At 42.1% G+C, this 61,983-nt stretch overlaps 1 protein-coding gene across 1 annotated transcript; it reads left to right on the forward strand.

The window, feature by feature from the left end:
• Positions 1 to 15,284: 15,284 nt before the first annotated feature.
• pdgfd (platelet derived growth factor d) lies at positions 15,285 to 58,079 on the forward strand (the record flags this gene model as incomplete). Its single annotated transcript, XM_083694647.1, has 7 exons — positions 15,285 to 15,396; positions 44,014 to 44,221; positions 44,671 to 44,848; positions 47,390 to 47,449; positions 49,494 to 49,698; positions 51,802 to 52,016; positions 57,730 to 58,079. The coding sequence occupies 7 exons, from the start codon at positions 15,285 to 15,287 to the stop codon at positions 57,862 to 57,864; spliced, it is 1,113 nt and encodes a 370-aa protein (XP_083550773.1). The 3' UTR covers positions 57,865 to 58,079.
• Between the last annotated feature and the right edge of the window lie 3,904 nt (positions 58,080 to 61,983).

The raw sequence follows: 61,983 nt of genomic DNA on the forward strand, positions 1-61,983 counted from the left end.
TTGCTGGAGAGTTACATTGGAGTAATCAAGGTGACAGTGACAGTGACAGTGACAGTGACACATTCAATACTGCCCTACACTTTGCTCGTTGTATAACTCACTCTCCTCCTCTTACCTGTTCCCTTCACCTGGGGACTTCACTAAATCTTCATATCATATAACCAATAACTGCTACACAGTCTATGTTGTCACCATCTAACCATAGTAAAGAAACTAGAATTACCACACATAACCTACAATTCCAATCCATGTTTACAATCACGGAAAGCAACAAGCAGTTTAGCAGTTTCCACTAAATCAATTAATAAAATGTAACTTTTATTCATACAGGGGAAATTCACTGAGACTATTATTGTGTAAATATAGAATATTTACACAATAAAAAAACAACACATGAAACAACACATGAAAAATACAAGACAGCTTAATACAGAAATCAATACATCAATCAAAAAAATCTATACAATCATATAAAACCACAATATATAAGGAGAAACAATCAAATCTTTCAGCAAGGAGGTCCTCAATTAAGACCCTAAATTGCCTCAGCGGCACCAGAACATCCAACTGAATTTTATTCTGTAGATTGTTCCAGAAGTTAGGTGCACCATAACTAAATGCGGATTTACCCAATTCGGTGGAGATCGGAGGAACCTCAAGAGTTAACCAACTCTGAGAAGGGGTTACGTAATTTATGTTCTTGAATTTTAATAATGACGTTAGGTAAGCCGGGAGTTTATACAGTAGGGCTTTATACACAAAAACTGAGTAATGAAGAGATCTACGGGAGGTCTAGCCAACCTTTTGATAAAGTATACAATGATTGTATCTCCTGTGATAAAGCGGAGGGCACTATGCTAGATGGCATCCAAAGGTTTAATAGTAGTGGCTGCTTCATTTTGGTAGATGATATCACCATAATCAAGCACTGGCATGAAAGTTGATTGCACAATCTGCTTGCTGCTGTTCAGGGAAAGGCACAATCTATTCCTATAAAAGAAGCCCACCTTAAATCGTAGCTTTTTAAAAAGCTCCTCTATATGTTTTCTGAATGTCAGGTCTTTGTCAAGCCCAAATGCCCTGGTATTTATAAGCAGAGACATGCTCAATGGGGGTACCCAAATGAGGGTACCCATATGTACCCAAAGTACATATTTACCCAATTCGGTTGAGATCGGAGGAACCTCAAGAGTTAACCAACTCTGAGAAGGGGTTAGGTAATTTATGTTCTTGAATTTTAAATGTACATATGCACAAATCAGATTCATTTTTCTGTGATTTGGTAAATAACATATATTTAGTCTTTCCAGCATTAAGCACCAACCTCAGCCCAAAAAATGCTCTCTGCAGGACAGTGAATGTAGACTGTAGCTCAGAAAGAGCCTGGTCAATAGTGGGGGCAATAGCATAACTGTGTCATTGGCATATACAGGTTAATTATTTACAGATAATCCAATATTGTTGATGTAAACAGTAAAAATAACCAGACCAAGAATTGATCCTTGTGGAACACCCTTTGTTATATCCAGAAAACCTGATTTAACACCATCAGTTAAGACACACTGCGTTCTGTCTGTAAAATCATTTTCAAACCATCTACATGAAGCCTGATCCAGGCCTATTTCAGACAACCTCTGAATGAGTAGGTAATGGCTGACCATATCGAAGATTTATACATAAGGCAGCACAATGTTTTTTCTGATCTAGGCAATTTAACACATCATTTAAGACAAGTGTAGCCGCTTCTTCTAGGATTGTGACTGCCTATGGCCTCTGGTCTGAGCATTGATTACTTTATCTTATGATGACTGATAGATAGATGATTCACTTACTTAAACAAATGTATTTGTTGTAAGTTGTTGTAAGTCGCTTTGGATAAAGGTGTCTGCTAAATGCCATAATTGTAAATGTAAATGTCATGCTATGACCAGGTCTAAAGCAAGATTGGTGCACATTTAGAATAGAGTGAGAAGATAAAAACTTTCTTAGCTGGGAGTTGACCAGGGACTCCAATACTTTGGAAAGGCAAGATAGCTTGGATATTGGGCAGTAGTTATCTTGGTCGGAGGGGTCACCACCTTTATGGAGAGGGAGCACATGGGCTGCCTTCCAAACCTTGCACCTGAGATAACAGTCAGATTAAAAATATGTGTCAATGACTCCACAATCAGGGGGGCCGAAAGCTGCAATAGGCCTGGATCAAGCACATCAGTCCCAATGGATTTTTTACGTCAATTTAAATCCGGGCATCTAATACATCACAAGTAGAAAATGGTTGAAATGAAAACAAAGATTTGCTAGTAGTTGACTGATCTTCCATCGAGCCAACTGGGGACTGGGAGATGGGAGCACAGTCGACCCTCTGACCAGGATCAGCCAAACCACCATTTCTCTCAAATAAAAAGCCTGCCGAGATAAAATGCTGGTTAAAGCATTACTTATCTCAGTTTTCTCTGTAATGAGGCCAGAGTCTGACAAAACTTCTTTAGGGATGAAGAGGAATTTCCAAGCTTTAGGGCATTCATTGTTTGGCAAAATGTTGTAGGATCACCAGCAGAATCAGAGATAGAACTTTGGAAGTAGCTTGATTTAGCTTTCTTAATTGATGATGTGCATCTATTTCTCAGTTTCTCAATCTGCCAATCAGCAACCGAGTCCGTTTTTCTAGCTTTGGCCCAGGCCTGGTTTCTCAACAAAAGAGATCTGACAGTTCTATGGAATAGCAAGAATTATATCTATTCTTAATTCTAAGGCATTTAAAGGGGGCATGTTTGCCTGCCAGAAATGTAAATATACATGAGAAATGTTCTAGAGCCAAATTGGGGTCAGTATGCAGCGGATAAGGGAAAGATTTGACCAATAAAGATCATGTAAAAAAAACCTTGCTTGATAAAATGTTTAACATTTCTTTTTGTAATGAAGCGTGGAGCAGATTTTTTTTTTATCCTTTCATCTCAAATACAGGCTGTCGGACAGTGATCGCTGATGTCATTTGCAAAAACCCCACTGGATATTTTGGTGTTAGAATGATGTCTAGGGTGGATTGATCTGGATTCTTCAAGTTAGTTGGTTTTGAGATTAACTGTGATAGTTGTATTTCATCTTTCCTTTGAGACAACCAGTCTAGATTAAAATCACTTATTATTACTACTTCAGAATGTAAATAGGAGGCTAGAAGTGCAGCTAAGTTATCAAGGGTACTGTGATGAGCTGATGGTGGGCGATACACTCCTATCACAGACAGCTTAGAGTTATTTCCAAAACACACACTTAGGACTAAACATTCATATTGATTTGGTACAGTGAGAGGACAGCAAAACAGATGCAGTAAAACTGTTTTTGACAAAAAAAAATAGCCACTCCTCCTCTCTCTTCTCTGTTTGTCCTAAATATGGTATAGTCATTTAAGGACACATCATTGTCAGGCACTGACAAATTTAGCCATGTTTCAGAGATCACAAAAATGTCTGGGTTCGCGTGTTGAGCCCATGTGTTGATGAAGTTCATTTTATTTATTAGGCTTCTGGCATTTAAATAGTCCAAGCTCATTTCTCATTTTAAAATCGTCTGGTGTTTCTAGGGTGGATAACTCCCCTGAGGCGTAGGCCAATTTTCTAGCCTGTACTGAGGGGGTCGAGCAGGAGGCCATGAGGGGGGAGCTGTTGCTTAGGGTTAGGTGGGTAGGGAGAGAGGTGCTGGCAAGACTGATGTGGCCGGTGTTATGGAAAATACATTGATAGAACAGTTTGAAGGATATGCACTTTCGTATGACTGATACAACTTGTGTGAATACTGTGATTACATTTTCTCTTGCCACACCTCTAAAGTTCTATAGCCATTGTTTTGAGAAATGGCGGATGATTACAATATGGATAGCGGTGGTTTCAGAGGGAGTAGTGGGGGGAGAGCGAGAACAAAGGAACAGACCCATCTTGCCGACAGGAAGGTGGATAAGTGTGAAGTGTTGAACGCCGATTGATCAGTAAGAAAGTCTCCCCATTGTTCATTCTCTCCCGCCCCCTCTCACGTAAGCACAAGCTTGTCGGTGATAGCCTTGGCAGCGCCTACCATTATGTTTAATCTGTATAAAAGACAACCCTGATAATCGCCTCTTCAGACTTGCGCTAAACAGACGCTGGGCTGCTGTTACACAATTGTCTCGTTTGCAAGCAATAAATACCGGACTCAGATATTGTGGATACTCAGGACTTTGTTTCTTGAATCTCACCTCCGAAGAGCTGAAGTACAGAGTGGTAAATCCTAGACATCCACCACACCGGCCACTCATTGGAGGCCTCTGGGCAGATGTGGGTGACTTTTGGGGTGGGGCAGTGGGTGATGGAACAGCTGTCAGCTGGATGGGAGACTCCTGGGAGGCTTGGTGGCACCAGTTGGACAACCACCGGTTTGGGGACCAGTCTAGTAATGGGAAGGCACCTGGGCTAAAAAGCTCCCCTACAGCAAGGGCTGAGCTGTAAGAGGTATGCTGTCTCAGCTGGTCCTGGAGAACAATAACACAATCGTCTCTCACTTTCACCTCCACTGTGAGGTGGAGGATGTCTGCCTGTAGTTCGATGAGCCGGTTACGTCCTTCACACACAAAAGGTTCTTCTGACTCTAAACAGGGGTCTCCCTTCATATATACTAAAACATTTGACATAAGCCATGTTACGGCCGCAGCCGACGCCTGCCCGTGTATGTCTCTTGTTGTGCTGTCAAACAGGCTGGGCGCTACCAGACTCTGAGGCTCCGCCCACTCCGTTATCGCCAGCGGGGATCCGGATTGGATATGTCCCAACAAGTGTGCCTATCGGGACCCAGCGCGGGCCATATAAAAGTGGGGCCAGCTTGTCAGTCAGGGGGCTGTGTGTGTTTGAACAGTTCCCTTGCGAGACTTTGGATAGAGACTTGTGTTAGAAAGATTTCGGTTTGTATTGTGGTACTGTGCATAATGCACTCGATGATTATTTGTTATTGTTACAGAAAATTGGGCCAAGTTTAGTTTTGTTGTACTGATTCGCACCACACGTAGTGGATCCTTTTGTTTAGACACTCGAGGAGTAGAGGTGGCTGTTCTTGCCTGTATTTAAGTTTTGTCCGCTGCATTAGGCCAGTGAGGTTTTGTTTTCGCTTTGGTTTTGGTTAAATAATGAACGTTTAGGTTTTGCTCGCCTTTTATGAGCTCTCTTTTGGTTATATTTGTTTGTTTGAGTTGAACAGCCCCTGCCGGCCCTTTTTTCCTTTGTAGTAGTCGCCTATTCTGTGTCACCCTTGTTACCTTTATAAAATGATCTAAGTTCCTTGTTAATAAAATAACTATAATTTACCAAATCCATCTGGTTTTATGTTGTTTCCCTTTCCTCTAGCGAGCCGGGTTGTAACAAGCCATAATTTAAAATAACCATGTCCCCCAAGTTACAATTTGTGAGTGAGAGGGGCAGCTCTTCTAAAACCGAAAGCTTGATTCGGAGGAGTTGCAGTGTTGAATAGCCTTAGCCAGCTAACTAACATAAAAAACATTCCTCTCTGTTTGAGTCAGGTTGTTGAGTAGGCTAAATTAGCAGCATTAGCTAAGTAAGTAAAGGGTAAACAGAAAAAATAAAATACAAATACAGCAGAAATATAGCTTGCTCTCTCTCTCTCTCTCTCTCTTAAAAATGTATTTATAACTTTTGTCTTTCTCTCTCTTTGATTCAACTATTCACCACACTTTGTGCACTAGCAGTAGCTTATGCTTACAATACTAGATTAATTCTCTGATCCTTTGATTGGATGGGGAAGATGTTAGTTCATACTGCAAGATATCTGATAGGTTGGAGGATATCCTCCAGAAGTCATCATAATTACTGTGTAAGACTATCGAAGGGGCCTCCTCAATTTTGTGTTGAAGTCAATGTAGCCAGAGGAGTACGGAAAAAATCTCTGGCTCCTCCGGCTACACCATGCTGCTGCTGGGACTACTCTAGACCTCTAGATCCCCCCCTCCCCAGCACCACACACACACACACATACACACCATGCACAAACAATATTGCACAGTGTTTCATCTTTACAGCCAGGAGTGTTTTTTAAGCAATTAATTTAAGCACAGTTTAATGGGCTTGAATAATTACTTATAGCCCTATCACCAGAGAGTTATTAATATTGTGGATAATTAGTATTTGCCATATATGCACTGAAAAGTGGAGTTGTTAGCATCATGACTAATTAACGTTAGCGATTCGTTACAGACTGTGAACCCCAGAATTTTTGGCAGGGCCACTCTGGTGCATGCCAGTGGAACCACAGTCAAACTAAACACATCACCTGTCATAAACGTAGTTGGATATAGCCTACATAAATGAGGTGGACACGCATTTCTAGGATGTGTGCACGTTCAAGGCTCAGCCCCAGGGGAATAATACTTGGTAAAATCAGGCCAGAAATGCATTTCATGCAATTAAATAATAATAATAATAATAATAATAATAATATTTAATAATGCAATTCATAATTACAAATGACTCAAGACCTATTAGCAGAATGTATTTTGAGATTAAGAAATATTTTAAACTCCACTTTCTCGTGGGTGCAATCATGCATCTTCTCCGTATTTCCAACATGTTAGCTGTTTTTTTTTATAAATATTACCACTTGCCATGTGACTACTTTTGCCAGTCCAATTTGCACTCAGCAGACCCGGAAGGAAACCAATAGGAAAGATGCGGCAGACATCGAAACAGTGTATCAACATGTTTCTGTAGGATTTTGTCTTTCTCTGGAATCTGGCAGCACCTTTTTGAACCACTAGGGAACGTGGGGCCAGTGGAGCTCAGCCCCTTGAGCTTGTCTTTGACTCAACGTAGTCAATGTTGAGCTTGCACACTACCATTTACCATTTTTCACTGACAGAGAGGGGCCGGTGTCATTCGGCCCCACTACCATAGAAAACAGTAGTACTGAGCCAGCTAGCCAACTGTGAAAAACTGAGAAATTCCACACATTTCAGAGCTGTGCGAACTTAATAATGCATATAAATGCTTCTATATGTGACTTCAAACCCAAGTAACTAATGGTTTATATCGTGTTTTGATGCTTTTGTAACAAGTAGCAGTCCCTGACACGCCTAGCCAAAATATGACCAATGGGAGGGCACAGTACACATAGCAAGGCTACCCCCAAACCCTGCCCAAGTCCCAAAAAGTCACCAAAATCTCCTCAAGGTCCTAGGTCACGGTTGGACCTTGGGGCTATGGCACTGGGCTTTTTTTGCCGTTTTCTCAGATGAAAACACAAAGGTCTGAGGCTTTGGGCCAAGCACCGGTTCCAAAAGTGACAGTGGAAAAGAGCCATTGTGGAGATTTTGGGGACTTTTTTAGGACTTGGGCAGGGTTTGGGACTAGGTATGCAAGATGTACTGTGCCCTCCCATTGTTGGGCTAGGTTAGTCTATAGGACTACTACTTATGTTACAAAATCATGAAAATGTGATATAATATACCATTAGTCACTTTCATTTGGAGTCACGTATATGGAAGCAGGTATATGCTCTATTAAGTTTGCTCAGCTGTGGGTAAGCACCCATTTAATTTCATGGGAAATGTGACTGGCTCATCTGGCTGGCTAACATTCTATGCTACTTTCCAAACTTAATAAATGCTGCACATTCAACCACACAACTCCTTTGCTAGTTTCAAAGTCATGTTACTGTACTAAGAAATTCTGTTCTCTAGTGGAAAAGCACCAATAATGTTTGTCTCACAGCCCTAGGCAAGGCTGCAGATGAGAGAGAGAAAGAAGTGAGGTAAGCATTAATATATCAATGGAACTCCTCCCACTCTCTCTCTTCCCTCTTTAGTTTTCTTACTCTCTCTCCCCCTTTCACCACTCTCTCTACTCTTTCTCTCTCCATAGAGAGTGATGTCTATCGTGCATAGAACCTCATGATTTAGCGTTCTGTGCCTCCACATTGTTGGCAAAGCTCATAGGACAGATAGAGAGGGAAGGTGTGTGTGTGTGTGTGTTTGTGTGTGTGCGTGCGTGTGTGCATGCGTGCATGTGTGCATGTGTGCGGAATTTAAATGTCGACCTCCATGAGGTATGGAAGGCTGGATAGAAAGCCGCCTGTGTGAGTGTGTACCGATGGGCATTTGTGTGAACGGTGCAGCATAGATTTAAAATGTCTTCAAGGTTGAAATCATACCAATGTATTTACGCAGACTCTCTATCAGTACAATGCTTGAATTCCTTAACTTCTCACTTTCTTTGCTCTGCTTCCACAGTATTTTAGTCTGGTTATGTTCTGGGTACCAGGTGGTGGGTTAGGAGAAAGATATGGTAAGCGGATGAGGGGAGAGGTGAAGTGTGTGTGTGTGGGGGGGGGGGGGAGTATACGTTATGGGATTCTTGTCTTTAGTAATGACCTGCCATCCTGTCTCTGGTGTCTCCACTCTCCCCTCCTAATCTCTCACCTGTCCCTGCAATAGGGAGTCGTAAAGGTGCACATGCGAGCGTGCACGCACACACGCACGCACGCATGCACACACACACACACACACACACACACACACACACGCATGCGCATGCACACACACACACACACACACACACACACAAGCATGCACACACACACACACACACACACACACACACACACACACACACACACACACACGACTAGCTCAAGAGCTGTTACTAGGTGGTGCAGAACAGTGGGGGGTACTCCTTCTAATCTCCTTTCTGTCGCAAGAAGATGTGTCCAGTAGTGCAGAACGATGGGGGGAGGGAGGGGAGGCAGGAGGGCATCTCTGTTAGGAAGGTGAGAGTGGGGGGATGGGGGTGGGGGTTAGGGGAGTGAGATAGAGGGGGAGTGGAGTTTCATTACCATTACTTATTTAATTCCCTCTCAGTCAGGACAGGGAGCTAAACTCTTAGAAGGGACAATGCTGGGAAAATGGCACTATGATTAGGGGAACTTGTAAGAGTAGAATTGCAGTTGCTGTTGGTGAACACTTATGTGTGCATTAGAAGCTAGGTTTGTCTGCCGCAGTTCTGGTATGAACAACTCCTCTATTAGCTTTAGAGGGCATATCCTTCTCATGTATAATCAGCAGGCAGCCAGCCAGGCAAACACACACACACACACACACACACACACACACACACACACACACACACACACACACACACACACAGCAGAAGCCAGATAGCCGCTTTCTCTCGTGCTCAAATTAATGCGTCACTAATTTGCTCTGTGGGCTAATTTAATCAGCCACAAATGAACTGAGGAGTGGGGAGGGGCATATATGCCACATAAATTATTAGGTAGGGAGAAGAGAATATGAACAAGACTATCATCTCCAGGTTTAAACCTGTGCTGTAGACATGCAGTGGTTTAGAATCTTGAGGATACACTGAGGATGCTAAGGATATGGAGGCTTTCCTCTACCCCCTCCTTCCTCCGGTGTGTGTGTGTGTGCGTGTGTGTGTGTGTGTGTGTGTGTGTGTGTACATGCGTGCGTGCGTGTGTGTATGTGTGTGTGTGTCATTAGCAGGCAGAGACTGGTCTTTCTAATCTGCATCCTCTTAATTAAAAGAGTGTGACTAAAGAGGGCAGTACTGGAGCTGTCTACAGGGGAAATTAAAACAGGGATGATTAGATGGGAGAGAGACACAGAGAGAGGGGGGGAGAGAAGCAGAGAGAAATCTGAGGAAGAAAGGAAGAGATATTGAGATATGTGCTCCCAGAGGTTCTCTGGTTCCTGGTACCGTTTGAGAGGGAAGCGATCACAGGAATTCTGGTGGGTTCTCTCAGGTCCCAGAAGGCTTTGCAGTGAGGAGCTTTGAGAGACGGAGAAACTCAAAACATTTGACTCTCTGCTGAGTCAACAGGTTCCACATTGATGCCTTGAGAAATAAAAGAAACAAGAATGTTCCCACATCTGTTTAGTAATCAGTCTTTGGCACTCGCCCTTAGAGTACCTCTCTCTGCGCTCGTGTGAGGAGAAGCGTTCTTCATGAACAAAAATGTTTCTCTCCTCTCTGTGTATTAAACTGTTACTGAATAACTGTACTGTACTTTGAACTGTGATCAGCTAATAATGTCCCTCTCTCTGTCTCCCTTGTAAATGAAAATAGAGGTCAAACCTGTTTTAATGATTCTCTTCAGTCCACTATAGGCCACTTCAGTCTACTTCAACCTGTACTCAACGTTGGTTATGTAACTTTATATGTCCAGTTGTGACGTCCCTGCTTGCCTTTTAGAGATTGGGAATGAATAGGTTGGGAAGGAGGCAGGGAGGGAGAAAAGAGGAAGAGTTGCATATGAAAGAGCAGTCACACATATAAAATAGGACAAGAAACAAAATGAAATTGGTCGACCAATTGCATGAGACAAACATTACATACTCACACATACTCATGGAGTTGTGTTGATTCATATTAAAATAGGTGAAATATTTAATGCAACTAGGCATCAAGTGAGTGATCTTTCCTCTCTATATCTGTTAAGTAACATCACTCCTTGGCCTATAGCATCCATTTAAGCACAGTTATTGAAGACAATAATGTTGAGCATGGATAGACTTGACTGCAAGAAGAACGCAATCAGTATATGAAAGCAACATATAAATTGTTTGTGTGTGTGTGTGTGTGTAAACATTGCACAGACATACCAAATTAAATCACATTTATTTATATAGCCCATTTTACAAAACAAGTGCTTTACAAAAAAAAACATAAAATCAATACAGTAAAAACTAAATAAAACCAACACCCAAACGTAGACCCCTAGGAAGCAAGCCACAGAAAAACTCCCCAGTGGGAAGAAAACACTGGACACTATACAGTGCCCGGTGTAAGTAACAGGACAGTGCATTTTTTCTTCTTTAGGCTCTACACTCCAAAAGTTTGGATTTGAAATCAAATAATTACAGACTTTTGGAGTGTAGAGCTTCACTGTCCCATTACTTATGCAGGGCACAATATTTAGGGAAAACGGAGTAGAACTGTGTTCAGGCTTGATGAAGCATGTCTGTATGCTTTAGCATCGGTTAATGGGCTAAGAGGAACTGCAGAATACTTTCAAATTATATTACATGTTCCCCATTTAGCTCTGAATGTACTCAGTGGATAATAATACATATGTTCCTTGACAATGCTCTAAATGCATTGAGCTCTGTGTGAAGCACCCAACTTAAATGGACAATGTCACTTGTGGGAATAGAACCAACCAGTTTACAGTTGCAGTAGATGACGCAGACAGCAGAGAGGGAAGAAGTTGTCACATGCTACACATTTAGATAATAGTGCACCTCTGAGTGTGTGTGTGTGCGTGTGTGCGTGCGTGCGTGCGTGCGTGTGTGTGTATTAGGCTACCCTGTCACGTAATATAGTTTATCTCAGCAGCCCAGTACCATTGGAGCAGGTGGATTAATGGGGAGTTTATGGCTACTTGACATTTTTGGCGGCTATTCCAGCTACAGGGAATGAAAAACACGGCCCTATGTGCCCACATACACAAACGCACACACACACACTCACACACACACACTCACACACACACACTCACACACACACGCACACACACACATACACAAACGCACACACACACACTCACACACACACACTCACACACACACGCACACACACACACACACTCAAACACACAAACACACACTCACACACACACTCGCACACGCACACGCACACACACACACACACAGGTGTACAAACATATACACACTTCTCAGGAATGTTAACAAACACAAACATATACAGTACACACGCTGTAGGGATGTAATCAAACACACACACATACATACACAACCACAGGGTTAAATACACACAGATACACACGCATAGCTCAGAAATGTGAACAAACACATACACACTCTGCTGGAATATACACATACACACACAGAGAGAGGGGCAGTGATAGTAGAAGATTGATTAACCTGAAATTAGATTCATCATAAGCGGTCTGTGTGTTGAGAATACAAACACACACACACACACACACACACACACACACACACACACACACACACACACACACACACACACACACACACACACACAGCTAATTAATATTTAATTATCAACATATCAGAATAATCTGCTGTCCATCAAAATCTAACTGTTCATTATCATCCATACAGTATGCAGTGGATGAATCACTCTATCCAGACAGTATCAAATAGCTTCTTGGCCTTTAGCATGACACTGACTTGAATACCCTTGTGATGATATTGAATTAATGTCTTTGTTGTGTTAGTGGGATGGAGAATGTATGTCAATGTGTGTTGTTAGTGTTTGTGCTTTGTGATATGAACAGAATTCATATTTACGTAATTACCGTGGAGGATTTAATTTCACGTTTTATGACTCTGTGTATTTGATAATGAAGAGCTAAGACGATTAACTGTTATCTGCGCTGTCAGGGGAAATGTATGTGACTGTCAGTGGTGTATAGTGGCACTCAGGTCTGTGTATCTGTAGAAACAGAGGCGATAAGCTTGTCTTAATAATCCTCTACTGTACTGTACATCTGTTCTACCAAGCCTGCTTAATACGGTTACCTACTGATAATCTCTCTCTCTCTCTCTCACACACACACACACATACACACACACACACACACACACTCAAATGGAACGCTTCTCAATAACTCATACACACTCATCAGATACTGACACAAACACAAAGAAACACAAACGTACAGCACACTTAGTAAAAGACCAACTCTCTCTAAGACAGGTTTAGTTATGAGCTTAGGATCAGGGCCAGTCAAATGAGAAGGCAGAGATGTGATGGCTGTGTAGGAGATGGTCCCTGTTACAGCTACATCACATTCCTCTGTGTGGGTTCCGGAGGTCATCCCTAATTATGGAAAATTGGGAGATGCTCATGGTTGAGTGGAGTGGGTCTGACGGTACACACACACTCGCGCGCATGGATGCTCATTAAGACATTTCCAGAGTGTAGCCAAGGATGGAATGCTACTGTGGGAACGCCTTGGAATCCCACTGACCTGAGTAACAGTACAAGAGGGATGTGACCCTCTCTTACACAGTTATCACATCTCTGCCTTCTCACTAGTCTGAACCTGATCCTGAGTCTGAAGTACATTGTACCTGCCAGCACAGGACTAAGCAGTTTTAGAGCTTGGTTAGTACTACTCTCCCACCAGCGAAAGTTGTTAATCACAATGCACTCTCTCTATCTCTCTGTTTCTCCTTCTTACATTTGAAGGTTTTTAACTTCTATTAGAACAGATCATCTAATGGCCATGCAGCATCCAAAACTCCCATTAACAGCTACTTTTTTCTCTCCCTTCCTCCCTCTCTCTCTTTCTCTCTGCAGGAGAGGAGTCTTTAAAATGAGTATAATAATAAATAAACACTTAGTGTGTTTCTCTCTGGCCTGACTCCACATACTCCATTAAACACTGACCTTGAGAGGACTTACTCACCTGTACTGGCTTGGGTCTGAACCGCACACCACACGCACACACACACACACACACACACACACACACACACACACACACACACACACACAGGTACTAGTTACGTCTCCTAACCCCAACCCTCTCCCCCTACCACAGCTAATGTGCTCTCATCTGACAGTAAGCCCAAGGATTAAGGGAGGAGGAGAGAAGAGACAGAAAGCATCCATGCTCTTTGCCCTATAACCTTTGCCCTCTGATGTCACAGATCTCTATGTAAAATGGCCTGTCAGCTGACATGTTTCTGGGAGTAACAATGCCCCTTCTGTGTGAGCAGCACAATCCACAAAACTCCTCCACACACACACACACACACACACACACACACTCTCTCTCTCTCTCTCTGTGATCAGGGAATCCACAAACACCTCTGAGTGAGCTCAGTCTTCACCCCTCTCTCTCTTCTTCCTCTCTCTCTCTATTAACCCCTACCTCCTTCTCCTCTCTACTTTATCCCCTCTTCTTTCTCCTCTCCCCCTCAGCCACTGTTCCCCCCATAATTATCACCCAAGGAGGATTATTAATATGCTTTATGCTGGATGTGGACCAATGCCTTGTTTTAAAGAAGCAGTATTACTCACAGTAATGTTGGCAAATGTAATAATCTACTGTATGCTTTCCCAGTACAAACAGAGAAGGAGAGAGGGCAAGAGAGAGAGAGAGTTTAATCAAACACTAGTAATTGAATGAAAGATACAGGTATATGCTAGCTTGTTTTGTTACCGTAGCTTATTCGTTGGCTAAAGTACAAAACAGGACTAGCCTAATTGGTTAACTTTTCAAAATCATTATATAAACAGTCGGTTATGGTGGTTTCCCCTTATCCAACAGGCGCTTCAACAAGTGAATTCATGTCAGAGTTTTTCCTCCAGCTCAGAGGACATATTTGTCTAAGTGTGTAATGCCTACTGTCTTTCCTCCTGTTTATTTCGCCTCCAGTGAAGTTTCCTCTGCTGCTAAAAAGTTCCTTCCTCCCTCCCTCCCTCCCTCCCTCCCTATGTGTGTGAGAGAGAGAGAGAGACAGAGACAGAGAGAGAGACAGAGAGAGAGAGAGAGAGAGAGAGAGAGAGAGAGAGAGAGAGAGAGAGAGAGAGAGAGAGAGAGAGAGAGAGAGAGAGAGAGAGAGAGAGAGAGAGAGAGAGTGAGTGAGTGAGTGAGTGAGTGAATGTGTCGCCTACAGTGAAGTTTCCTACTAAAATCCCTTGTGGCGTATTTCCTAGCCCCGGTTCACGGAAGCGAACTAGCCCTCCTTCTCTGATCTACCCTCTGATCACACTGATCAACTCACCGACTGAAGTTTCACACACCGGCGTGCGCGTGTGCGAGCTACAGAACGAGACGCACACATTGCTAACGCACATATTTGCATACTCTTGGCCTCGAAGTTTAGTTTAGAACGCGTCGAGTTTAATTCTGATATCAGATAGAAACAGAAATTATGTGGAATATTTCTCATGGAATTACCAAAGTGGATTCGCTCGCGATAAAGCGATAAAAGTTGGCGCCCGCGCTCGTGTTTGACCGTGAACAGGACTATAACCTGCTTTTTTTCGTGTTTTCTTTTATAATAACAGAGTGTGTGTAGCGAGTTGTTACCTCCGCGTGAAAAAGAGCGCACTAATGATGTGAAGACTGAAGTGGGGAGGTTTTGCAAACTTTTGGGATCTCTCATCTGTAGTCTAACAGGCGCAGCGGAACCTCAATACCCACTTCATTATAAACAACAAGTGTTCCTTTTAAAATTTCGGAGTTATTATTTTGGAGTTCAGACTGCTGTGATGAAGAGATCGGCACTCCCGATGAGCGTGGCGCTTGGGCTGGTGCTCGTGATGCTGGGGGCCTTAACCGGGGGCACAAGAGCTCAGGTGGTCTCTGCCAAAGTGATGCGGTCTTCTAACATGAGGCGCGACGGTAAGTCCTTGTTGTTGATGCATTCCTAAAATATGTGGGTGACTTTTTTTTTTATTTTTTTATAATAATGTAAGAATGTAACCTGTTTCGACAATACACATTCTAATTGACGCACAATGTAGTGAAACGATCTTGTTTTTTAATCTAGTCGTAATTTGATTAGGACGTTATAGGGCCTTCATCGTCAGTTACAAATGAAATCAAACTAAACATGATCTTAAAGTCTTCATGCACCTTTTACACATTTGAAATACACAAGAAAGGGAAAATAAAGAGCAGTTAAGGTAATGTGACCCTCACCTATGATAGTTCATGCCACATGGCCTGTCATTACAAGTAAACACATGTCATTGTGATGCAAATGTATTTGTAAGTGGTGACAAATGACCAGACTACTGTTGAGGAGACAGCTCCCTATGTTGACCTGTTGAAATGACTGTAGTGACATGAGTTATTCTTTCTTTGTGCCTCTGAGAGGAAAGAGAGAAAAGGGAAGAGGTGAGGAGAGAGAGGGGGAGGGGTTGAAAGAGAAGTGGGAAAGAGAGAGAGAAAAATAAAGGGAGAGTGGGAGAATAGTGAAAGAGGAGAGGGAGGGGTGCTGCAGAGGAGAGATGTCTGAAGTCTGTGACTTGAGTTTCTCTGATCAGTATGACTGCCAATTCACAGCATTCTAGAACTGAACTCAGAACCCAGTCATCTAAAACAAAAGTCAGAACCTAGTCATCCTCAGTATGCTAGAACAAACCACAGACCTAGTAACCTGCAGGTGTCTATGTTTAGTAGCTGTAGCTTTGACTATATTATAGTGGTCTGTCTCTCACTCTGTACAAACAGCTGTGAGGCTGATTTTGGCAGTGAAACTTGAAAATACCACGGTATCAGTTTCTCCTCTGGCAGTGTGTTCTGAGCCCTGGTTCACCTCACACTCCTGAGTGGGAGTGCCAGAGCTGGTATTGGTTAACGGTTAATGGCAGAACAACTTCTTCCTTCCCTTGCCCCCCCCCCCCCCCCTCCATCTCCTTATACTTTTCAGTCTAAGGTGAAGGCTGGTATTTTGCTAAAACAGAGGTTTGTGTGAGAGAGACATGTGACTAGTAATGTGTGTGTGTGTCTTTGTGTGTGTTAGACAGGTGTTCTGTACATTCTGTATATTCAGATCTAAGTGACCAGTAGGTCTCTGAGAGCTTGGTTACGCTGAGTTTGATAGCTGGTGCTTAGCTGTGCATGTGCATGAGCGTGTGTGTGTGTGAAATTGTCAGAGAGGAGTTCAAGTTGACACAGCCCCCTCAGCTTAGAACAAACACATCATTTTTTATACTCTGCGCGTGTGTGTGTTTTTCTGGCAGACTCCGCCTTACCACTGCACAGAGAGGAATTCCCCCCAAGGTTTCTCCTGTGTTTGCTTAGCGTTGTGTTCACGCTACACTCTTTACACACACACACACACACACACACACACACACACACACACACACACACACACACACACAGTGCCAGAATGAAACACCCAGCCACCCCTAGACATTGGCAGACAGTCTTTTCCTCTCCTACATGGAGACAATAGGGTGGCGACCACCAGGGAGGTTGAGGAGGGTGGAGGGGGATCCCTTAAGACTGAGTAATGGAATATTGGATGGTTAGAGAGAGAATGGGTGGAAGGAGAGAAGAGTGGGAGGGGGATTGTGTGTGTGTGTGTGTGTGTGTGTGTGTGTGTGTGTGTATGTACATGCAGTATTCAGCACTACAGTCTTATAATAGGCTGTTAGATATATGTGTTGTACTGTTTGGAGGAGGAAGAAGAGGAAACGAGCTAAGAGGAGGGGGAGGAGGAGAGGAGAGGAGCTGAGAAAAGGATCAGAGGAGAGGAGCTGAGAGAAGGATGAGAGAGGAGGAGAGGAGAGGAGAGGAGCTGAGATTAGGATGAGAAAGGAGGGAGAGGAGGAGTGAGGGGTGAATGTGAGGCAAGGTGTCCCAGGCTTCTGACCCTGTCAGCTTTGAGAGAATGTGGAGAAGATTAAGAGAGGTACAGTAGGAGAAGGAGATGAGGGGAGACGGGGGGGAGACAGAGGCCAACAATCTGTAGTTCTCTGTCAGCTTTTAGAGGTGGAGGAGAGGAAGAAAAGAGAGGAGGAGAATAGAGGAGGAGAGAGGGAGAGAGGAGAAGGTAAAGCTTTGTACTGCTCTGTCAGCTTTGGGCCAGAGCCATCTGACAGACGAGGACACTGATAACGAGAGAGAGAGAGAGAGAGAGAGAGAGAGAATGGGGAAGGAGGGGGTAGAGAGGTGAAAGTCAGTGGGGTAGAGGGGGGACCTTGACAGAAATACAGCTGACAAGGAGGTAGAATTGGAGGTAAAAAAGAGAGAGGAGGGGGGAGGAAGGGAGAGGAGGAAGAGAGGCTGTCCCTCAGCTCCCCCAGTTTGAAGGCTTGACAGAAATAAAGCTGACGTGACTCAAGTCTCTGACTTCATGATGAGCAAGAGAAAACTGCTGATCTCTCTCTCTCTACTTGTCTCTGTGTGTATACTTGAAAATGTGGATTTAGATAAATGAATGCTGCGAGTGACATCCACAAGACGAGATGCTTTGCAGGGGAACTCAGAATGATTGAACACAAATGACTGAAATGATGGACAGAACATGACAGAAATGACTCAGCAAAAAATTCAAGCAGGAATTGTTCCCGGAAGAGACAAGAGGCCAGGGTCACTACAAGTGTGTGTGTGTGCGTGTGTGTGTGCATGTGAGGGCACGTGCCTGTGTTTGAGAGGATGTGCACGTTTGTTTGTGTAAGGCTAATAGATGACTCTTGCAGACGAAAGAGAGAGGGAAAGAAAAGGGAGAGCGAGCAGATAAAGTATTGCATTAGTGGTACTTGACTCTCTAGGCTGTAGCTGGATAAGTGATCCCATTGGTGAAGATGGGTCACACAGGCAGTCAAGCAGACTACTTAACCCCCTTACAGACTACTGCCCCTGACACACACACACACACACACACACACACACACACACACACACACACACACAGGTCCTGTGCGTCATACACTGTTGATGTGATGCAGACGGACATTGTGCAGATTTGAAGAGCTGGAGGGCTGTCAAAACATCACCGTCTGCCATAAATTAGATCAGAAGGAACATGCACATACACACACACACACACACACACACACACACACACACACACACAGATCATGGCAATGAAGCCGTGCTCCTACTGCTGCAGTCAATCAGCTGCAGACAGGACAGCAACTTTTTGCATATCAGTCTAACTGTGTTTCTATGCCACCTTTTACAACAGTCATTTGTCACACAACACTTCACCTAAACCCTTGAATGGGAGAGCAGTAAAAGAAAAACTATTGAGCCAACAACTTGATAGCAGGTAGGTGTAATGCATCATGACTCTCTGCCAGCTTTAGTGCTGAAGGTGTGTGTGTGTGTGTGTGTGTGTGTGTGTGTGTGTGTGTGTGTGTCTGTGTGTGTGTGTCTGTGTGTCTGTGTGTTTGGTGCAGGGCTAATTGATTGTCTTCGTCAGCCCTGCTGTTTGGGCTGCAGTAGCTGTCAGCAAGAGACAACAGCTACACTAACAAGCCCTTCACACAAATTCACACGTACATTCTCAGACACACACACCCACACACACACACTTCCTCAAGCCGTTCATTGGCAGTTGTTAATCCTTTCTCCCACAGTTATGATTTACAGAGCAGAGTCTCGATATGTTAGTCACTAGAGAGTTGTGCTTGATGGCAGAGTATGTTCTTCATGTTATTGTTAAATATTGGTTTGGTTTTCATAGAATCAATGTTATTGAATTGTGTCCTCTACACTTATGATATAGAGTGAAGAGGTAGAACAAGAGATGATGTTGCTGCTGATGAATTGTTGGTAAACACTCTGCCATTCAGCTGTAAGGTTACACAGGGACAAGTGCTGCTCATCACTTATTCTCCCCTCTCTCCTATCTGTCTTTTCTCCCCTGATTCACATGCCCCCCTTTTTCTTTCTTTCTTTCTTATGTTTTTTTGTGGGGAATTTGTGTCTTTAATTTTTTTTACAGATGGATCGGCCTCCTCCTTCAGTCTTCACAACAAAGTGTGTGTATGTTTTTCTCTGTCATTGTGTGTGTCTTTCCTTTTATTAGAGACCATGGGTCTTTGATAATACAGATTTAACACTGACACACATACACACGCATTCTGCTGTATAACTTATGCATCTTGCAATTTCATATAACAAGGGTGTGTGTGTGTGTGTGTGTGTGTGTGTGTGTGTGTGTGTGTGTGTGTGTGTGTGTGTGCGGGTGCGGGTGCGGGTGCGGGTGTGGGTGTGTGGGTGGTGAGAGACAGCCTGCCAAAAGCAGTCAGCCTCTGTCCCTGATGACCTGGCCAGAGTGCTGAGTTGGAAAGGGTGCTCAACACACAGAGCCAAGGTGCTAAAGAGGAGGACATCACTGGAAAGACTATCATGCTAAACAAACTAGCACAGGTCAGGGCTAAAGAGGAGCTGCTAGACTAGGATGCTAAAGGGACTAATGAAGTTCGGGGCCCGTAGTTATCAAGCCTCTCAGAATTACTCATAGGAATCATGCTAAAAGCGATAAGTGCGTTATCAAGCTTCTAACTCCCACTCTGAGTGATGAGTAGGACCAACTCTTATGAATGAATTTCTTCATAATAGGCAGCCTTTGCACATTTCTTATGTGTTTCTATCAGTTGGAGGGCAACCTGCCCCCCAGCTGACAAATCGAACGTTTGCAGAGCCTACTGTGACGCTTAATGATAACAACTTGTATAGGACAGCAGAAGATGACTTTGACATCAGCCCACAGTTGCTAACAAATTTGCTGAACTTCCCCCACTCCACACCTTCCCCAACTATATTGTCATTCGCTGCCCATCACCAACATTTGAAAAGAGTTTGTTCTGTCTGTATAAATTACTGAACCATCATCATCCTGATCGCCTCACTTATCACAGCAGAGATGTTCGTCATGGTTCGGTGATCTGTCTCATGTTAGCCATCATGTATGTTGCCATGTTATGATGCAGTTGTTATAGAGAACATATGCATTTACAAGTCTCTCTGTCTTAACTCACTCCTTAATATACCGATAGCAACTTGCGCTCTGGTAGTCTAGATATCCCACTGGTTAGGCTACTCCTAAAGTCCACACTTCCAAGCAGGCTAGCCTAAAAATTATTTGAAATGCATAAATTAACAATTTTTTTTAACCATTTTATTATTTTTGTGATGTAACATGGAATTGATAACAGTTCTCTAAAATATGCAACATTTTGGCTACAGTAATATGTATGTTTGTATGTCAACCTTCTATGATCTAACAGATTTAGTTAAATTAAGAATGTTACTGTTCTAGGGGAGGAGTGGGCCTGGGTTGTACTCAGCATTCTAACTTTATCTATAAAACACTGTCTAGTGGCTAGATAGATTGTCACGCTTTTGTTTGTTAATGGAAAACAATTTGAGCTTGAGCTCAAGCAAGACATACACAAGATGCAGCAAAATGTACACCAATGATATGACACCTATATGAAAGTTATTAATTTGTAGCCAACTATAATACATGATATGACAGACACAGGCAAAATACACAGTTAGGCAACTACAAATAACTCATTGGATACGGGCAGTAAAACAGTGAAAATATAATTTGTTTACAGATTAACAGTTGTGAGTTTTATATATTAGGCTATAGCCTATGGTCATGTCAATCAGGGTTCTCTCCAAAGAATGTAAGAGTGGCGCTGCACCATGCTGTGAACTTTGCGGTGCCACTATGTAAACATTTCAAAGCAAATTGACTTGTGATGATAGTTACTCTATCTTTGATCGCCAACTACATCGTTCTTAAAAATGAAAGCGAAAGTGAAAATGTTATGGTCTTCCTCAGTGAATTCAGCAATTTAGCTGTATTTTTGTGCATTTTTCCATGAATAAATGCAAGTTGGGTTTTGATAATACAATCCAGCACCACACTGTTCAAAAATCATGGGGAGAACTCTGTCAACATGACGGCTTACTTTTACTGATCACGGTAGATGAGAAGAGCTGATCTTCTATACTTTCCCTCGCTGTCCTTCATTCTAGCTCTACCTGCCTGCTCCCATTATCCCTTGACGCCCTTCTCAGATTTATTCTTGTCATTGCACATGGCATATAACATTTTTGGGATTTATTCATGAAAGCTCTCATTTCAATCATGTGAAATACATTTAATGTGAACTGTGCTCTGTGTTGTGAGTGTGCTGTATGAATATGGGCTACTGCTGAAACGCAAGGAATCAACTGAGAAACATTATATCACTATGAGTTATTTAATACGCAACTTCGGGGGGACACTGCCACATATATTCCATGTCTGACATAATTTTATGGAGTGTCCATGAAGACATGATTTGTTCTAAATGGTTTATACAAGGACATCATGAATTTCTCCAACCAGACAATAATTTGTCCTTTTCCAAATCGAAACAACTCACAAGCTACTCTACACATAATTCATAGAGGCTGCCATTATTGTTAATTCATAATGAGAAAAATGAATTACAATAAAAACAAATTAAATTAAAATATACAATTAATATCAGCTCACAAACTGGGCAAATGAAGACGCAGATATGGCTACTGTTTCACAACAAGCCCATCCATTAGATTTGCTCAACAATACCCCTGGTGGTTGTATTGCCAAGATGAAACACCTTATATAAAATGTTTGGAGAAGAAATGAGTCCCAGCATCATTTGATTACATTTACATTACATTTATGGCATTTAGCAGACACCTTTGTCCGAAGCGACTTACAACAAATACCATTGTCTAAGTAAGTGAATCATCTATCCATCAGTCATCATAAGAAAAAGTAATCTATGGTAGGACCAGAGGCTATTGGCAGTCACAATGCTAGAAGGAAGAATTACTTCTTGTACAGGGGGGTAGTGGGGATGAAGAGGTCATTAGGAGGGACAGTTAAGATGTAGCCTGAAGAGATGGGTGTTCAATCTACGGCAGAAGATAGATAGGTAGTGCCTCTGCAGTCCTGACAGCAATGGGAAGCTTGTTCCACCAGCGGGATGCCAGGACAGTGAAAAGCCGTGACCAAGTACCACGGCTGCTGCATCCACGTAGAGGTGGTGGTGCCAGAGCGGAGTGGTTAGGCAGGGGTTTTTGCTTTCAAGTAGGGAGCGGCTGTTCCCAGTAGGCAAGCACTGGGGTCTTGAATCTGATGCGAGCTGCTACCGGGAGCCAGTGAAGGGTGTGAAGGAGGGGGGTGACATGGGAGAATTTGGTGAGATTGGACACCAGACGGCAACAGCATTCTGGATGAGCTGCAGAGGCCTGATGGTAGAGGTGGGGAGCCTCGCCAAGAGTGTGTTGCAGTAGTCCAGGCGAGAGATCACAAGTGTCTGGACCAAGAGTTGTGCTGCTTCTCTGGTGAGGAATGGGCGTATCCTTCTGATGTTTTAGAGGAGGAATCTACAGGAGCGTGCTGTCACTGTGATGTTCGCCGCACAGGATAAATGCTTGTCAAGGATCACCCCAAGGCTCTTGGCTGTCTGGGAGGAGGTCACAGTAGAGAACTCTAGGAGAAGTCTTGGAGAGGGCAGGCTTTCCCAGGACAAAGAGCAGCTCAGTCTTGTTAAGGTTGAGCTTGAGGTGGTGGGCTCACATCCAAGCGGAGACACGTGTTGCAACCTGTGAGTAAGAAGGGGGGAAAGAGAGAAAGAGTTGAGTGTCATCTGCGTAGCAGTGGTAGGAGAAACCATGTGAGGAAATTACAGCACCAAGAGATTTGGTATAGAGGAAGAAGAGTAAGGGCACTAGGACAGAGCCCTGGGGGACCCCAGTGGTGAGGGCTCGTAGAGAGGAGAGCGTTCCTCAAGGAGAGCAGTCTCAGTAGAGTGTGCAGCCTTAACACCGGATTGGTGAGTGTCAAGGAGGTTGTTCTGAAGGAGGTAGTGAGACAGTTGGTCAGAGACAGCACGTTCAAGGGTTTTAGATAAGGAGAGAAGGGATACGGTCTGTAGTAATGGACAGCAGATGGGTCAAGAGTTGGTTTCTTGTTAAGAGGCTTGACTCTGGCTGTCTTAAAGCCAGCTAGGACAGATCCTGTGGATAGAGAGGAATTGATTATGGTGGTAAGGAACGGAAGAAGGTCTTTGGAGATGGATTGGAGAAAGGAGGAGGGGATAGGATCGAGGGGGCAGGTGGTTGCCTGCTTGGATGTGACCAGTTTTAGAATATCATCAGGGGAGAGGGGGGAAAAAACTGATAAACCAGAGACCGGGTGTAGCGCAGTGGGTTTGGGAGGAGAGGTAGCAGCATTGGCGAGAGGTAGAGAGAAAGAGCTGCGAATGTCATCAACCTTCTTTTCAAAGTAGGTGACAAAGTCATCCACAGACAGAGAGGAGGGAGGAGGGGGAGGAGGTGGGTTGAGGAGTTAGGAAAATGTGGAGAACAGTTTCCTTGGGTCAGAGGCAGAGGATTGAATTTTGGAATTTTGGTAGTAAGCAGCTTTAGCAGCTGATGCAGATGAGGTATAGTTGAGGAGGAGGAGAGAGAGAAGGTTTTAGGTCATCAGGGAGGCCGGTTTTTCCCCATTTCCTCTCAGCTGCTCGGAGCCCTATTCCCGGTTTCCTTGAAGTAACAAATTCCCGGTTACCTTGGAATTGCCCAGGACCAAATGTGCCTCACTCTCGGAATTTCTGAGTACTTATGAGCTGTTTCCTACTCTGAGAGGCTTGATAACTACCGGCCTAGAGCTACAGAGGAGATTATTGCTCAGTGTTAACAAGGCCCCCACATGATTTGTGTTGGAATCTTTGGTTACTGACTCCTGAGAGGAGAAAGAATGACAATATTTCACCTTCAGGAGTGTAACTTTTGGGGTGTGACTTCTTTCACCTAAGGTTAGAGAAGCAGAAAAAAAAATATGACTATCTCTAATGACTTGGTCCCTAAAAAAAAATGCCACTGCTGCTATTTGGTAGCATTTCGGGTTCCGACCAGACAATAAAGGAGAGCCTACAGATTTGGACAAGGTTATTTGCAAGATTTGCATGGAAAAGATGACGGCCAGAGATGGGAACACTAATGGGAACTAATCTGCACTTGCACCTTAAACACCCATTAACAGCTGCACGGATGGGATATCTGTCTATATCAAGTGCTGCTGTTCAGACAGCTATTCGCTAGTTCGCTATTAGTTATCATGACACTATACATGTCATTAACCGTTCACTTTGTCACACCCAACTGGAAACTACAGTCAAAATGCCTAATGCAGACTAGCTTTTTCCAGAATACCACACAGCGGGCAACATGTTGATGCACTCTGCGCGACACTTATGGAATGGAAATTAGATGCAAATAATCTCTCTGCCATAACGACTGACAATGCTGCTCACATTGCAGCCACCATCAGGGCCCTGAATTGGCCATGGCTCTACTGTTTTAGCCACAACCTCAATCTGGCAGTGACAAATGCAGTGCAGGACAGAGCGAGCCCTCTGAGTCTGCCATGCCATTACCCTCCTCTCACAGCTGGCCCCGAAAGAGAGAGCTCAAATGATAGCCTATAGGCTTTATGACACAGGTTATATTATTACGAATGCAGCGTGTGATGCTTCTTATTAAGCTATCATATTATGCTATCCAACTGTTTAGTATAGTTTGTCAAGCTGTGATCGGGATGTAAAGTTGAAATGACTGTTTAGGCTAAATGTCACACAGTATAGCAGGCACCAAATAATTCAGTTTTTTTTATGTAGATTAAATATATGAGGCAAAGTCGGCTCCCGCCAGCCCCGGTGGCTTTACTTTTAAGAATTTGTCACGGTACTACCGCATACCCCGATAAAATTTGAGGCCGGTATAAATGTGTGAAAAAATGTATACCGCCCAACCCTACTCTCTAGGTATCTATTAGATACATTTGTCAACATCAACAAGTCAGAAAGGCCTGAGAGGCAGAAGTGGCAGCCAAGTGGATGCTACCGCTAATCAAAGGCTCAAAAGACTATAAATAAATGCAAACACAGTCTGTTCCACTGATGCTAATGCTTTGGTGGATTGAAATGATTAACATGAGATAATGATGAATCAATGCATTTGTGCTCACATTGAGGATACATACACACACACACACACAGTAATTAATGTTCTTGTTTATTTATTGGGGTAAATCAGAGATGCTCTTTGGTGTGTGGAGCGTTTGATGTGTTTTGCTCTGCTATCTTGGGATATGAATACATTGTTGACTTTTCTTGTTTGTGTTTTCTCCTCTCTCTCTCTCTCTTTCGTTCTCTCTCTCTCTCCCTTTCTCTGAGGATGTCCTGGGGTGTGTATTGGAGCGTATGAGGACTGAATTAGCTCAGTAAACAGCATTTTAGCCTCGACTTTGTGTTTGTGTAACCCTCTCACTGTCCGTGTCAAAGGACATGTCTTTGTTCTTTCAAAGGAATACACACACCCTCACACACATTCACTCCTCTAAGAGTAGGGAATGAAGCAGGCCACACACCCTGTGGTGTTTCGGATTATTCTAAAATTACTCCTTGGCAGGGGATATACAGTAGGGTCAAGCACTGGGTTGTGATACATTTGTATCTCCCGTTGTCTGGAATTGAGGTGGGTATGTGTGCGCGCATATGTGCGTGTGTGTGTGTGTGTGTGTGTGTGTGTGTGTGTCTGTGTGTCTGTGTGTCTGTGTGTGTGTACATGCCTGGCCCATATTCCTCTTTCCTCCTCTGGCCACACAGTGTTGAGCTGTGTAGTGAAGTGGAGGAAGATTATGCATGTTCTTTTCTATAATTATATACATCCATGCTCTATAATTCATGCAGATGTACATTCTCTGTATGCATTTCTAAAGGTGTCTCTATGGATCCACTAATGCACTGGACATCTGTGTTTCCTCTCTGCTCCCTGCTGCTCTCTTAAGCTTTATTCTCTCCTTTGGGTGCAGCAAACCTCACTTCATATAGTATTTTAAATTGGTGTTGGTGTAAATTGTTGCTTTTTAGATGCACTTAAAAAACACCTGGATCGATCGACAACATGAGAGATACATTAAATCTTAGGGTTGGGCCAGTGGAAGGTATTACCAGTAGCATACGGTGAACAAGCTCACATCCATACTCATAGTTTGTCTTTTTGGCTTGGGGACACAAGAACTACATGAAAAACACAGCTCCCTCTGTTGGGCAATGCAGCCTACCACTGCTGGGCAGTACCCTATGGTCAGAAAGCAGAGCGTATCACTGCTGTGCAGAAAATGTGATCGCAAGATTGCAGCACCACCTACACTGTCACACAGTCACACAGCACACACCCCTCTTATATTCTTGATTATTGACATTCATTTCACAAGTCCTTGTATACATACCAAAGCAATCCATCTGCTAGGGGTCTCCGCCCATGCTTACAGCGGTATCATTCTCCCACACCGTTATTTTGCCATTACACCCACCAAGTGCAGGAATAAAATGGCATATGAAACCTGCAAGGCGTGATCAGTGACATTCTAGAAGATTTTTTTGCAAGAGAGAGAGAAAAAAAAAGTAAACAAACACACGCACTTTGCTTCTCGAGCTTCTTGAGGACGGTGAGATCAAATTACACTCACGTGGGTTGAGGGGAAGAGTTGTTTTGGTGTAAAGAAAAAAATGCCCCAGTATGGCAAAATTTGGGATTCCAACCAGAGGACAAAGGTATAGTGATGGCCGTGTTTTCTGCATCGCAGAATCACAGAATTCATCAGACATTAGGCAAAATGCAAAAATTGCATTGAAATTCTAAGAAAATCACTCGCCCTAATTACATTTTATGAAGAGTACACATTTGTGATGCTTTTCTACCCTGCAACACCCCAATAGTTATGCAGAAATGTCCCCTGTGTGTATATGTGTGCGTTGTGCACCAACTGCAGAGCTGGTTTTATGTGTTCAGCCAGTTGGCAAATGTTAGGAATAGAGGCTAGTCTTATGTAGGTAAAAACAGCTTTTCAAAACGTAATTCAACATTAACTGCAGAGCACATGACCAAATACTACCTTGATTACATTTGTAAATTGAATAGGCCACTAGATTCAGCATGTGCACATGCAGTAAAATACTGGAGGTAAATTTCTGCTGTCACTTAGTGCGCAAAGAGTCTGGGTGCGCTCGTTTGATGATGCTGTGGTGCCGGGTGGCACAAAGGTTATAGTTGGTAGAACTTGTTTTATTTTTTTACCTAAAGTATTACCGGTGTAGCAGGTGTTTTGGCAGGAAGATATACTTGTTTGAAAATTCTGATACCGTCTCAACCCTAGTAAATTTAGAACATACCTTTAAGAGGTGGAGAGTGAACTTGCAGAAGTAGATGTTAAACCTTTCTTGTGTGGATAGTGTAAGAGAGAGAAAGAGCGAAGGAAGGAAGTGGAAGTGCATCAGATGCTATTGCAGTTAAGTGAGAAAGGGAGGAGAGAGAGGATGATGGAGATAGGGAGGGTACGGGAAGTAGGAAGGTGGGGGTTGTAGGGCAACGCTGACCAAAGATGACACCCCTCGGCATGCAGATGTGCCCTTGGGGAGGAAGCAAGGGGACAGGTTCTGTGTGTGTGTGTTCACGCCTGTGTGCGTGTGTGAGCTTAACTGGATCTGAGAAACTGGGGATAGATGAAATATTTAAAGCCACAGTGTCATTAAAGAGTGGGTAAGAAAAGCGATCCAGTAATAGTCTTGGGAGTGGTCGGACACACACACACACACACACACACACACACACACACACACACACACACACACACACACACACACACAGACCTTGGATTTAGCATGTTGCCTCAGGTTTTAGTTGGCTTGCAGGGGAGATGTTCAGTGGGGAGAAAACCAACCTTCTAGCCACATCAAAGCTAACAGAGCCTGCCACACACATTAGGGGTTTAACAGAATAGTTGACTAACACTAACCACTAGTCGGTGCTATGGGCAGTTGACTAGTCATGGAGTATGTGGTTTGAGCACAGTGCAGTATGGCGGCTGCGTCAACAGCGACAGAACCCCAGGACCAACTGTCTTCAGCAGTCTGGAAATATTTTATGAAGAATTTGACTAATTCCACTGTTAACTGCAAGCTGTTTAAGGTTACCTTGAAGTACCATACGAGTACAACACAGTGAATCTTTGCATCCTGGACCAGACAGGGATCATTCTAGCATTAGATGTGAATCTAAGACTATCTGTCCACAGTATATCCCTGGTACCTGCTTCACACAGCGTGACTCTCCCGGTGTCCCCCTGCACCTTCTTCAGTGTAGGGATGACTGGAAATCTTTGCATCCTGGACCAGACAGGGGTCATTCTAGCATTATGTGACCTCAACTACTGACTATTACCCATGTAGCACAGCGACCTCTCTGCTGCCCTTCTCATCTGTATTACAGGGCAGGGACTTATTTTTTGCAACAGCCCTTTAGAGATGGCATTGTGGTTTCTTGTCACTTTTCATCAGCACCCATACAGTGTATTCAAAGGCAAGATGTTTTCCTACATCATCTAGGTACATGGGAATATTCTACCTTGTGAACAATGTGTTTTACAGTGAATCCATCACTGCTTTCCCGCACATGTTTCAGGATTGACCAAGGGATGTCAAGAAACCACCTCATGGTTGTGTGCCAGTTTTCTAGTTCACAGAGCAATGTCTGTGACCCACCATGGATGATTATCAAGATCTGCCTGGTCATTCTACTTTTACTACGCAATCAGTACCTAGTCAACCACCCACTTAAGTGATCATTGCACTTCCATCACAGCCATGTATCTACACATCACAGCCATCTATCTACACATCACAGCCATCTATCTACACATCACATGCATTTCATGCTGCCTGTATGCAGGCTGTTAGATCAGAATCAGAATTCTTTTATTTGGCCAAGTATATTTGCACATACAGGAAATTGACTTGGTGAGGTTGGTGCATGGACATAAAAACAAATGGCAAATATTGACTTATTATATATTAAATATTGAATTATTTTGTAAAAAGACATTTACAAAATAGCAAAATATTAACAAAATAGCAATAACAAATTTACAAATTTACGAAAAAGAGCAGCTTTTAATTGCTGCACACCATCACAGACATGTCTCCATATTATACATTAACGGTACTTAGCACTTTTTTGTGCTTGACACTGTCCTTTGAATTTCATCTACTTTAACGTTCTTATGATGCTGAGGATCATGGACCCATATCCATCAGGGTAGCCGTCGACACCTCGAAGGTTGGTGCTGCTGAGGTGGCAGGGCTGATGCAGAAGTAGTGAAGTGTGTATACTGGAGATAGCCCGCAACATTGGCACATGAGCCGGAGACATGCAGCGAACCACCATCTGGGCATAGGTTTGCCCTTTTCGGTAACAAAACAGCGGATCAGTATGCATGGTCCGTGGTCGACATTGCAAATAGCGGAACATGGAAGAGAAGGGGATAAAATGCACTATTACTTTAGAGTTCCTCTGCTACTTCTCTCAAACTTCAATGTTTGAGAGTTATGTAAACAAATGCTTATCCATGTTCAAGTCAGAGAATGGGAGATCGTAAGGATTGAAGATATAATCACCACACCTTAGAAATGCATGCAAGCCATGAGAAACACAGATTCTAGTAAAGCTACTCAGGGACTGAATCTACATAGCAACTAAAAACCTGCTTCTTAGAGGACACCAGCTGTGCACTAGAGGAAAAGTCAAAGGAAAAACTGTTATCATTGATATCATTGCGTTTTCTTTAAACCATTGAGGAGGAGACGTATGAAGGAAATCCCAAACAAGCCATACTGCAGGAATCATGCACCGCAGCTGAACACAATACTTGCCATCTGAGCCTTACAGTGACTATGAAAGCACATACCATAGCAATATTAACAGACATGACACCAACTGAAAATGTAGCTGAGAAGCGTAATAAGACCAAGCATAATCGTACACATTTACTGTCGATTTTGCTGCCCTATTCACATGTATAGAGCAGCCTTAGACACATAGGAATGCAACACATTTAGTCTAGAATCATGGGCTGAAAGGGGCATGTTGGCAGGCGAGGCATCCAGGCACCTTGAGCAGGATAATAATTTGCTCTGAACCAAATTTGTTAAGACCCCAAAACGTATAGGGAGCCACATCGCAACTCGAGGCGGCAGACGTCTTGACGAAGACTGTGAAGAGAAACCCAACCAAATACACAGCAAGGACTAGGCGCATGTCGGAATGACACCCTGAATCCAACATAACTGTGCAAAAGTGAGAAGACACAGAGATAGAAGTGCCAGAGAATCACTGGCATCCAGTCCCATCCCATTCTGTGGAAGTTATAGAGACTGGTCCAGATTTCCAGTGCAGAGGCTGTGAACATCATTTATTTATTTACAGTGCCCTATTATTAACAATTGTTTTGCTACAATAATCCTTCTATTTATCAAACTTTCGTATTTTGAGGGAGGGAGAGATAGTTACGCATGCTCTCTCCCTCAAGAAATGCGCTATCCCTGTGCAGCTCCCGCTTGCTAGCATGCTAGATGCAGGGGAGGGGAGAGGTAGGCCTGAATAAAGCAAAACTATTGCCATATTAGACAGGCAAGAAGAGCCACTGGCTCCAACCTCCAAGAGCCGCTGGACTCCACTGATGACCCCCTGGCATGGTGGCACGACAACCAGGTTCGCATTCCTTTGATGGCGAAACTTGCAAGAAAATGCATGTGTATTCACGCAACAAGCACAGCCTCAGAGAGTTTTAGTACAGCAGGGAACATTGTTACCCCTGTCCCGTCTTGCCTCAAGCCGGACAACGTAAATATGCTTGTGTTCAGAACTTAAAGGAAGAGGCCTAATAATAGACTGAACAAAGTTCTTATATTTTGCTATTAAATAGCATGTGTTTATTTTGCTCTTTTAGCCAGTTATTTTAAAAGGACACGCACAACAGTCTATTTGCACTGACTATGGTAGGCTTTGCGCGTCTTTTGTGTTTGTCATTTTTCTATTCATCAAGCGGCAGCTGCCTGCTGTTATTTTATTTGCGTAAACTATTTACTAAAAAGCAACATGAATGTTCCATGCGTTCACTTTTGTTAAATATGTGTGCACTTTGTTTTATGCCTGATGTTCTTGCTTTCTGTTGAATCAATAAATAGAACTTCTTAAAAACGTTGGATGTGTACATTAGTTATTCAGTTATTATTCAATAGCATACGCGATATGTGGGCAGCCCAAAATTAGTTCCAAACTAGTATGTTTCTGTTTTCCAGAATTTTCAGCCTAATAAAGTCTTCCTTGACTTTCATTGACACCACTTTGGTCCCCAAGTTCACAGACACCAATAGCAGACTCCAAAGGCAAATGCAAAGCCTAGAATCAATACTAGACATTGAGAGCTCTCTTATGACTGCACAAATAATGTGATGGAATACACCTGACGACAGAAACACCTGTCAAGCCAATTGTCCCATTACTTTTGAGTACCTTGAAATAGGGGGACTATGCATAACAAGTGTTGTAATTTCTGAATAGTGAAACCAATCTGTGGACAAATACCATTAAATAAAAGCTGAGAATATCTATTTTAACCTCACAGTAATTGTTTGATTTAAAATCCAAGCTTTTGGAGTGTAGAGCCAAAAGAAGAAAAAAATGCTTCACTGTCCCATTACTTACGCAGGGCACTGTATATTATATGGTCCGGTATATTATCATAACCACATCCTCCCTAATAAAAAAAAAAAAAAAAAAAAACTGAAGCCAATGTACAGGAAATTCAAGGCCATCCTTAGCCTAGTAACCGTTAGGATAACACAGTTAAATGATTCATGAATGATTATGTAAAGTCGCATAATAACAGCATAGTCAATGTCTCATGATGCCTCAGTACTACAAAGTATGACACGGTAACACCATGAAAGATAGCTGAAAACACTTGTGCTAGCATAATAGAGCTAGCTGCTATCTTGCCGGTTAGAACCTTCTCGTTTTAGATGCCTATTTAGCTCTGTCGTTTACCACTGAAATTAAGCCCAGCATAAGCAACACTCAGAACCCCACTGTGGTTACATTGTTGAAGCTAGAAAACACCAACCAACTCAAAAGTTCATAAACTCTATATAAAGAACCTCAAAGAACCGTTTGATACTGAAACTGATACTGCATACTCACATGAAGCTTATTGATTATACTTGAAGACATCTTAGACCATTTCACTACGTAAAAACCTCTATCGGTACAACTGGCTGTAGGGCCTTACCGACATGTGTAACAACAGCAGAACTCAACCTGCAAGAGAAGAGAATAAGACAATAAACACATGTTTAACTCCCCTGGTTCTGATGGGGCCGGCAGGAGAGAGGCATCGTTGGCGGCAGTCAGGGCTACAATTCTTTGCCGGGTCCTTGCCAGCCCGGACGCGGCAGGATTATCTGTATCCAGCATTTGACGAAAACTGAACGAGTCATCATGATCGACACCTATGGGGAAGTTATCTCCCGGCAAAAAAATTATCGGGAAGGCAGCCTGTGGGCACAATCATAATATCCAACTTTATGGCAGCTGGCGAGTAATAAGCGGAACCTTACTAGCTGACAAGAATCCCGAAAAACCGCCGTTGGTGAATCAGGTGGAACCTCTTCAGTTTACCTGACGGACAGCTGCAACGTTGACTTAGAGCGCCCTACCTGAACCAACGTGATGCTCAGATTTAAATCAATGATTTGCTGTTCTCAGTGTATTTTTATTAATTTATACAAAACTAAAATAGTGTACACTTTTGCCACCAAATTGAATTAATCATAATAAAATATAAGTGGGCCTATGTCATGTGCAGAAACACACATGGCACTTGTTCTTCTTGAAGGTGTTACTTACGATGACTGATAATATATGTATCTATACCTCTATACATATTATATGTATAGTCGATTCACTTAAACAATATTGCTTATTTGCTTATTGTAAGTCGCTTTGGATGAAAGCGTCTGCTAAATTACTTAAATGTAAATTAAACTTTTTTTTTTTTTTTTATATTGTTAGGGGTAGCCCAAAAACATTATTTAAAAGGAAAATCATATTTCCCAATGAATGGTCCTTGTACCTCAGATCCCTCAACAATATAGACTCCAGGTCTATCTGCACACTGATATTGTGCCTTAACAACATTCCTGGACCTGAATCCAAAAATGAGCCACCGATGGACAGTACCAAAATAGATGATCTATTGATTCTGTTTCCTCATGGCAGAATCTGCGTAAGGCTGACCCATATATTGAGAATGATTTTTGTAGCAAGAATTTTATATAAGAGTTTAAATTGAAAAGAACAGATAGCTGTGTCAATTGTTGTTTTGTATATTAAATCATAATCCCGATTCCATGATATTGGGACATAAAAAATCTGTTGAATTTTATATGGCATAGTTGTCAATCCTTTTGCCCTTGAGTGAAATAGATACACTTTACAGTTTATTAACCATTTAAGCCATTTGTGTTTTTTAATGTGTGGCAGACTAACTAATTAATTCCCTTCCCTTTTAAGTATTTAAGCGTCTTCCATTTTTGTGGCAAAGCTGCAGTGAGTTGGTTATACATGATTTTACCGTCTTTGTTCACGATGTCATTAATAAAAATGATACCCTTCTTATACATTTTTTCCAAGAAAATGTGCTTTTTCCTCTATCAGTATATCGGAATGTAGCCATATTATTTTGTGCAATATTTGTTCTGTCTTTCTGGAGGATGAATGGAATTGTAGCCAACTCTGTATGGCTCCATTCAAAAAGGAGGATTATTTAAACAATGTTCTATTGTCAATCCATTTTAAATGGGCAGTTTTCATCTGAATACAAAAAATAGGCCCCTTTTAAACATTGGATGTCTCTCAATAACCTACTGGAAAACCTACTGAAAAAAATATTTTTTGTGTAATAGAACCTTAAAGCGAGGTTTAATGCCTTGATTTTTAACAGTTTTAGCTCATGTTATGTTATATATATATATATATATATATACATATATATACATACAGTACGTTTAAACTTTCCTCCAAATAAATTGAAATATCTTTTGCTCGCATAACTTGAAAAGGGGTTCTAACTAGGGAAATAACTAGGGAAATAACTAGGGAATTAATTAGGTTAATTTTTCTATAGATGGACAGATGTTTCTCTCTCCACGTTTTTTTTTTCATTTTAATTATCCTGGATATGTACACCAAGCACAAGGACTGCACCATCCGCCCATTTAATCAGAAAACCACATGGCAATTTAAAGTTTGTATCTTTCAGAGACCCAATCCGTAATATTGTGCACTTATCAAAGTAAGGTTTTAATCCAGAGAAACTGGAGAAATCCTGAATAAGACCCCTCAGGGATGAAGGATGTGGACTCATGAGAAAATAAGATACATTGATACTTTAGTTTCTAACCCCTACTTTCTAAGCCCTTAATATTATCATTGGATCTGATTTAATAGCCAACATTTCGATGGCCATTATAAACAGGTACTATGACAACTATGAACCTTGTTTCACACCTCTTGTCAATTCAATATTCTCTGAGAAGTAACCATTAATATTATTATTTCACACATATATTTCACATTATTATACATGACTTTAACCCATTTTATGAGAGATTCTCCGAAGTTGAAAAGGCATCTATAAATTAATTCTCTAAAGCTTTATTCTGCTACGAAGAATATACCCAGTTTCCCTGCATTCTCGTAGTGTTCTATTGTTTCTAGTAATTGTCAGATATTATCTCCAATATATCATCCTTGTAGGAATCCTGTCTGATTGTGAGGAATAATGACCGGCAAGAACTTTTTGATTCTAAGAGCATATTATATATATTTTGCCAGTATTTTTGTTTGCTTTCCCCATTGTACTCAACAACAATGAAGTCTACATTTTTGTTGCATGAGATGAGGATGTTGATGCAGTGACTGGTGAGGACGTTGATGCAGTGGTTTGTAACTACTACTGTAGGATTTCCCACAGTTCTTTGTCTGTCTCTGTGGAAGAACCCTTTTAGGTTCCATTTAGAATTCTCTGTGAAAAGGGTTCTACATGGAAGCCAAAAGGGTTCTTTCAAGGGTTCTCCCACAGGGACAGCCGATGAACCCTTTTTGGTTCTGTATAACCTTTACAATATCTGAATGTAGCCAATTCAATTTCAGTAATTCCGTTGCCGATTTGGTCATTTTGTTACCGAGTTGGTAACAGAATGACACGTTTTAATCAAGCATTAATTCATAAACTAAACCAATATCAGTAAAAACACTATTTGTATAGTGTATTTGGTAGGTCTACCTATACTTCTTACTTTAGTTAACTTTTATTATCCTCACTCCTCATGAGGCAGAGACATTTGAAAATATTAGTATGGGGGTTTTTGGTTAACAGAATGACCCGGGAATGATTCTTAAACTTACGAAAGCCGAAACCTTATTTCTTCAAAACAAAATAAAAATGTTCATATTAGTTGACCAGGGTCTATACTTGAACATTAATTAGGTTTGATGTTCTTCTAAAGACCTTTAGAGACTTTTTCTGAAGGATGTATTCTTAGACACTTTTCAATATCTTTGACCAGAAGTCAAAGATATTTTTGCTTATCCCTTATCCCTTCCCTTTGCTTATCCCTATCCTTATTTTTTATTGTATTTATGACTTAATTTCCCAAAAATATAGGCTCTTAGCTTTCATTTGAAACCCAATTTGATATACTCTCATGAATTTCACATTTTGGTCCTCATGGGTCCTGTTACACGGAACTGCCCTGTTGCAACTTTTTCATAGTGTTTTAAGTATGTGTTAAAGCTACAGCCAAAATTAGGCCTATCACTCCATCTATGGCATGTATTTTTTATGAACGTTACTGTGGCGTGTAGCCTATAATGTTGCAAATGCTGATTTCCATAATATCATACCATATGATATCTAAGCTTTATTTAACCAGCTATGTGTGCTAGGCCTACATTGTTAGTGCATAGTCATGTGGTTGTCTGCTAGTGTTACATTTAAATTATTGTGAAAATACAATTTCCATTGTTGTACAGATCGTCTCTATCTGTGTGCTTTTTACACACACACACACACACACGCACACAAACACACACACACACACACACACACACACAGACACACTATTTAGCTGTGCTAATGGATGATGTATTACACCTGATCCTCAAACACAGATGAGTAAACAGCAGATATGATAACTGAGAGAGAGGTATATCCAGAGCTCAGACCAGGCCAATGTCAGTTGAATGTCTGGCAGCCATATTGTTTGGTTATACTGTATATTTTCAGGGAATAATCCCAGGCAAGGCCTTTGTTGTAGTGGGAGAGTAAAGGATATGTATGTGGACACACACACACACACACACACACACACACACAAACTAATGTCTAAGTCTAAGTCTAATGTTCGTCGTGGCAGTGATGTGAGGGTGTGATCATCACTAAGCACAAATAGATGCCAGAGCGCAAAAAGAACATTACACCCTTGTACAGCAGGCAGTGAGAGTCAAAACACACTCACACACACACACACACATCATCATTGTCACGGTGTGGCAGGAGTCAGATCTCTTTAATTAACAGCGGCATACTGTGATGTGTGTCTAATTTCAGCCCTGTGAGTCAGCTTAGCCTGCTGGTGATTATATCAGCAGTATTGGCATCATGCTCTCAGACAAGAGTTGGATTGGGAGGGAGTTTAGTCTAGTTTCTATAGTCTGACTCAAACTATAGCTCAGTCATATTCCTGTGTGTTTTAGTATGAGTATGAGTTACTGAAATATCCATGCAAGTCTCTAGGTGACATCAATGCATGATTTATGGAAAGTTTATCCCAGAGATTGGGCCTAGTGTGTGGTCTGCCTGAGATATTCTATTGTCCTGTTTATTCATAAACTGTTTACTATGACACTCTGGTTGTCTGTTTTGCAGTGCTGTGTCCCCGGTGCACACAGGAAGGGCAGAGACACCCTATTTGCTCCTAGTTTGCCTCAGAGATAACTTGCAAAATGAAAACATTCTTTATTGTCTGCAACGAGTGTGGGAAGGATCCTAACAAGTCTTAAGGACACCACACCATACTGTATGTGTCAGTGCACTCTTTAATGAAGACTTGCTGTCCTCTTTGTAGAAGTGTGCAGCATGTATGTCATCATTCTCAATGGAAATTACTTGCACTACATATTTGTGTGATTTGCTGGCTTTGCTTTCCCCAATGTACTCAACAATGAAGTCTCCATTTATTGGAGCATGAGATGAGAATGTTGATGCAGTGCTTGGTGAGGATGATGCAGTGGTTTGTAACTCATTCTGTGTGATTTCCCAGTTTTTCGGCTGTCCCTGTAGAAGAACCCTTTTGGAACCCTTTTAAGTTCCATGTAGAACCATTTTGGGTTCCTTGTAGAACCCTACATGAAAAACTATGTGGACACCCGAAGAACCCTTTTAGTTTTCTGTACAACCTGTACAATAAGTAAATGTAACAAATTCAATTTCAGTACTTCTGTTAAGTTCACCAGTTTTAATCACTTAATTAATAAACTAAATTCATATCAGTGAAAACACTACAAGTAATTTGGTAGGTATACCTACATGTATACTTCTTATTTTTGTTAACTTTCATTATCCTTGCTCTTCATAAGATATTTTTTTGTAATAGAATGATCCAGAGACTGGGCAAAGATTCTTAAACTTACAGAAACCAAACCATTTCCTAAAAATGAAATTTAAGTGTTGATATCAGTTGACCGGAGTCTATACTTTCTCAACTCAGAATGTTTTTTTAAGACGCTTTTCCATATGTTTAACCAGAAGTCAAAGCCTTTGCTTATCCCTATTATTATGATGACCCAAAGAAAAAGGCTCTTAGCTTTCATTTGACACTCAATTTGATATGCTCTGATGAATTGTTGGTCCTCATGGGTCCTTTTTGTACTCAATCGCTTATCTAATCACTCCATCTTATATATAGATATACAGTCACTGGCCACTTTATTAGGTACACCTTGCTAGTACCGGGTTGGACCCCATTTTGCCTTCAGAACTGCCTTAATTCTTTGTGGCATGGATTCAACAAGGTGCTGGAAACATTCCTCAGAGATTTTGATCCATATTGACATGATAGCATCACGCAGTTGCTGCAGATTTGTCGGCCGCACATCCATGATGCGTTCCACCACATCCCAAAGGTGCTCTATTGGATTGAGATCTGGTGACTGTGGAGGCCATTGGAGTACAGTGAACTCATTGTCATGTTCAAGAAACCAGTTTGAGATGATTTGAGCTTTGTGGCATGGCGCGTTATCCTGCTGGAAGTAGCCATCAGAAGATGGGTACACTGTGGTCATAAAGGGATGGACATGGTCAGCAACAATACTCAGGTAGGCTGTGGCGTTTAAACGATGCTCAATTGGTACCAAAGTGTGCCAAGAAAATATCCCCCACACCATTACACCACCACCACCACCACCTTTGAGTTACTGTTGCCTTTCTATCATCTCGAACCAGTCTGGCCATTCTCCTCTGACCTCTGGCATCAACAAGGCATTTTCTCCAAGAGAACTGTTGCTCACTGGATATTTTCTCTTTTTCGGACCATTCTCTGTAAACCCTAGAGATGGTTGTGCGTGAAAATCCCAGTAGATCAGCAGTTTCTGAAATACTCAGACCAGCCCGCCTGGCACCAACAACCATGCCACGTTCAAAGTCACTTAAATCACCTTTCTTCCCCATTCTGATGCTCGGTTTGAACTTCAGCAGGTCGTCTTGACCAAGTCTACATGCCTAAATGCATTGAGTTGCTGCCATGTGATTGGCTGATTAGATATATGATATTTGCGTTAACAAGCAGTTGAACAGGTGTACTTAATAAAGTGGCCGGTGAGGGTATACACACACACACACACACACACACACACACACACACACACACACACACACATGCATATTGAATTTTGGGTCTGTACCCCAGGATGTTGAGTTGATGAGGAAGTTTGGATCAGCATCTATCTCCTCCATCATCTCTTCAACCTCTTCATTCATCCTCATGTCTGTCCTTCCACAGTGTGGCATTGACAGTCCATCAAACCATAGCGGCAACATTTAAAGATATTATTTAATATGGTGTGTGTGGTGTGTAGTGTGTAGTGTGTAGTGTGTGGTGTGTGGTGTGTGGTGTGTGTGTGTGTGTGTGTGTGTGTGTGTGTGTGTGTGTGTGTGTGTGTGTGTGTGTGTGTGTAATAGCATAGCTCCACTCTGTTGATCAGAGGTGTTGTCCACTCAGTCGTGAAAGTGCTTACGAGTCAGGAATCCTCGCCCACTAAGGTCACAGGGGAATAGGCGTTTGTGTGTTTCAATATGCATGTAGCAGACTCCCGACTGCTATGGAATTCTCTACACTCTCAGACACTTCTAGAATGCTCCTTTCACTCCTGACTATGGTGGAGCGTATGTGTTTTAAAACAAAATAAAAGTCGAATTTGAAATCTATAATAGAATTTAATTATATTCTAATTCTATTTAATTTTTCAAGTGTTTTTTTCTGGTCTGTTGACTGAAGACTGGGTTTCTAAGCTACGACTGGGAGTAATTTGATGGAACTTGTTGCTGTAGTGTTGAAGTATTGTCAGAACAATGTCCTTGCTGTCAGGTACTTGTCTTTGATGGTTACTGTGGATAACAGGAGGAATGATGGTGGCTCTGCTCTGAAGCAGTAGCAGAGAGAGTGTGTGTGTGTGTGTGTGTGTGTGTGTGTGTGTGTGTGTGCGTGTGCGTGTGTGGGTGTGTGTGTGGGTGGGTGTGCGTGTGTGTCTGGCTGATAGTGAAGTGAGTATAGTGGAGCAGAGCGACCCGGCTTTATTAGAAACATATTTATGCTGCTCCCAATGTTCCAATATCTGATTACTCTAAACTACCGCTTCGACTGTTGGCTCTGCTCTGGCTATGTGGGACATGGAAGTCTCACTCTGTCACCTTACATATAATTCAGACAGCTCCACTCCCATCTCATTCACATCTCCCTTTGTCTTTCTCCCAATCTTTCCACCCTCTCTTTCTCCCTCTGTCTCTCTCCCTCCCTCTCTCTCCCTCCCCCTTTCCCACTCACTCTACCTCCCCCTCTGTGTCTTTCCCTCTGCATCTGTCTCTCTTCCTGTCCTTCTTCCTCTCCCTCTCATTCTCCCTCACACATCTCTACTCTACTCTCCTTCTCTCTTGTCCAGACACCACAAACATGGATCTCCTACATACATAGGCCCTACCAACACTTAAATCCAACTTTTGTAATCCGAATAAGATGATCGCATACAGGACGTGCAAAAATCACATTGTGTTCGCATTGTAGCCTGATTGTGTTCAGATCTGGCTGACCACCTTGCGAGGTGGACAAGCTCGTATTGTATTCTGATTTCTATCTAGTCTAGATGCAATCAGTCTGATTCTAGATGCAATCAGTCTGATTTCTATCTAGTCTAGATGCAATCAGTCTGATTCTAGATGCAATCAGTCTGATTTCTATCTAGTCTAGATGCAATCAGTCTGATTTCTATCTAGTCTAGATGCAATCAGTCTGATTCTAGATGTAATCAGTCTGATTTGTCAAGTGAAGATGAGGCCTAAGGTACCTCCTCACCATACGGTACTCTTCTGTTTGCTTATTGTGTTTCACTCTATGTGTCTGTGACCTTTCTCTGCCCCCCCCCCTGCATGTGTGTGTCAGACCATGCTACAGAAACACAGCCGTAGGTGTATGACTCAGAGAGGTCATGTTGCGTCTGTGTGAAAAGGTCAGGAGGTTCTTGTTTTTAAACACCTCCTCATACAGTGCAGCCTCTGTTAGAAGTAGAACAATCCTGGGACAGAGGTGAATACTTGGGAAGGGGTAAGAGCGCTGGGTGTTCTTTGTCCATGCTTCATAGTCCATAGCCAGATACAGACAGACAAAGAGGTATACTGTATCTTTGAATTGACTGAGTTTAGGCCCGTTGATGTAACTTCCACTTTATACTGTATGTAAGTGGCTCCAATTTAGAGTTACATTTCCCCCTCCTCTCATTCTCTGCTCGACATACACAAGCACACACAAGCATACATGCAGACACATTACACAGACACACCCATGTGTGAACCAGCAATGTTTAAAGATACTATTTAATATGGTGTGTGTGTGTGTGTGTGTGTGTGTGTGTGTGTGTGTGTGTGTGTGTGTGTGTGTGTGTGTGTGTGTGTGTGTGTGTGTGTGTGTGTGTGTGTGTGTGTGTGTGTGTGTGTGTGTGTGAGATGCTTGGCACAGTAGTGGTCAAATCTATAATGTGTAAGTGTGGGTCTGCATCATAGGCCAAATTAATCTATATCAGGATATCATACATAGGCAGTTCCATGTAAAAGGACCCATGAGCACCAACATGTAAAATTCATCAGAGCATATCCAATTGGGTTCCAAATGAAAGCTAAGTGTCTAGATTATTGGGAAATTAAGTCAGAAATATTTCTCAACCATATTCCATCATAAGAATAGGAATAAGCAAAGGCTTTGACTTCTGGTCAAACATATGGAAAAGCGTCTATGAAAACATTTACGAGAAAAAACTCTTTAAAGCTGTTTAGTAAAACATCAAACTTCATTAATGTTAAAGTATAGACCCCGGTCAACTAATATCAAAACTTCTATTTCTTTTTTTTTTGAAAATGGTCTGGCTTCTGTAAGTTTAAGAATCATTGTCCAGTCTCTGATATTTTCTAATTTCTCTGCTTCATGAGGACTGAGGATAATGAAAGTTATCTAAAATAAGAAGTATAGGTAGACCTACCAAATACTTGTAGTGTTTTTACTGATATCAAATTAGTATGAATTAATAAGTGATTTAAACTGGTCATTCTGTCCCAAATTGGTAACAGATTGATCAAATCGGTAACTGAAGTACAGAAATTTTATTAGCTACATTCATTTATTGTACAGGTTGTACCTAACCTAAAAGGGTACTTTGACTGTCCCTGACACTTTTGTGTTCCATGTAGAACCCTCTGTGAAAAGGGTTCTCTATGGAACTTAAAAGGGTTCCAAAAGGATTCTTCCACAGGGACACAGCCAAAAAACGGTGGGAAATCATACAGTACTAGTTACAAAACACTGCATCAACATCCTCATCTCATGCTCCAATAAATGGAGACATCATTGTTGTTGAGAACAGTGGGGAAAGCAAAGCCAGCAAAGCCAGCCATCACACAAATATGTAGTGCAAGTAACATCCATTGACAATGATGACATACATGTTGCACACTTCTACAAAAAAGGACATCAAGGGATTTATCTTCATCATTAAAGAGTGGACTGACACATATGGTATGGTGTCCCAAAGACAGATTCTTAGGATGCTTTCCACACCGGTTGCAGACAATAAATAACATGTTAATTTTGCAGAGACTATCTCTGTATTAAACTTGGGGCAGAGTGGGTGTCTCTGTGTCTGTCTGCACATGAGACAGTCATACTTGTATTTTTTTTTTTTTTTGCTGCCTAAAGTGTAGGCTATTTTCTTTTGGTGTAATGAAGAAAAAGACACAGAACACCACAAATGTCATTGATTTAAATCAAATCAATTTCCCTTTTTAATGTTATATATAAATTGAGAAAATTATACATTATTACCTTAATGAGAGTGTCTATTTTATATTTCTATCTTTGTTTATTATAGCATACATCATCATGTACAGAATGACGTTCACATCCATAAATCATGCATTTCTGTGGGGGACGTATTTAGTTATTAGAGATATTTTTAAACTCAAGGTATAATATAATACACCCCACTCTTTCTGCAGACATATTTGAATCTTAATAAATAAATGTTTGGGTTTTTTCAATTTCAGTTGGAATTGTTAGTAGTAGGCCTTGTGCATATAGTTTGTTAAACTTTGCTATCAAGGGTTTTTGTTTGGCATATGTTTGAAGGTGACATATTGAGTCCCAGCATCACTCTGTTACAGTGGAATTACAGTGGAATGCCAATGGTGCAGTTATATTACATATCTCTTGAGGATGTCTTGTGTGCAGTGTTTAAGTCTTATACAGAAAGAAAGAGAGGGAGGAGTATAGGGACAGGTTAGTATGAAAGATTTTTTTATATCATGCTAATAAAGTAAAAATCACAGATTTCTTATTTATTTATTGTTATTAATTTGACACCACTTATAAACCTAGGATTTTCTCTTAGATCATAATTTATACTTGGTTTGATTGAGGTGAAAATGTTTTCACTAACAGCATCTTACTCATCCCCTGAATTACTTTTCTTTTGTTTGATACTATTGCTTTGTCTTGAGTGCATGTACGATGTGTGTGTGCGTGCACTTTCCGTGTGTGTGTGTGTGTGTGTGTGTGTGTGTGTGTGTGTGTGTGTGTGTGTGTGTGTGTGTGTGTGTGTGTGTGTGTGTGTGTGTGTGTGTGTGTGTGTGTGTGTGTGTGTGTGTGTGTGTGTGTGCACTTTCCGGGTGTGTGTGCGCCATCCCAGAGTAAACTAACTTATACCAGTTGTAACCACTAACAGACAGCAATCGCCTCACAGACTTGTACCGGAAAGAAGAGATTGTCACAGTAACAGCAGTGGGAGGGACCATCCAGAGCCCCCGCTTCCCTAACTCCTACCCGCGGAACCTGCTGTTGTCATGGAAACTACTGTCGCCATACAACACCCGCATTCTACTGGAGTTTGATGGACACTTTGGACTAGAGGAACCAGAGAATGACGTGTGCAGGTGAGTGACGGAGGAGGGAAGGAGGGAGAGAGAGGGAGAGAGAGAGAGAGAGATGGCTGCATTCTGACAGCCCAAGATCTGCAGTTGAGGGGTGGGTGTTTGAGAGAGGGGGAAGAGAGAGAGGGATTGAGTAGGAGGAGAGAAATGTAATGGTAACTAATGTTCCATTAGTATTAGTAGTGAGTGTTGACATCCTCAGAGGTTAAAGAAAGGAGGAAGACTCAAGGAGAGAGTGTGTTATGGAGGGAGGCAAGAATGAAGAGTACATTCTTGAGGGTGAGAGGAGAGAATACTTTTAATCCCCAACTGTCTTTGTAAGCACTTTGTTCTGAGAGAGAGCGAGAGAGCGAGAGAGAGAGCCTATGTACCTGTGGTATACAGGCCATATAGCAGGGTGGTACATGCTGGATAGACAAGCTCCATCAAAACTACCCCCCCCCCCCATCCAGGTATGACTTTGTGGAGGTGGAGGACATCTCAGAGACCAGCACCATCATCTGGGGCCGCTGGTGTGGTCAGAGAGCCCCCCCTCGTCTCACCTCTAAGACCAACACGCTCAAAGTCACCTTCAAATCTGACGACTACTTTGTGGCCAAACCTGGCTTTAAGATATTTTACTCTCTGCTGGTGAGTGACAGCCACACATGCACACGCACACACACACACGCACACACAAAGTCTTAAGGTGTCACCAAAATAAAGAGGTAACAGACTATGATGACTAAATGCATTAACCTCTTTTTCTTCTGTAAAGATTTCTACTTGACAATAGCTCAGAAATTGAGAGATGGGGATAGAGGGAAGGGGAGAATGGGTTTTTGCTCTTTAAAAGGCATGGCCGTCCAAAGCCTGGATAAGAAGATTATCTTTGTCATAACGTCTTGAGTCAAAGAACAAAGAACAGAGAAAAATTCAGATTTAAAGACGTTTCCGACACTTTCAGACACATTATCATCATTAGAGAGAGAGAGCTGCGTTTGACTTTACTTTCACACAAATTATCCCACACCACTCTGCACTTCTCCCTATTCTTAAAGGCAATCACTCTTTCTCTCTGTCACTAACACATTCTCTCTCCCTCCCTCTCTCATCAGAAGATGTCCTTTATTATTCCTTCTCCACAGTGCCATGTTATCTATCTATCTATCTATATTTATTTCCATGTGTCTGTGTGTTTGTGTCATGTGTGCATGCGTGCATGCCTGCGTGAGTGCGTGCATGCCTGCATGCGTGCTTGTGTGTCAGCCATACCCCCACTGAAGCACACTTATCTTATGCATTACCACCCCAACCCCCCCTTCTCACACATACACACACTTCCCGTCCAGTAGCTCCAATGCTGTGAGAGGCTTCATTTAACAGGTCTAATTTGTTCTCTCCAAACCTGTCGAGAGAGAGAGAGAGAGAGAGAGGTGTAAGTAGGAAGAAGAGAACAGGTGTCTTAGATATTATTACCCTGACAGCTGATAACTCCCCAGAACAACCTGAGCTCAGAGAGGGTGGGGGGTGAGAGGAGGTGAAGAGGAGAGAATGAGAGGAGGGGAATGAGGGGAGTGGAGATGAGGAGGGGAGTAGAGGTGAGTTGGATAAGAGAGAACCGTCATGAACAGAGGGAGAGAGATTCATCCAGAACCAGATCACTGACAACATGATGACCAGTGTTTTTTCTCTGTTAACCATTCACCATTGCATTCACCATAACACAACCACAATACAAAACCATATGACCATAACGCTGCTTATCGTACATACTGTATCTTGCACCTCCAGATGATAACTTTATTCAGGATTGTGATCCAGGAATGTTGCTCTGTCCCTGGAATCTTCCAAAAATGTCCATATACTTCAGAGAATTCTGGGATACACTGAGTCATTCCTGGACTTTCATCAGTATTTCCAGAAAACCTGAGTTGTCTGGTGTAAAACAAAACCAAAAGCATCTGATGTCTGTGGAGACGTGAAGCATTACATGTAATTAGAAACGTCTATGAATATAAACTCTATCACTTCATAGTCCCTTTTTTGTCACATAAAATAATAACAACAAATAAGGTTAGTACATGTCAATTGACCTTAGTCTCTTTTTATCTGTTGTTTATCGGTTCCTAAGCTATTTTCTGCTGTGACTCACCAAGTAAACAAATTGTTCCCTAGGCAGAAGCCAGCTTTTGGGAAACACTGTTGAGACCCAGTTCTCTGATATTAGGAGCCCCAGATGTGGTTCTGAGATAGCATCTGCCCTTATTAGGGCACAGAGAGCAGAATCACAAAACTGTCCTGTCCTTCAGAGGGGAATGCTGTCCTGGGCACAGCTACGCACGCACGCACACACGCACACACACACGCGCACACACGCACACGCACACACACACACACACACACGCACACGCACACGCACACGCACACACACACAGATGTGTATGAGGTCAGAAGGGTTCCTGTAAATGCACAGTGTGTGTCTGGGCTGCACGCGAGAATAGAGCCGTTGTAAAATATAGTCCCACAGAAGATTTGTCATCTCAGTTTGTCAACACAGTAAAGACCCTGCAATACAGTACATTGTGGGTTCTGCATAATGTGAGATTTACAGTTCGGCCCTGACCTCAGATAACATTTGAGACTGTTGGACGAGAAACACTGTGTGTGTGTGTGTGTGTGTGTGTGTGTGTGTGTGTGTGTGTGTGTGTGTGTGTGTGTGTGTGTGTGTGTGTGTGTCAACTGTGAATGCAGCCCTTGCAGATCAATGTCTCTCTAGCTGTTCGGCTCTATCAATCAGACATGCCCTGACCAGAACCCAATCTCTCTCACTCTCTCTCTCACTCACATCACACACCCGCACGCACGCACGCACACGCACGCACGCACGCACACACACGCACGCACGCACACACACACACACACACACCCACACACGCACCCACACACACACACACACACACACACACACACACACAGACGTGCCCTGACCAGCCCCACTCATCACCTTCAATTGCAAATTCCGACTGGGATTATCAGTAGTAGTTATACAAACACACCTGAATATGCTGCATACACCTGTACCACACACACACCCACACACACATACACACACAAAGCATAGAAGACATGACTGTATCTATCTCTTGCCTCCCACCATCCCTCCTTCATCCTCTCTCTTTCTCCCTTCAGGATGACTCTCCTCCACCTGCATCAGAGTCTAACTGGGAGGCTGTGACTCTGCCTGTATCAGTGAGTTACAAAATAAACAAAAACACACACACCCATGCATTATCCAGGCAAGTATGTACATGTACTGTATGTATATGTATATATATGTGAAAGTTTAGTTACGTAGGACATTGGAGAGAGATAGGTCTCTGTGCAATTACAGTACATGCTTGCTCTGAACATAATTTTTGGTGTTTGTGTGACAGGAAGTGAGGTTTCAATGGCATATGAAATCATAATAATTAGGTGGGCTTGATTCAGCATGTCCAACTATTGTTCTTCGACATACTTATTATTAGGTGGGCTTGCATAAGCAAATTCAACTATTGTTCTTCAACATCCTTAGTATTATTCCAATTCTTCCACCTGCTACTCCTCCTACAACCTTTAAGCTATTCACACCATTCCAACTTTAAAACAGAGAGGTCTAACTCACATTGCTATGACTTTTGTTTTTGATACCTATTAAACTTTTTAAACGTTACAAACTTGGAAATGCACTTTTTAACATGGAGGAAACCAAAAGATTACATTTTTTAACCACTGCCGAAGCTATTAACACCATTTCAACTGTAAAATGTGCCAAAAACTTCAAATGATCAACTCAACTCAAAAAAGCTTATTGATGCCTATTAAACCTTTCAAATTATTAAACATTATAGAATGTTGATTTAGGCCAACATTCTGTGAGCTCCTTTGTTACTGCAACTGCCATGGAACTTTCAGAAAACAACCGGAGGCCTGCAGAACACATTCTTAGAATGATTACACAACAATGCACTTTCTTTGCTACCAGTTCTACTCCTTTCAACTACCTAGCCATCATCCTTTTACCAGTCACTACTGCTTCACTCAGTATAACCCATACTGATTAACTTAATTGTTTTGATCTTTCTATACCTCTCCTCTTTCACCTATCCATCCTCTCTTTCATTTATCCATTCATCCATCCAATCACCCAACCTACCTGCCTCACTTTCTTTCATCTACCCAGAAAATCTTCATCAACCCTGAGAAAGGTTTCTGATACCTATTACACTTTTTAAACTATTAAGCTTTGTATAACTCCAAAAACTCTCATCCGGTTAACCAACCAACTCTACCACTCTCTACCCCACTCAACCAACCAATCTTTCTCCACTCCATTGAAGTACCCCAGGCTCATCCTATATCTATCTATCTATCTATGACCTTCTAACATACTATCTCTTTTCTTTCAACAACCCAGAAAATCTCCATCAATCCTGATAATAGCTTTCTGATACCTATTCAACCTTTTAAACTATTAAGCTTTTTGTAACTCCAAAAACTCTCATCCGGTTAACCAACCAACTCTACCACTCAATCAACCAACTCTTTACCCACTCCACTGAAGTACCCCTGGCTCATCCTACATAGAATGTTAGATGTATCTATCTATCCATCCAACCAACCAACCAAACCACCTCTAACTGTATCTGCTACCATAAGACCATCTAATTTTCTTTCAACTACCTAGCAAATCTATCAAAACATCTTTAAACCTTTTCCACTGCTAAAATAAGACTTTGCAAGCCCACAAAGTTCTTCTGGAACTTCTTTTTCTAGTTTGTGTATGCATTTCTGTTTCTTTTCAGTGTTTAAGGTTTTGTGAGAGAATGATAGTAATCACTGTGTGTGTGTGTGTGCGTGTGTGCGTGCGTGCGTGCGTGCGTGCGTGCAAGAGTGTGTGGCATTTAGCCAGTAGAATACAAATTCAGTGTCTCTACCCCAGGAAATTGTTGTGGCAAAGACAAATGGCTGGGAAAAGACTAGGGTTGTGTTGGCCACAGAAGGCTGAGTTGTAGGCTATTTTAAATTATTGTTGTTCTAAATGCCTGTTTTGACCTGATGACCCTGTCCCCAACTGATCAATAGCGGGCTAGATTTCTTTAGCCTTTCTGGATCATTACTAGATCACTATTGGATAGAGAAGTAGAGTATATGTCCACCCAACATTCAGATGAGAGTGGCCATATCTATCCTGAGCTCAATGGTTTATCATTGTTGTCAACTTGACCTTTCACCCCTGACTTCAATCCTATAGGATGTTCCTGTGTTAGCTCCAGTGGTGACGGATGTTCCGTTAACAGCTGCTGCGTTGGACCAGACAATCGCTGCCTTCGACACGGTGGAACAGCTCCTCCGCCATCTGAACCCTGACAGCTGGAGGCAAGACCTGGACAGTCTGTACACACAGACAGCCCAGTACAGACCACGGGCCTACCACCAACACAGCCGCCAGCACAAGAGTAATACTAGCACACAAACACACACACACACACACACACACACACACACACACACACACACACACACACACACACACACACACACACACCACACACACACTCTGCCTACACTAACTGTCTTACAAGGTGACCCTGAAAATGAGAAAAGTGAGAGCACTTATGATGGGACTGGGGCTTGATGGCAAGTGTGTATGTTTTTTTGTTTTTTTTCTTGTGGTTTGTTTGTTTGTTTTTACAGGCTGTTTGCTGCAATTGGTCAAACCTCAGCACTTCTCCTTCCTTTCATAGAAAACAGAATATCACTGAGTCATTTCAACAACTTGAAATACAGACATATTCACATCATAACTCTCTCTCTCTCTCTCTCTCTTCCTCTCTCTCTTTCTCTCTCTCTCTCTCTCATATCCACCGGAGGGGTCTCATGTTCCTGAGTAAATATTTGGGCTTGGCAGTAATTCCAACCACTCTCATCAGCGTGTGTGTGTGTGTGTGTGTGTGTGTGTGTGTGTGTGTGTGTGTGTGTGTGTGTGTGTGTGTGTGTGTGTGTGTGTGTGTGTGTGTGTACAAGTGAAGTGTGTATTGCAGCAGTAGGGGTGGTTGCTGCAGGTCCTTGTTGTACGCTGTACCACTCTAATTGGAAATTCAACCTGTGCAGCAGAGCAGAAATGTTCTCTAGTCAGCACCTAGCTTTGTTTTCAATAACACACACACACACACACACACACACACACACACACACACACTCACACGCCTAAACAATCTCTTTATCCCCCTGTCCCTCATCTACCTTTGTTTCCATTAAAGTGGGGGGAGGGTCCTAAAGCTTATTAACAAGGACATATAAAGCCTTGCACGCATGCACACACACACGCACACGCACACACACACACACACACATGCACATGCACACACACACGCAAACACATGTACACACCCTCTTGCCTCTGGAGCGTGAGTGGCATACTCATTCTTTACGATGCACTCTTTCTATGAGTCTGTATCAGAGAGGAGTTCCACACTACTGCTTTTCTTAGATTACTCTCATTCCCCTAGAACACTGACACAGCTACACTCAAACACACTCAAACAAACACACACTCAAACACACACACACACACAGAATGAGGAAGGTCTGAAGCAGAGAGCTGCTGTTTCAATGCACCACTTCTCACTGACTCTCAACCCCTTCTGTAAGGCTAGATTTTCTAACAGAAGATTGGGGATTGATGTCAGACTGGGCCCAACTTTAGGGCTGAAACACACCTACCTAAACCCCTTGTGTTGTTGAATGATTACTATTCTGCCTTAGAAGCTGTTCTTGAAAAGGAAATGCTGTGACTGATTCTCTATACACACGGCTAAACAGTGTCCTTATTTAGGCTCTTAATATATACTCACTCACTCACTCACTCACTGACTCAAGCACACACCATCATGCCTCTTTCACCTCTGCTGACCCCTTTCTTTATTCATTGTCTCTCTCTTTTTCAGTGCCCCCATTCTCCCACTATTTCTCTCTTAATCTCTCTTTCTTCCACTGTTCAGTCTGCACGCCTCAGAGGTAGGAAACACATTCTGTAAATATGGCCAAAGCAGAAAATCAATATCAATTGAACCACTTAAATTAAACCATAATCAAGATCATCAATATGATTTAGATCTCCCTGCCCTGCCTCTCTCTCCTTCTCCCTTTCTCAGTCCTTCTCTCACTTTCAACCCACCCCCTCTCCAACAACTCCCTCCCTCTGTCCATAGTTCTGTATAAACCATATACCGCCCCCCCTTCAATTGTAATTAATCAAAGCACTTAAATGTAACCAATCAGAATTCATTTTTGTAAACAATTGTTTATTGATTACCATTATCATTACGATCCTCTACTCTCTCTCTCTCTCACTTCCCCCTTTCCCCCCACTCTCCCCTCCCAACCACTTCGCCCCCAAATCAATTAAATTCAAATAAGCTTTATTGGCATTAATGTTAAGATACAAAGAAACACTGTTGCCAAAACAGTTATGCCCAATGCAAGACCTGTAACAAGACAGTAAATTAGAATCAGCAATAAATTCTCTCTCTCCTTTTTCTCTCCCTCTCTCTCTCTAGTTGATCTAGATCGTCTCTATGATGACGTCAAGCGATACAGCTGCACACCACGTAACTTTTCAGTGAACCTGAGGGAGGAGCTAAGGGCGACCAATGCAGTGTTCTTCCCACGATGCTTGCTGGTCCAGCGCTGCGGGGGCAACTGCGCCTGTGGAACCGACAACTGGAACGGCTGCACCTGTAGCCCAGCCAAGACCAATGATAAACTACACGAGGTAAACACACACACACACACACACACACACACACACACACACACACACACACACACACAAACCCAGCTCAGCCCAGCTTTTCAAACTACAAACGGTCAGAACTACATCCCATAACAAACTGTACCCCACACCAAAACACTACTTTTAGGGTTCAGGGTGGCTCAGGTCTAGGTCCTACCATTCCTAACTTTAACCATTGCTAAGGTTGTAAGTTCAAAGCTGACCTTAGAACAGTGGGTAGGGACAACTATTGCAGCAGAGAGCTGTGTTGAGCTGTGTGTTTCCCCTCTGGCAAGTGCCCAGCCCAGCACTCGTGTTCCTGTCCCCCATTTCTTTCCTTTTGTCTGGGAATTCAGACAAAATGAACATTCCCACCCCTCTCATATCAGGACCGGCTGGGCACACACCCACACACACACACACAAACACACATGCACACACACATTTACATTTACATTTTAGACATTTAGCAGACGCCTTTATCCAAAGTAACTTACAAGTACATTTTGTCTAAAGTAAGTGAATCATCGATACATCAGTCATCATAAGAAAAACAAATCTATGCTAGGACACACACACACACACACACACACACACACACACACACAAACACACATGCACACACACATTTACATTTACATTTTAGACATTTAGCAGACGCCTTTATCCAAAGTGACTTACAAGTACATTTTGTCTAAAGTAATTGAATCATCGATACATCAGTCATCATAAGAAAAACAAATCTATGCTAGGACACACACACACACACACACACACACACACACACACACACACACACACTATCAAGGTCTGGATGTGCAGAGAGACACGCACAAATACACATCAACTTATGTACTGTGCGGAATATACGAAAATAGGGTTTTCATTGTTGCCCAGAACGCCTCTATGTGTGCGCTTTTTACATAAGAAGGTAAACAAAGTGTAACAAACACACACACACACACACACACACACACACACACACACAGACACACTATTTAGCTGTGCTAATGGATGATGTATTACACCTGATCCTCAAACACAGATGAGTAAACAGCAGATATGATAACTGAGAGAGAGGTATATCCAGAGCTCAGACCAGGCCAATGTCAGTTGAATGTATGGCAGCCATATTGTTTGGTTATACTGTATATTTTCAGGGAATATTCCCAGGCAAGGCCTTTATTGTAAGGATGTGTTTGTGGACACACACACACACACACACACACACACACACACACACACACACACACACACACACACACTCACACACTATCCAGGTCTGGCTGTGCTAGGCACACACATATACAACACCCACACAGTACATGCAGGCATGCGTTCACAGACATTTATCAGTGCTGATTTATCAAACCCTTCATGTTTCTTATTAAAAACCAGAGGGAAAATCCCCTAGCCTTTCAGTTAGAGTTATCACAGAGAGAGAGAGGGAGGGGGGGTGGGGGTGCTAGTGTGTGTGTGTGTGCGTGCATATCAAAGTGAGTGTGTACCCCCTAAATCTGCTGTGTGTGTGCACACCCTATCTGTAAGGCGGTGACAATCACAGAGCAGGGTAACAGTGCTTGCCTCACCTCTACATATTCACATATACTGTAGATATATTCATGACTCAGGCCTTAGTAATGCACCTTTTATCCTGAAAACAGGATACATCTGTGTGTGAGGGGAGGCGCAGCGGTACGTTTTACTGTAAACATTTTATTTGTTCATAGGAAAACAAGCTAAAGTGTAAATATGGCAGTGCACTACTAATCTGTGTTTTTTTGAATCCGCCAAACCCCAGTCTTACATTTGAGTGTTTGGAGAAGACAGATGTTAGGATCTTGTGAGGTTGGTATATTATACCATAAAACATAAACATATGAATGGTTATGTGTGTATCTATGTGGTGTTCAGGACAGAGCAGCAGATGGGACCGGTGAGGCCAACACAGTCAAGGTTGCCATAGGGGATGGTTGTGGACTGCGTCATTGTCATGTTGATGCTTAAATATCTGGGCTCTGTGACAAACATGCATGCAAGCATCACTTGAATAAGTAACTAGATGGTATGGATGATAGATAGATTTGCTGGATAGTTGAAAGAAAGTGAAATGGTTTGGTTGGTTGGTTGATTGGATTGGATGGATGGATGGATGAATGGATGGATAGATAGGGTAAGATAGCCAGACAGATGAGAGAAGGTTAGATTCATAGTGAAATATGATCTATATGATAGATGGGATAAGCCTGAGGTAGTTCAGTGGAGTGGATAAAGAGTTGGTTGGTTTAGTGGTTGAGAATGGTAGAGTTGGTTGGTTAAGTGGTTGAGAGCATTGTCTTACACAGATAGCGTGACTTCACCTACACTGATTTGTCTGATATCTTGAAAGCAATTATGGGAAGGATAAAAAGTAGCCCGGCTAAAACATTACCATGGTTACAATGGGACAGACATGTCATGACTATTCAACAAAACAGTAAATCCATGTGATTTTAGTTTATTTCTACGAAATGTCTTAATTAAATGATTTTATGACTAGCAAAGGAGTTTTGAAGTTGAGTGTGCAGTATTTTTTACATTTGGCAATGAGGACAAAAACTAGCATAGATTGGTCAGCTAGCCAGTTGGTTTAGCCAGTCACATTTCATACAAAATTAAAGGTGTCCTCATACTTCTGTGTATACAAAACAGTACATATAAGTATGTCTTAATTTAGCCTGTTATAAAAGCCAACAGTTTTAATTTAATTGTGATAGTTTGTAAATTTGGTTGTAAAGCCACTGACAGCAATGGGTGGTGGATAGATTTTTCAGAAATTTTTCAGAAAATATATAAAAATCAAGAATCTTTCCACGATTTGCAGGGCAGTTGCAGTAAAAAAGGAGCTCACAGAAAGTTGGCCTAAATCAACATTCCTCCATGTTAACCGGATGAGTTTTGGAGTTACAATAAGCTTAATAGTCTAAAGTTTAATAGGTATCAGAAAGCTTTTATCTGGGTTAATAATTTCGAGTTTCTGGGATATCTTACAGTTGGATTGGTTTGAATAGCTTAAAAGGTGTAAGAGCAGCAGTGGTTCAAATATGTTGTCTTTTGGTTCCCTAAGACCTCCATGTTAAAAAAGTGCACTTTCAAATTTGTATAGTTTAAAAAGTTTAATAGGTATGTCAACCAAAAGTCATAGCAACGTGAGTTAGTACTCTCTGCAGCACTGGGAATAATTTGAATAATAATAAGTATGTTGAAGAACAATAGTTGGACTTGATGAAGCATGCCCACCTAATAATAACATTAACTAAAAAAATAAGTTCCAGAAGAAACTTTGTGGGCTTGTAAAGTCTTACTTGGGTAGTGGAAAAGGTTTAAAGATGTTTTGATAGATAGATTTGTCCGGTACTTCAAAGAAAATTAGATGAGTGGACAAAGTTAGAGATGGTTGGTTGGATGGATGGATAGAATGTTACATATTTTAGATAGATAGATAAATGTAGGATGAGCCAGGGGTACTTCAGTGGAGTGCTTAGAGAGTTGGTTGATTGAGTGGTTGAGAGTGGTAGAGTTGGTTGGTTAACCACATGAGTTTTTGGAGTTACAAAAGGCTTAATAGTTTAAAAGGTTTAATAGGTATCAGAAAGCTTTTATCAGGGTTGACGAAGATTTTCTGGGTAGTTGAAAGAAAGTGAGATAGGTTGGTTAGGTTGGTTGACTGGATGGATGGATGGATAGATGAAAGAGAGGATGGATAGATGAAAGAGGGGAGGTATAGAAAGATCAAAACAATTAAGAGGTTAATCTGCATGGGTTATACTGAGTGAAGCAGTAGTTACTGGTAAAAGGATGATGGCTAGGTAGTTGAAAGTTAGATAGATATATGGTTGGAATGATAGATAGTATGTTGGACATCATAGATAGATAGATAGATAGATCTTTTTGAGCTCTCTCTTTCGGGGCCAACTGTGAGAGAAGGCGGCCGTAACGGCACGGCAGACTCCGAGGGTCCGCTCTGTGTGTTGCCTCTGGTCCTGCACTGCATTTGTCAATGGCAGATTGAGGTTGTGGCCAAAACAGTTGAGCCATGGCCAATTCAGGGCCCTGATGGCGGCAGCATTGTCAGTGATTATGCCAGAGAGTTTATTCGCATCCAAGTGCCGCGTGGAGTGCATCAACAATGTTGTCCACCGTGTGGTTTTCTGGAAAAAAGCTAGTCTGTAGGCATTTCGACTGTAGTTTCCATTCGGGTGTGATAAAGTGGACAGTTAACGACATGTATAGCATCATGTCAGCGAATAGCTGTTTGAACCTGACAGCGGCACTTGATACAGACAGATATCCCATCCGTGCAGCTGTTAATGGGTATTTCAGTTTGAGGTGCGAGTGTAGATTAGTTCCCATAAGTGTTCCCATCTCTGGCCATCATCTTTTTCATGCAAATCTTGCAAATAACCTTGTCCAAATCTGCAGGCTCTCCTGTATCATCGGGTCGGAACCCGAAATGCTGCCAAATAGCAGCAGCGGCATATTTTTTTTTAGGAACTAAGTCATTAGCGCTAGTCATATTTTTTTTCTTAGGTGGAAGAGGTCACGTCCAGCACCCTAAAAGTTACACATTCTTTCCCTGACCACACTGGCAGCGAACCTGTTACTCATTGTGAATTTAAAACATTACTTAATTCGGCTGTTTGATAGATAATGGAGCAGAAATAGGTAGTACTGCTAGCTAGTACTGCCTTTGAGTAGTGACAAATTTCGACTATTTCGCTATTTCTGATGCATACAATAACAATTTAAATAGCAAGGTTGACTATTCCTCTTCCTTATCTGTTATTTGTTTTGAACACTTTAAGATGTCTCAAAACCAGAAGATAGGCCCGGCAATGGGAACTTTGGTGCAGTATCGTCATTACATGAAAAAACAAATTTTTCCTATGACAACCTATGTTTTTTCCCCTCAGATGTTGAAATAGAGAGTCATATATTGTTGTACCTTCCATGGTTTAAGTATTGTAATTTACATTGTAACTTAATTTGCTTTATTGTATGAGTGAAAGTGATGGTCGGCCACAGCCGCTCTAGTAACATACAGAACGGCCGTCGACAGCCACTGTGGGGTCTAGATGGTTAAGTGGTCGAAAGTGGTTTCATTGGGGTAGAACTGGTAGCAAAGAGTAGATTGTTGTGTAATCATTGTAAGAATGTGTTCTGCAGGTCTCCTGTTGTTTTTATTTAAGAGTCCTGAAAGGTCCATGGCAGTTGCAGTAACAAAGGAGCTCACAGAATGTTGGCCTAAAATAACTTTCGACTATGTTTGTTGGTTTAAAAAATGTAATAGGTATCAAAAAGCTTATCAGAGTTGATAATTTGCAGTTGAAATTATGTTAATAGCTTAAAAGGTGTAAGATCTGCAGTGGTTCATAAATTGCATCTTTTTGGTTTCCATATATCCATGTTAAAAAGTGCACTTTCAAGTTTGTAACGTTTAAAAAGTTTAATAGGTATCAAAACCAAAAGTCATAGCAATGCGAGTTAGACATCTCTGCACGTTTTAAAGTTAGATTGGTGTGAATAGCTTAAAAGTTGTAGGCGGAGTAGCTGGTGGAAGAATTGGAATAATAATAAGTATGTCGAAAAACAATAGTTGGACTTAATAAGAGTGAGTAATTAATAAGAGTTCTTCTTTGTCTGTCTGTCCGTCCGTCCGTCTGTCCGTCTGTAGGTCTTGAAGTATGCTCCTGAGGCGGGGGGATATTCGCGCCGTCGGACAGCACGTGTCCGCTGGGTCCTAGAGGAGGTCTATCTCACCCACCATGAGAAATGTGACTGTGTGTGTCACTCCAGACCCCCACGCTGAGGACATACATTTCATGAAGACTCTCTCTGCATCTGTGTACACCTCCCCCCCACCCCGCCATTCCTGCCTGGACCCCTCCCCCTCCCATCCCTAGCCATGTTCAGGCAAGCTTATTCAGATTCACTACAACCTGATCTAGAGGGTCTGTTAAGGGGTTCATGATTGTATGTCCATGCTGTGCCTGTGTGTATGTTCAAATATGTGTATATTTTCATATGTCCTTTTAAACAAAAGTGTTTTTTTTGCTCCGTACAATCATTGTGAAATGTGTTAGTGGAGGGCATGGGAGGACGGAACAAGGGATGGAGAAAACAAATTAAACTATCTATTTATCTGTGTGTGTGTGAGTGTGTGGAAATAGACTAACCACAACGCCCAAACCGCATGCGCACACAGCCGGCCCAAGGTCTACTCTCCTTTCTAAAGAAAACAAGCTTATTTATTTAAAATTCTTTGCTGATCCTTTTCTGAGTTCTCCTTTTGTTGTGCTTTCTGCTAATTCTCCCTCTATCATTCTTCGGATAAATGGAAGAGATGGAGGGATACAGAGCCCAGTCCCGAAATCCCCCCCCCCCCTCACTCCCTCCCTCTGCCCCTCACAGACACATCAAAGGGGGCTTAATTTGAAATCTGAACATTCCACACTCCCCTACGTTCCAATCATACCAACCACCAAACCAGGAATTTTGCTAATGCAGAGTATCACTACTCTAGACCCCAAACAAGGGGGAAAGAGGCTGTATGGTTGGAATGTTTATAATGTTTTCTATTCCTGCAATATTTGCAGACCTGGTTCCCTGTGTGTTTTGCCCTTTGGTTCATTGAAAGGACTGGACCTGACCTTAAAGTTAGAGAGCCATATCTTGGCAGTGAATTCGACCTGTTTACTTTGATAAACAGATTCATCAGATTAATCAGAAAAGTCAAAAGACAAACTCCGAAGCATAATCCACCACAATCATTTTATCCTTGGACTGGCATTGTATTTGTATATGAGAGTGTGTGCGTGGTTGTGTATGCATGTCCATGTGCGTCTGTATGTCTCGTGTACATATCCTTACATGATGATGGGTTTGTGTCTGTGTAGCAAAGAATACAAGATGTCTCCTTGTCCCTCATTGTAACACTAACACAGTAGTGATCTGATCTGCCTGCTGTACTTGAGAGGTTCATACTCGCCCTGAGCCCTGACCATCAACTCCCTCTGTCACACAGTCTGAAGCTCTTTAAGAACAGTCAGATACAGATTGGGGAGGGGAGAGGTGCAGAGGAGCAGAGGGAGACAGTTGATGGGTTTAATTGTAAACAGATGTTTGATTAAACAATATAGCAAGGAAATGAAAACATCCTTGGTGTGTGCGTGCATGTGTGTGGTGTGTGTCAGTTGAGTAGGGTATTGAGTTCATGCTTTTGGGCAGACCTGGCAGTGTTGGCATCAACTCTCTCTCTCTCTCTCTCTCTCTCTCTCTCTCTCTCTCTCTCTCTCTCTCTCTCTCTCTCTCTCTCTCTCTCTCTCTCTCTCTCTCTCTCTCTCTCTCTCTCTCTCTCTCTCTCTCTCTCTCTCTCTCTCTCTCTCTCTCTCTCTCTCTCTCTCTCTCTCTCTCTCTCTCTCTCTCTCTCTCTCTCTCTCTCAGAGTCATGTGGCAGTCAGTCTCCAAGCAATTAGACTAGATAGACTTTATTCTACCCGCCCTCTCTATAACTCACACACACACCCATGTGAACCTATAGATCATATTTTCTTTCTCTGTAGTTCATTTACAGAAGCAACATCGTTATTGTCCAACTACTATTGTTTATTGTTTTGATTAACTTTCTTTCCCAAGCCTCTGTTCTGTACCCTCTGTGAAATGTTTTCATTATTTCCTTGTGTAGCCACAGACATACTGTACACTGAAGTCTGAACAAGGCACACACACACACACACACACACACACACACACACACACACACCTTGAATGGTTCCTCTGTGTTTGACTGCCCCTCGTTTTATACTGCAGTTTCTGAAAGGCCAACTTATTTATTCAGTCACTGTGTGTGTGTGTGTGTGTGTTGGCTTTGCCAGTTTTATCAACACATCCCTTTGTCCTCAGCTTCAAAGTAACATTCCTCTTTTTTTGAAGAACTGGTAAATTTGTTCTACTGTATGTTGTTTTAATATTTGTAATAAAACCTTCAAGGAGAGGCAAACAAAACACAAGATGTAACAGAATTTAGTTTGATCAAAATAAATATTGAACCTGCCTTTTGTATTATCCATGACAGAACAGTATGCTTTGGTGAATAATTTATTGTGTTTCTGTTTTTTTATTAAAGATATCAGCTGGTTGTTCTTTTGATAAATAAAGTATTTCAAGTGTATATGTTTCCAATTGTATAACTGTTCACTCTAAAATGGAGAGTGTTATTGACAAAACTCAACTTGTACTGTAAGCAACCACCTGTGTTGTTGTTGTAATGTTTAAAGATGAATAGAGATCAGGTAGATACTAGACTAGCCTCTGTTCTTGTCTGTATCTGCATTCAACCACCAAACACTGTTGCTTTGCCAGACAGACTGTTTGGTACAGTGTACACACACACACACACACACACACACACACACACACACACACACTGTTCGCTATAAGTGTGCTCGAGATAGAAGTAACCAATAGAGGCGTGAAATAATATCAGACCCTATATCAGTGGTTAGGGCCGATGTCTACCTAGTCCCAGAAAGATGATCTGTGTTCCAAAGCAGTGCGTTTTCTCAATGATGCCCTTGAGACTCTTTGTCTATCTTTATTTCATCACGTATCCTCATCACACACACACACACACACACACACACACACACACACTACATGTCACCATGGAAACCAGTTCCTGTGTTTAGAAGATCAGATGATGGAATGTACAGATAGATTGAGATGAAAGGGAAAAGATAATGCCATTTTTGTCATAAAAGTATAATAAAGGATGTTTATAAAAAACGTTCCTCTCTTTCTCCCACCTTCTCACTGTGACCACTTATGTAGGTATTGTCATTTTCAGACATTCATTATATATTTTCACACGCAGACACACACTTGCATAATCACAGACTGACATACACACATACATTCAGTCACAAATGCTTTCTGGCAACCACTCACTTTCCTACAACCTGTTTCCTTTTCTTTGTATTCACATGGGTAATTTATATTTTCATAATTTAGTCTTCTAATGCAAATATGAGTGTGATGTGTGAGAATGTCTTTATATGTGTACCTGTCATATCCTTGCTGCACTGCCCTTCTGAACAGTCTGTGCAGCATGCACACCCATGCTCACCTGTGAAGCCTGCCTCAGCCACAACACCTCTGTCTTGTCATGTAGTAATCCATCACAGTTGGATGAATGCTTTTTAATTATCCTGGAGACTGCCTCTGACTCCAGTATTTTGATTTATTTATTCAACATTACACTTTCATGGTGGGACTATACGTTTTCACCTATGAAGCGCCTCTCCAACTCTCTCATCTTTTAAAGTACAGTAGAATTAGACTTTGTGAGAGTCTGATTCAAGTTGACTAATAGCAGAGCTCTTTTCCTGCTGTGTCCCTCCCTCGGACCGGTGCTGCCACTCACAATGGCTTCCACTGTGGTTGCCGTGGCAGCCACTTCCTGAGTTGTTATCTTTAGACGGCAGTCTCTGCCCTGCAGCCAGCCCTGTAACATGTTCATGAGTTATTCTGGGGAAGACAAACATTTAGTTTTCAAAGACAATTCCAGCCCCCTCTCACTTTTTAGCTCCCACTTCTGCACCCATATTTGTGTTCCTTCTGAAGGCAAGAGGGGGGGGGGGGGGGGGGGGGGTATGGAATGAGAACAAATGAGGAAATTGTGTATGAGAGAGAGAGAAATGTAGGAAAAGAGCACATCCCATTTGTTTCCCGTCTTTCCTAGAATGCTGTTTTTGCATCTGTCAGCAGCCTCTTATCTCTTCTCCTGAGGGCAAAAACACACATACAGAATTGAGGTCAACACGCTTTGTCTAACAGATGAGCCTTTAGTCAGCTGTGTGTGTGTGTGCGTGCATGTGTGTGGGGGGTGGGGGGAGGAGAGAGACAGTTAACTAAAACACACTCCACGCCT

Source organism: Argentina silus (genome assembly GCF_951799395.1).
Source record: "Argentina silus genome assembly, chromosome: X".
NCBI lineage: Eukaryota > Metazoa > Chordata > Actinopteri > Argentiniformes > Argentinidae > Argentina > Argentina silus.